Here is a 72,089-nt window from a genome sequence, read left to right as displayed (position 1 = left end):
TGATAGATTATGAAAAATGACTATTTCCTTTCGAATGGGGGACATTTAGATTTGTTTTATTTTGCTATTGACTTCCAAGAGTGCCAAATAATACCTTTCTGTCTCAATGCATACAGTCTTGCAGGAATGCTCATGGTCTGCACAATTTTGTAGTTCCATGAAAGGCACTGGACTCTGAAAACATGAGCTAAATGTTTTTGTTTTCTATGACTTTATAAAATTAATTGAGTGGATCATTCTTGTGGAGCTGTTTCTAAACTAAAAAGATTGAAATTCTTATGATCCATGCTGACTTAGTTTTTGAGACAGGAGATAGCCGTCAAACCAGAAATTTAAAAATTACCCTAATTTTTTTTTGAGCTCAGATAAATCTTGGAGGATGTTCTAACTCTGGTCATATTTCTATTTATGGTGGTAGATAACCATAAGGAATCACAAATAGAATTTTACCATTACTAGAATGATAGAGTTAATGAAGACACTATTTAAAATAAAATTGCCTTGTATCTTACTTGGCTGTCTTGTGGGGTATGGATTTTCAGGTAGGTCCTTCCAAAACTTGAGATGTTTTGTTTTATATAATTTTTTAAATTAAAAGTAACAATTGTTGAAGAACACCCTGTTTTACACTGAAGAGAAAAATGGAAGATATTAAATAGAAGTTTTCTCCACGGGCAAGAAAAGATTGCCTGCAAGCATTGTATGAATCACTGCCTCCACCTAGTGCTGGCTTTTAAGAATTGGGATTTTGGGGGCCTTCCTAATGCTGTAAAGTTCTAATTTATGTTGTGCACGTGTACTGTCATTATAGCTGCGTCTGCTAGTGCCATTACAGTTAAGGGTCTGTCAGCTCTTCATTTATAACACAGAATATTAAGAGGTCTATTGCTTTTACATAAAAGCTCACGCTGTGCCAGAACTCTGCAGTCTAATGGCCTTTGCTCTATGTGAATGTTTATTAACAGTGTAAGTTGAACTTGACCAGCTTATTTTAAAGACACCCTGATGGGCTGAAGTTATATAGGCATTGCAACTAGGAGGATGAATCATTTTCCTTTCTTTAAAAACTTTAAAAGCAAACTAAAAAAGTGACTTTTACATGCCCACATGGATGCTTCTAGAAATTGTAACTGCATTATGTACATAGTTGAGGTTTTATTTTTGAGTCTTTCTACTTGAAGATCAAATCCTGTTCCCAATAACTATCTTGGTCAAGAGATTATTTAGATTTAACTTAAATTCTTTTATGGCAGTATATCCTACCTGATACTAGTTTGGTCCTTTAGAGATTTCAATTGTACTTACCCTGCCTTTGGTGTTTTAATTCTATTTTCCTAGTAACAATAGCTTAGGGAAGAGCTTATATGCTAAAGTTTAATTAGGATGTGGAAAATCTCAGGTCTGCAGAGGTGAAGAAAATGAGGGGGCTGGGAAGGGGGGGAATAAAATGCTAAGTCGTGTGTGGATTTGGTTCCTTCTTTTTCCTCTCAGTTTTCTCCTTCCTTCCTTCCTTCCTTCCTTCCTTCTTTTCTGCCTTCCTTCCTTGTTTCCTTCCTTCCTTCCTTCCTTCCTCTTTGCCTTCCTTCCTGGTTTCCTTCTTTTCTGCCTTCCTTTCTTATTTCCTTCTTTCCTTCCTTTCTTCCTTCCTTCCATTCATTTATTGAGACAAGGTCTGGCCATGTAGCCCAGGCTGTTCTTGAACTCATTATGTAGCTAAAGCTCAAACTCACCATGCTTCTGCCTCCACCTCTGGATTTCTGGGATTACAGGTGTGAACAACCACACCCAACTCCTTCTTGTTTCTGAGTTCTTATTAAAGTTTACTCCAGGAGATACTGACTCCTCCTCACTTTCTGGTTTATATTACAGTTTCTTCCAAGACTTCTTAGCTAGTCATCAAGGAATTCATAGGGCACTCTTTCATCTGAGCCTAGAAGTAGTGGAAAGACCAGTCCACTCTCATAAAATGGGTCACTCTGGCTCCTGATTAAGTTGGTACAAAGAGGCTGTGCCAAGGACTAGTCCTTTCTCTGCAAGCAGATGAGAAAGTTGACACTGATAGAAGATGAGATGATCACACTGGTAACCTAGAATCTCCCTTGAACATATGGAATAGGGAGTCACATAAAGTTAAGTGAATTTGGTTGAGGCAAGAACTGGGCACACTACAATTCACCTTTCTAGTGATATCCAGATCTCATAAGAGAATAAGATGTTCTCAATTCTGCTTAAGGGGAGAGGTGACAGTCCAGTCATATGTTGGATTTTCCTAGAACCACTCAAAAAGGATTAGCAACTCAAACCCTAATCCTTACTGCTAAAGTTAGTCCTAAGACTCATTGATAGACATCAATTCCATCCATTCTAAATTTATTCTTGATTAACACTTTGGCTACTTTCCAAGGGCTTTATCCTTGAGAGGTTTCAGCTCTTAATTTCCTTGTCTTTACCAAACTTTGACTGCTTCAATTGCCCATTCACCTTTTTCACTGGGCATAGAAGCTCTAAGAAATTCCCCAAGGTCCCTTGGGTTTCAGAGCATCACCTCCACTGTGTAAGAGTGAATTTTAGTCCTCGTGGTAATGAAATCAATTCTTCAACACAGAGACTGTCTCCTTTATCAGCCTGCTAATCTGCATGAGGAGCCCAAAGTGGCCAGGCCATACTAAAGCTTCCCTAGCAGAAGTGTTCCCACAGTGAAAATCAGTACTCCAATCTGCCAAGCTTAAGGTTATAGAAACAGGAGCAGAAATTTTGAAGTGGGTTACTGGAAGTTATGGCAAAAATGACCAGTATTCCTACTATTATTGGTTTCTGAACTCACACATTCTAGTTACTAAGGATATTCCACATCTTGCTAGGCTCATCTCATATATTGATCCTTTAGGATTACATCCCAAGCCCACCAGTGTTTCCCCAAGTTGGAGTCTTAGCTTTAGACTTCAAGGTGATTTCTCCATTATGTCAAGGCTGCTACTTCTAGGTGCAAATGGAAGACAAGTGAATTCCCTGTTTCACTGTTGACCCTCCTTCACCTAAAATAAGTTCCTTCTTCTGAGGCAATGTTGTGTGTGTTATCAGGTCAGTGGATGATAATCCTGACAAGGACACGATGGGCATCCTGTTAACTTGGTTGTCGAGAGCCTCTTCTGTGATGGATGTTCTCTGGTGGGCATTAACCTGAGAAATAAAAATCCACATGTTTTGTACCCTCCCACTAAGTCCATCCATACACTTTCCCCAAAAAATTCCAACTGGAAAACAATGTCTTCTAGTTTTGTTTTCTTGAGTCTCTTTAGCAACAGGATAATTACTGCCATGAATGTATTTCCACACCTATTGTTTTCTACAAAGTGGACGACCAAGTTTTCTACTCACAGTTCAGACTATTTGTGACAAATTCTTTTTACCACTGTCCATCAGAGCCACACTAAGTGGGATTATAATGTAACAGTAGTACATTCTGACCCCTTTGCAGGCTAGCCTTTGTAATCCAGGTTTGCATTGTTCTGATTTCAATCAAATGCTAGTAGAAGAACCCTCTTGAGGTCATAGGTATAAGTCAAAAGAGAGGCAATAGAATCATGCCTTCTGGATTTGCTTGAGCCCAGTTGTATCACTTTCATTATACAATGAAGTATTGTGCATCTGTCTTATGCCCTGTAGCATATGACTGTAACCAGATCATGTTTGGTGCTCAGTTTTCAGAGTCACGTCACACTGCATTTTCTAGTTCTCAGAAACAGATTTTCATTATACCTGAAATTGTTTTTCAAAATTAGAGCTGTTTTTGATGCAGATAGTAGGGTCTTGTGGAAAGTCTATACTACACTTCTCTTCCTGAGCTTTCTTGAGATATACACAGCATCCTATCACTGCAGGTACCTTTAGTGCCCCAGGATCTGCCAGTACATAACAACCGGGTGACAGGGAACCTCTCACTACAGCCTGGATCTGCTTCAGATATCTCTCATCCCCTGGAGTTCTGTCGGAATTGGTAGTCTTCTGAATAGGTCAGAACATTATTTTGATGTGTGAAATATGTTGTTCTATTAAACTCAGATGTCATACATTTTCCCTTGTTATGTGAGGTACAAGATGTGATTTGTCCCTTATCATAGAATAATATCCATGCATGCACCAGACCAATCAATATCTGTCTTATCTTCATTGATGTGTGGCGGGACCTGGATTTTCAAAGGATTTATTCTTTACTTCTGCCACACAAGAAGAGACCAATAATTTTGGCTACTAATGTGGGAGAAAATCATGGTAGTCAAATGAAGTCAAGTGAAGAAAGTGTTAAGAATGGCAGACACTGCTGTTCAATTTTGTCCTCAGAGATAACCTTTGGGGTTGCTAATGTTAAAAAAAAATCTGATGAGGTAGTTTCACTGACATTTCAGAGACAAAAATATTTGGAATATACTTGGAATTTGTTTAAGAGAGAAAGAGGACAAAAGAAGAGTAGATGAGCTCTTGTGGAACTTTTTTCACAAAAGGAGACAAATAAGGCAATGAGTAGAAGTAGAGGAGTGTATAGAAAAAGATATTTTTAAAAAGATGTTAGACTATCACATATTATGCAGATGGAATGACTCAGAAGAAAAGGAAAATTAATGTTGCAGAGCAGGAAGAAAGTGCTAGAGGGCAAAGAATAGGGATCAGGGGCCTAAGTAGAAATGTTGGCTTTAAAGGTCAAAGCAAGGCAGCAACAGGGTAGCAGGGGAACAGCAAAGTATAAGGGTACAGAGCAGGGATATGCTGGTGGGAGAATGAGGAAAGCTTTTCTGAGCACGTTTACTCTCTGAGTGACATAAGAAGGTCTCTAGCAGATATCAAGAAATGGGCAATGGAGTGTGAGAGGTTTAATGAGGAGGAAGTGGTAGGCCCCTCCCCCCGGGGGCCTGGTCACTGGCCTTGGAGCAGTGGCATAATCCAGTCCTCAGGGTCCAACTGAGTTTTAAATTAGAAGTTGTAAACATTATCAGATCTGATGTTTGCATTTAAAATAATATTTAGTAATGACATATTAATATTCTAAAATAAAATTCATATTTAAGATAACCTGTTCTACAGTATAGTTTTTAAAGAAATGCCTGTCCAGTAATGATAATGGCAATAAATTAAGAATTGCATTAATTTAAGGTAATATGTATTGCAATACATATTACTCTCAGTTGTCTGAACAAAATTTTTAAATTTGCACATGCTTGCATAGAATGCAATGGGTATATTAAGTATAAATACCAAACCATGCCACTGTGTTTTATTGATAACTCAGGTATCATGAGTGGTAGTGCTGTCCAATAATGTAATTTTTGCAAACAAGTGAGTGACATAAAAAAAACAAACATCTGCCTGAGATATTAGAGGAAGATGAATTCTTAGAAAATTCAGTGTACACTAAAATTGCGCAAAGCACTTTGTGTTTATTTTTGTAAAGCATAATTTGGAATAAATTTTTATCCACATGAATACTCAGTGGGAAATTTGAAAGTCTGTGGGAGTAACTTTCCAGAACTGTAAAGGACATTGGTATTTTTGATCCCCTAACAGTTAAGTGTTAAGTGTCCGCTAATCATTTTAACAACCAAAGAGTTCTCAAATATTTCAAAGCATACTCTATATGCTGTATGTCTCCCATTTCATTGTGCTTTTTGAATAGTGACCCCATTCATGATTGTGTGTTTTTCTTAAACAATTGCTCAAGTATTGAGGTATAGGCTTTGAATAGGTAGAAAATTGGACTTAAGAATGATTGGTTTATTTTTTTTTCCCCAGGGAGTACAAAGAAGGAAAAAAGGGGGCTATAGGTAGAGGGTGAGGGCAAGAGATTTGCTATAATGCTGGCCAATGAATCTTAGCTGATTACAAAGGGAAAAGCTGCCCTGGCAGGGCAGTCCTGGAATATGGAAAGGTGATAGATGCAATGGGTTGTAGCATCTGGTCCAGTTGAGGAATTGGACTTTGAAAGTGGTACAGTTATTTGTAATGACAGCTTGGGGTTACATCTATGGGAAAGGTAGGCTGATATGAAACAGGGTTAAGACAAAGAAAGGCACTGAGAGGCCAGCATGGATTTTCTACTTAGATATTGTGAAAATGTTGAATGATTACAGGAGCTGAGGTGGAGAAAATAAAAGTAAGCCAGTATGGAAGATTCTTTAATAAATGATAAGCAAAGATACAAAAGAACAGGTAAAAACTCAACAAGGAAAGGGTAGTGGGTGTTTAGTTGATTGATACATTTTCTCCAAAACAATTGGAGATTTTTGGGGGTGGATGGAATAACAATAATCTAAAAATGGCTACGAGGAACAAGAACGGGAGCTTTCATACCTCCAGGACCAGAATATCTTGACGTGTGTATGACAAAACTGTTACAAAAGAAGTTTTCAAAAGAAACGTCTTTCTTGGAGATGGCTTGGTATTCAGGAAAAGAAAACAAAATTGATCTCACGTAAATACTGCTGTTCTCATTACTTTCCCCTGCAACAGCAGGAATTTACCACTTCTTAAAGTTGTCCAGTAATATTCAAATAGCTTGAATATGTAGTCTGAATGAATGAGCTTTCTGTTTCTCACTGGACTTCACTTCAGGTTATGGAGTATTGTCCTTCTCCTCGTGAACATTCTAGGAGACATTGTGAGAAAGTCCATGAGACACGTAGAAAGAACTTCTCAGCTACTGCTCACACAGTTTCATGGAGAAAAGAAGCCCTGGCTTCTGACAGCCCTCAACTTTTATTCTTCCTAGTTCCGTGTGGGTAAGGAACAGTTTGTTCTTCTTACCACCACCTCTTGGTGTCGGTGCCCCATGAATTTCCAGTAAACTTCTAGGAAAGCTGGGCCCTTGAACACAGGTAGATTGCCACAGATGGTTTTGATCACAGATCACAGATCACTGTGGTCTTAGAAAATTTTCAGGCTCCAGTGACCATCAACTGTGCTAGACAGTTATGGGTGATATACTAGTCCTGCATTGGCATTCATTACTCAGTGAGATACTGTATTAATAAATGTCCATCATTTTATTTCTAGGACCAGCATTACTACTTAGCTATAGTGGTTATCCTCTTGCCATAACATTTCATTTTATTGGTTAATATTGATTTAGGAGTTTTACATCCTAATTATAAGTAAGATTGCTGTATCTTTTCTTAAATGACTACTGACTGACTTTATTATGAAGCTTATCTCTCTTTCGTGGAGTGAATTGACTAGTTTCCTATATCTTTATGGCTTAGAATATTTTATGTAGCATGAAAATGATCTATTCCATGACCTGTAAAATGTGAGCAAGAACATGTTTTCTATGTCCTGTTTTTCTATTTCAAATCTGATTTTTTCAGAAATTCATTTACTTCATGAGAACTTTTGCATTATTAAAATACGCGTTGCACTACTACATTGCGTACATACAATGCTCTTGCTTTTAATCTTCTCTATGTAAGATATTTAGCTCAGTTTTTCCATTTGGTTTGTGTTATACTTTTATTAATCTAGATTTATTTGAAAGAGATTTGCAATTGTGTTATTTTATTTTAAAACATTCCTGCAAACCTTTCTACTGAAGTTCTATTTTCTAAATTATTTAGTTCTACTTTAATTTTATTTTCCTTCACCTATTTTCCATTGAACAATTTTGTATATTTTTTAAAATAAATTGTTGAGTTGGATGCTTTATTAGTTTATCTTCTCTATTTAGCTCTTGGCAAATATGCAGTTTAAGAGTTTGCCTTGACTATACTTCTAGATGTATCCTGTAAGTTTTCACATTAAGTTACCATGTGGTTGAAATAGTAAGATTTAACTTTCATATATATATATATATATATATATATATATATACATATACATATATACACATATATATATGCGTGTGTGTATGCATCTAAGTTTATTCTATCATTTTCCACTGTATGCTTGAATTTTCACCTTAGAACTGTATTAAAGTATACTTTGTGCATATATGACAAATAATATAAATACTATAGAAATTGTTGAGAAAGACATTCTCTGTTAGCAGGCTACAATGTGTATAAACAAATGGTCATAATTACATTTAATAGCTGTAGTTATCAGGGTTTAATCAATTCATAAATACTCCTGCCTCAGCTTCCTGGGTGCTTGGATAACAGGCGTGTGCCACCTTGCCTAGCTCTTACTGCTTGCTTAAATAATTATAAGCTGTAGTTGTAACTCAGTGGTATAGTGCTTGCCTCTCATGTATGAGGCCCTGGGTTCAATCCCTACTTCAGAGAAAAAACCTAATAGTTTGTAATTTGCTGGTCATATAAAAATGTCTTTCACAATAATTGTGTGTATGCATGTTAGTATCTCTTTCAATGTCTGAGAGTTTTGCTTGATTTTCCTATTTTAGTGTTGTTATACAACTGTAATTTTTCTATTATAACATTGCAAATTTTGCCTTTTGGCATGTTTTCCTGATCTTTAAAATTTATCCTTTTATTTTTAAATTACTTTCATTTGTATCTCTTATAAATAGCAAATAAACAGATAGGAGATTTTAATTCAAACTGTCTTTGCCTAGTACATAGCAAACACTCACTGAAAAATGAATATTTTGAAATGACATTTAACCTTTTTACATTGCCTTTTGTCTTTTGTTTTAGGTAGGCCATAAAACTTGAAGGGATCAGTAAGCCAGGCCAATGGAAACATTCCAGAGTTGAAAATCCTCTGTGGAACCAGCTTACTTACATGTGGCCAGTCCTTCCCAGTGGCCAGCTTAATGAGGTTGTATGGCTTAGTATGCAGTGTTCAACCTATGAAGTGTGGTCAACCTTTCAGAAGTTTCCATGTGTCTTTTGACTTGCAGTGCATAAGATAATACTTAATTCTGTAGTTTCTTACAAACATGTGCTTAAGTCTTTCATCATGGAAGCAAATTTACCTACTTCTTGTAGTTCATCAAATTTTACTTTAAATGTTTTGAAATGTTCTTAGCCACACACGTGTTCAAAATCTACACCTCCCTGGTAAATTCAAGGTTTTATCATTATGTAGAAACTCTCTAGTTCTAATGAAAGTCTCAGTTATCTCAAACCGATAAAAATATCCAACTTTGTTTTGGTTATTATTTGCTTAGCTTATCTTCTTTGCAGTCTTTTTCTTTCTGGCTTTGTAAATTCTGTCTTAGAGGGATTCTGACCCCTTAACATATAGTTGAAATTTAAGAAATTTTTCTGACAAACTCTATCTCTATATTAAAGCATTTAGTCTATTCTATTTATGGTAATTATAGATATGTTTGGATTATTATTTGCTTTATTCATGTGTTTTGCCTTTTCTGTTTCTCCATCCCCCTCCCCATTCTTATGTTCTTTTTGATTGGCTTTTGTTTGTTTTCATTACAGCTTCCCCATTTACTAGTTTGGGAAATATGTCCTCTGTTTACTTTTTTTGTTGTTAATTTCCTAAACATTTTAACCTACATATATGAATAATCACAATGCAAAGTTAAATGTATTTACTCTTAAGTAATCAAGAACATTAGAATAAAATTCAATCCTCTGATTTGTGATGTTATTGCCATATATTTGTTTTATCTTTTAAAATACTTCCACAAGATATTAATGTGTATACAGTTAATATGTACTTACATTTATACCAAAGTTTTCATTTTTTTCATTATACTTCATTCTTACATCTCAGTACTCCATCCAGGGTTACTTTCCTTCAACCTGGATTCACTCTTCTTAATTATTAATAGCAAATGCTTTCAGTTTTTACTTATCTGAAAATGTCTTTATTTTGCCTTCATTCATGTCAGGAATTTTCACTGGCACTGACTTCTGCCACCCCTTGTTGTTATGGACAATTCATTCATAAATCTGAATTCTTTCCTCTGAAGGTCATCTATTCTCCCCTTGGGCTGCTTTAAATCTCTTCTATTTTCTTTGAGATCCTACAGTTTCACCAAAATATACCTGAGAGATTTCTTATTTATCCTGCTTCAGATTCTCAGATTCTTCGGGGTTCTTGAATTTGTGAATTGATACCTTGCATAATTTCTACAAAATTACCACCGATCATCTCTTCAGATATTCTCTCTACTCCATTTTTTTATTGAGCTCTGATTAGGTGCATGCTAGAGCTTCTTGTTTTGACCTCCAGTTCTCTTGACCACTTTTTGTCCCTTTATGATATAGTTTTTGCATCATGTTTTTAGACATTTTTCTTCTACATTATTAATTTCTTCTTTTTGGCACTACTGGAGTTTGAACTCAGGGCTTTGCATTTGTGAGGCTGTACTCCACTACTTGAGCCACAAACCCAGTCCTATTAATTTCTTCTTTATTTTTTTCTAATATATTTTAAACTCTATGACATGGCCATCTTGTGTCATGAGTTCTCAATAAATATTATTTTTTTATTCTACACAGTGAAAATGTTTGAGACAGTCTCTTTTGTGTCCAACTACCCAGAGAAGTATTATTTCTGCTTGCCTTTTCAGTGAAATTTAGTCTATTATGATTCTCATTTTATGAGGGGAGAGTCTATTAGACTTCCTGCCTTGATTGGGTGCTGGGTTTATCCTGACTTCCCATGCAAGATTATAGAAGCAGAAACTCAAGTTCATTGGAGTTTGGAAAATTCTCTCAAGATGAAAGCCAACTTCAGCATTCTGTTTTTCTATCTTGGTCTCTAGTATGTTTTACTGTATTGTTAAGTCAATGATGCATTCTGAAATGTTTAAAAAATCTATTTTTACCTTGTTTTTTTTTTTAGTTGTTTGTAACAGATAGTAAATCAACTTACATACTTTATCATATTTTCTGATCTCAACCAAATTTTTTCTATTCCCCTTAAATCACAATTTTCTGTGCCCCCTTACTGATTAAATTGGTGAGTCTCATCATTTTAGGAGGACACATGGTATCTGAAGTTGGGAAGTACTTGCTTAAAAACCCCAAAGATGGGGTTTAGACTACAGTGAAACAACAGTCTAGAAAACTGAGTTTTGTTGAAAGAAAGAGGAACTCTTCAAAATGGCAGAGGTTATGCATGAATTAATGTGTTTGAGACACCGCATTTGCAGCACCAGTGACAGCAAAGAGTAGAGGGGTGGCATGGAGAGAACAGTGCGACCAGCATGAACCAAGAAGAAAAGATTGACTTGAACTGATCGTAGATGTTTCTCCACAGGGTCAGGAAAGACAGAGGCTAAAACTCAGAGAGGATGCAGGACAACTTGCACTGGGACTGTGGTGAGCAGATGCAAGCATGTTGCGCAATAGCTAAGGAAGACATAGACCATGTCCTTGGAGGCTTCCATAGTCATAGGGCAGCACAAGTGTCTACATACAGACCATGAATCCTTTTACCAATGGTATATGGTTGCTAAACTGTCATCTAAGCTCAGAAACTTATCTTGAGGAAGGAAGTGGGGAGAGGTGTACTTTAAAGGAAACTAAAGTAAACTTTGATTTGATTGACTATGGCAGAACTAAAAATCAAACAAAAGAGCTTGCCATTTTTTTGTTTACAGTGGGAGAAATAGATACTTCTAATTGGAATTATCAAGGCTTCCCACCCACCTAATGAATGGAGGGTAGACAGGGATTCCGCATAGAAAGGTACATCCTTATACAGGGAGAGAGAAAATTATAATTATTACAAATTTCACAAATATTGCATAAATTTTTATGTCAGTGCATAAATTTTTATGTCAGTATATAAATAAAAGTAATTCAATCAATTAAGTGATTTAAATGATGAATGGCAATTATATTAATAAACCTAAATTAACCAGGATCCTTTTAATATTTGTGCTAAAGATAACATTTTTGCTGATGGTCTGAGACTTGAAAACTATTGATTTTATACAGTCTGCTTCAATCTTCTCTATCCACTCAAACAAAACAGTAGCTTTTTATGGTAATGGACAAGGTAATGTACTCCAACAAAACTCTGTCCCTCACATATCAGCTGAAGGGAAAAGACTGAGTTACTAACCTAGCTAAAGTCAGACATACTGACCATGTAGTACAAAATGATTCCGTTTAAGGGTCCTGTTACTTTTGAAATGTTTAAAAGAGGGAAGTCCTTAGCAAATAGGGACCTCAGATATTTCTTGTTCAACTTAAACACAATCTTTTTCACTTCAAGTCTGGACCCATCTTATTTGAAAGACCCATATTTTCTTTCAGTCTCATTTTCACAGAATTGATATTTTTTAGCAAAAGCTTGTTTCATTTCAGTGAATAATTAAATATAGTTAATATTTTTGTTGAAAAGACTTTCCACATTAAATAATAGTGATTAGGAGATATAGTATTTCTATTGTGGGATCTAGAATACTTTGGACACTATAAACATTTGTATTAATTTTATTCCAGATTTAATCTTCCAGTTTTATTATTTATCTAACTATTATTCCTTTTTTTGGGGGGTGGGATTGAGTTGAACTCAGAATTTTGTGTTTGTGAACCATGCACTCTACCACTTCAGCCACACCTCCAACCCTCTAACTATTATTTATTATATACTTAAGCAATGCAGACAGAACAAGGAAGGAAATAGACATGGTCCCTGACTTTATGAAGCTTACAATTTAAGAAATACAGGCTATGAATCAAAAAGGAAGAAAACAGAAAAGGAAGGTGGCAATATTGGTGGACAAAGATTAAAAAGGGAGAAAGAAGACACTCACATAAAGAGTTTGGTGTTCCAGAAATCAAGGCTAACTGTTGAGCCAGTTCACTCAGTCATTACCGTCAGTACAGTCAGTATGAAGAAAGATTAGCCAGGTTCAATGCCAGAATGGGAAAATTAAATGAAAATACTGAATCTAGGAAAAGCATCTAGCAAACATTATCTTCAGTGAGAATCCAGTTCTCTTCTTAATTCCAAGACAAGAACTTACCAAAATACAATGATGACTATAGGGAAAATTTAAGGAAATATGAGCAATATGGATGTAGAATTATTTTTATAGTACCCAAAACTATTTACCTCTTAATGATGACAGCTGATCTGAGAACTGATTTCACTTCTAAATATTTCTCATTCTAAAAGGCAATTGATAATATTTTTATTAGCAAACAGCATTTCATATATCTGAGGATACCAGCATTTAAAAGATATGTTGAAGACTTATGAAAACAAAAGACTGATGATTTTTTTAGGTATTCTATAATGAAGTTCACTGGAATAATTTATAGGAACTTTCAGGGTATTTTCTCACACCATGGAGAAAAAGTTGTGAATTGAGAAATACTTAACATACACTTTAAAGTAAGGAGAAACAAATGTTCACATTCAAGGATGAAATCACTGGAAAAGTGAGTTTGAAGAGGCTTAAGATATTGGAATGTACCATTGGATAGTGATTTTAAAATTTCTATATAGCTATCCTTATCTCAACCAGCAAAACCCCTTGTTCCTTCCTATTATTGCTTATACTCTCTCTACAACAAAATTAGAGATAAGGGCAAAATAGTTTCTGCTGGGTATTGAGGCGGGGGAGAGGGAGGGGGCGGAGTGGGTGGTAAGGGAGGGGGTGGGGGCAGGGGGGAGAAATGAACCAATCCTTGTATGCACATATGAATAATAAAAGAAAAATGAAAAAAAAAATTTCTAAATTTCTAAATTGAAATCCATCTATTTGAATGGGCCCATTATGATCAAAAGAAAGTTAAAAGTACACATGGTATTAACCTGTTAAGAGATGGTATTGATTAGTAGCCAAAGAGGCATGTTCTCAGAGGTCTTTGAGGATCTGGGACAGCAAAGAACTTACATGTGGAACGGAGACCCTTTGACCAATGACATATGGTCTTTTGAAATTTCACGTAAACTCAGAAACTATTTTGAGGAGGGAAATACATCCTTGAAAACAAACAACAGATCTGTGAGGGAGTTGTGGGAAGATGCAAGAGAGAAAAGTATTTGTTAATTAATTTATTAATAGCAAATAGATGAAGTAAGGCCAACACGACTAAGAAACTGAGGCCACTGATTAAGAGCTGACTCCCCAGACAAACACGTGCTGTTCTACTTATGACAGAGAAGTGAGAAAGTAGATTTGTCAATTTAACGGAGCATCGTGGCTCCTCAAATGTCTCCTGACGATGCTGCTGTGTGGTGGAAGAGTGTGAACACCGAGAAACCAGTAAAGAAATGAACTGATAATTAAGAATTCCAGCTGAGAAGAAACAGCAGTTTAATTATCCTTTTTTGGTTGTCCTTCATTATCTCGAAACTGTATTTTTCTCTCTCTGCTTCCATGAAGAACAAAATACAAGTGCCTAAAATGTTAGAATAAGAACTGAAATATCTTAAAGGAAGTATTGACATTGGTAGTGTCTGCATTTGAATAAAGCTAATTTTCTTTTTTTTTTTTTGCACAGGGTTTCTCTGATGTCTCACAGTGGAAAACAAAAACTGGTTTCTCTTGGGCTTCCTTTCTCATGTCTGGAAAGGAAGGAAGCTGATTTATCAGTGCTGAAGAGGGTGTTTTGCAGTGCCTCCCACTGTCAGAAGATGAGTTGGAAATGAGAAGATACAAAGACAGCAAGGAGCTGAGACAGCACATTTCACCTGTGCTCCTCAGAGCTATAGCATGAGTGAGATACTGAAAAACCTCTTAGTTCCATATCCTAATTCTACAAATTATTAAGTTCACAGACCAAACATAAGGGAGAATTTTGTTTTTCTTGTTTATTCCCTTACATGAAAAGAAGATATAGTAGCTATTTTCTACCAAGACTTCAGTGTGAAGAAACCTAAACGAGATTTTTTTCTCCCTATTTCTACCACCTATCCGACCCTTATGTGATCTTTTATGATTAAAAATAAGGTAAAAATTGATTTGTTCTGAAATGCTTAATATCTGCTGCAGAATAGTTACAGACTGATCCCACATTTAACTTTTTGAAGGTTATGTGACTCTACCCTTCCCCTCTATTACCTCTTACACTAAGTAAACCCATCATACAATAGCAGAGTTTCAAATGAAAACATATTATGAGTTTGTTATAACCTTTGTTTTTTTTTATCAATAACCATACTAAGGAAGGCAGACCTATATTGCCCCATTCATAGATAGTGTATTGATTAAGCTTTGACTTAATTTCCATACGGATTACAGGTTCTCAATGAAGGTCAAGAGTAAACTAAAACTTCTTTCATTCAAATGTGCTTATTTAGAAATGCGGTAAGTTAGCCTTATTGTTTGTCACTATAATAACATATTACTGGGCAAAATACTTTATTAAAATGTAAAGGGAAAAGCATTAAAGTGAAAAGCACTCTACTCATCTTTTTTGAACCTTTATTTATACTGCTATTCTAATTCAATGCAATTTAATTTACTTACTCATCTCATAAGTTAGCACATCATAATTAGATGTCATTTCAGAATATTTAATTTTCACAACCTTCAGATTTTGTTTATAATTTACTCAAAACACATGTTTTCAGTATAATTGCAAGATTCTAAAACCTGTTCAGGAAATGTAAGTTAATATAATTGTATTCATGGTATACAGCTTTGAAGAAAATATTCTGCTTATCCACAAAGTAAAGGCCATGTGTTGTTTTCTTTGTCACCTTCATTACACACTCCCAGGACTCTAGGGCCACCTTTATCGTCAACATCTGAGGTTTTTATCTGCCCAACATGACTTCTCTCTTTTTAGGTATGAATATCTATATCCCTGTTAGGAAATTTCCCCTACTTTTAGTTCATGAGGATTATGATGTCTGCCTGGGTTCCTCAGAAATTAGAGTCTGAGGAAAATGATATAGGTGCTACTGTTTTATTAGGGAACAAGAATAAGGGACAATTAGGGAAGGAAAGAGAGCCAATATAAGAATGTGCTACCAAGCTGTCCTCAAGGGGCCACATAAATGGTATTCTTAGCAGAGTCTCTCTTGGAAGAAAAAAGGAAGAACTTAAGCAGCAGGTGCTGTCTCTTTTTGGTTAAAGGTTTGCTCAAGGTTATACACCTGGAGTGGTAGGTCAGAGATTCAAATGCAGGCAGGCTAGCTCCAAAGTACTTAACCTTTTTACAAGATGTTCTTGTGACTGTTAGTCGCTGATAAAACATAAGAGTACAATAGAAGAAAAGATACAGAATAGGAAATTTTGGGGGAAGGCTCTTAGTCTGAGATGGGAAGCTATTAGAGAGTTTGGAAGGGGGAGATGATGAGCTGTGTGGAATGCAAAAGTATTCTTGAAGCAAATTTATACTATTAAATCTTTATTTCAAAAAGGAAAAGAGGCTAAACTTAATTACTTAAGATAAGCATTCAATTTAAAGAGTTAGAAGAAAATAGTGGAATGAACTCTAAGCATTAGAAAGAAAGAATTGTAAATTATAAGGACAAACACTGATAGAATGGACGCTATATATACAGCGCCATCATCAAAGCCAAAAATCTGTTCTTTGAAAATATTAATAGAATGGGTATACCTGACCATGCTTATTAGGACAAAAAGGAGAATGGAAAATAATATTAAGAATAAGAGAGGGCCTGGGATGCTCAGTGTTAGAGCATTTGCCTACCATGTGCAAAGTCCTGAGTTCAAGTCCAGTACCATATAAAAAGAATATTAGAAAGCTATAAGTATGTATGATTAAGAAGCATTAAGGTAAAGAAGATAATAAAAGGATATTATAAATAACTTTATAAATAATTTCTATAAGATATAATAAATATAATATCTTATAGAAACAAAATGATCAAATAATTACACAAAAGTAATGTATCAAAAAAGGAGCCAAGAGGAGACCAAAAACCTGAGTTGTGCACTAACTATAGAAAAAATAGAATCAATAGTGAAAATCTCCCCACAAAGAATACCACAGCATAACAGTTTTACTGACAAATTCTACCAAGCATTACAAGAAACCAAAATTTCATAATATATAAAAAAAGCAATTCAACTCATTTCATGAGGCTAGGATAGCACTGATACCAAACCTTGATGGAGGATAGTGTAAGAAAACTGTGTATTAATCTCATTTGTGAATGTAAAAATCTTAAAGAAAACTTTAGCAAATTGAATTCAGCAATCTATAGAAGCAATAATACATAATGACTAAGTTGTATAGATGCTGGCCAACATTTATTTGGAAATGTAGGCTTAGTTTAAATTTAAAAAATTAATGTAGTTACCACATAGTTGATGCAAGAATAAATAAACATATGAACATATCTTAATAAATATAGGAAAAAGAGTTGTATATGATTCAACAGTCTAAAAAAAAATCTTTCAGTGCTTGAGACTGAACCCAGAGCACCATGAATGCGAGGCAATATTAGCTCTGATTTTTAAACAATTACATAATTAATGTGTATTCTGAATTAGCACTTTTGCTAGAGTTTTGATAATGTATCTTCAAATAACTCATACATTGCTTCTTAAATATAACTTTGTAAACTGGGCATGGGAGCCTATGACTGTAATCCTATCGACTCTGGAGAGGATTTGGGAGGAATGCAGTATGAGACTAGCCCAGGCAAAAAGTTCAAAAAACCCCATCTCACCAATAAAAAAATTTTTTTAAATAATATAAAATAAAAACTTGGTGCAATGGTGGTGTGCACCCATTATTCCAGCTATACAGGAAGCATAAATAGGAGGATCACAGTCCAGGCTGGTCTGGGCATAGAGGCGAGACCCTAATAAAAACATAACTAATGCAAAAAGGGCTGAGGGTGTAGCTCAAGTGCTAGAGCAACTGCCTACTTAGCAGGTGCAAGACCCTGAGTTCAAATCCCAGTACCATATATATATGGTATATAATAACTAATTCCTAATTTAAGTTGTTATACAAAACTATAATTGTGTCTCTGAAATATATAATGAGCAAATATAGCTCTCAGACGTTCTTTCTAGAAAAGCACTGATCTATATTTTAAGCTTACCTTATTATTGGAATGAAATCTTTCCAAACAGCTGATATTTTTCTAACATTGGGGAAAAATTACCTGCTCTATTTTATTACATTTTGTGATAAAAAGAATCATAGATCATTGGAAAGCTTTGATGTAAAGAATGAGTTAAACACATTGTTTCTCCTATAATTACCAGTGAGATTACCTCTTGACCTTTCTTTTGAAATATTTAGGATAGTTGAGGCTGCTGATAATAGTCTAATATTACTTTCTTCACATTGATTAAATATACTTCATACATCGCTGAACAATGGGTAGCATTCAGATTGGCTGTCCACTGAACTGCCTGTAAAGATGATAAAGTAAAAAATTAATCTTCAAAGTAAAGTCAAGCCTGAAATTGAAATCTTTGACGCATACATTTCATAATTAGCTCATTCTGCTAGATGTAGGTGTGAGGATAATGCCCTTAAAGAATTGCGTGACTTTTTTCTGAACACCCAAAGTTAACACATAATTTTTGTCCCTTTCTACATTTTTTCTTATTCTATATCTTTAATTATGGTTCAAAATTATATACAGACAGTATCTTATCACATTGGTGCTTCAAAATGTATAAGTTAGTTGAGGAATCCAGACATATTTTGAAAGACTTGCAAATTTGAAGAACCATTCTAACAGAAAGTACATGAAACTGCCCATTGTTTGTATGCTGTGTTCATGGAACAATGTATCCTGTTTCATCAAATATTCAGATATTAAAGAACCACTTTGTTTGCCACGAGTTAAATATTTCCAAGTAATTAAAAAACACTGGCATATACTTGACACTAAAACTATACTAAATATAGTTTAATCTTTCTTTGATGACTCATAGTATTATGCAGGATCTTCAGTTGCATCCTCAGCTGTATGTAAATATTGTTTAACCAAAGATTTAAATAGAAAGACTTGGCTAACAAGTCCCAGAAGGGACCATTCACCTTGTCATCTGTGAGAATAGCATTCCAGAGATGGGCAAGATAGAAGCCCTGCTATGCTGTTTTTATTAGATCTAAGCTAAATATCTTGCCAAGGAGATAAAGGTTTATCTATCTATCTATCTATCTATCTATCTATCTATCTATCTATCTATCTATCTATCTGTCTATCTATCTATTTACAGATACATAGATTACTTGAACTAACCCAAAGCTTATTTATAAAAAGAAAGAGAGTCAGGCTTGTTTAGTGACTTCACAAACAAAATCATGCTGGAATAATAATATACAAACTCATTTTAGCAAAATTCTATCCTTCAGCTATTTAATAATTCTCTTTAGACAGCTCTGAGCGTTGGTTGTTGTTACGGTTCCTCTGTCTACAAAACTGAGGATGACTGAATTCATTTACTTAGCTGATTATTACTCTCAGTGAAAGACAAGATCTTGTCAATTAAACTTAATAAGAGCTGTCAAGTCCATATGAATTAAGACATAATTTTTTGGTCACAGGCAAATTTCACCTTTCAGAACTATAACTTATATAAGCCTTATCTTTAAAGTAAAACTCATTTTTTATAATTTCAAAATGCATGCAGTAATTATTAGCAAGTTATGGCCCCCGGAGCCACTCAAGGTCCTTAATGTAGATTTTAAGGCCCTTTGTGACCTATTCCTGTATATTTCTCTAGCTGTATTTTTTATCATTATTTATTCTTTCTCATTGTCAATCATCCCTACTTCCTGAACCACCCCCCCATCTCCTTGATAAGAAAAGTCTTTTGAGAATGAGTCTGGACTTCATTTCTGGATGTTACCTTGAACTCCACGAAATTGGGTGTAGCCTCTCTGAACTCCATTGTTCCAGTTGTCCAAGCTTATCCCAGCACAGCACCTACCATTCTGTTTCATGCTATGTACTTATGCCTCCATCCATGAGATGGAGAGCAGGGAGGTTATGCCATCTGTTATGCTGTGGCTAGTGTTTGTTGGTTAATCCAGTATTAGCTGCGTGATAAAAGGCCTACAGTAAACTTCAAATCAGTGCTTACTAAATGAATGAGTGAGTTAATGAATGATGAACTATATTTGATCACTGTTTCTTCATTTCATAACATATAGAGATACTAAAAATGCACAGGATAGTTCTCTACTGTGAAAATCTGAACAAACATATTCTCATTCAGCATCCTTTTTATGATTATCATTAGTTTTCTGTTTAAAATATTTAGTGTAGGAGAGGGAATATGGTAGAAATATTATGTCCACATGTATGTAAATGGAAAAACGAGACCTGCTGAGACTATTCCAGGAATGGAGGGAGGGAGGATAAAGGAGAATGAAGGAGGAGGTGAATTCATTTATGATACATTGTAAGAACTTTTGTAAATGTCATAATATACTCCACTTACAACAATAATAAAAATAAATAAATAAAAATAAATCCTTTTATCTCCAAAAATGTTTAGGTTTGGATTAATAATGGAACTCTTACATGAATAAAACATTCCAGACAAAGTGAATGAGTGAATTCACTCACTCAGAAATGAGTATAATCTCTGATTTGTTTCAAAGTTGGAAAATTTACATCTCAGGGTTCAGTATGATTAAAAAGGGGTTAGAATATTGTAAATATATTTTCTTCTATAAATTACTCAATATAAGCATGTTTATATAACATGTCATATTATTTAATCTATAATATGAAATTTAATATTTGTGTTAGGTTTTGGAATCCTAGTTTTCTAAAGAAAGGCAGATTAGGGCTGAGTGTGGTTCAAGTGGTAAAGCATGTGCTTAGCAAGTGCAAGACATTGAGTTGGAAACCCCAGTACCACCAAAAAAAAAAAAAAAAAAAAAAAGGAAAGGCAGATTACTATTTTAGGGCAAATCATAATAAATTTGGATCTCATAATTTTTTGCATATAGAAACATGTTGAAAGATAATTGGCAATGTATACAAATATGATCAAATCTTGGCTTATTTATTTCAGAAATGTCAACACTGAAAGGAAAGAGAAACACTGGGCTAATAAGTATTCTGAAACAGAAACAAACCAGACTGAATTTCACCGTTTTTTGGAGAGGTAAATATTTAACATCCTAAATATTTCTATTTGGATGCCTGAATGATTACGTATAACAGATAACACCCAATACATTTGTACAGACATAAGAAAAAGTTGGTAATCTAATGATTCTAGAGGTGATAACCTAATAAATTCCTGTCCCCCCAGAATTCAATGTCTGCAAGTTCCGCTAGCTTTCTGAACTATCAACTCTTTAACTATAAATGAATCTCGTTTAAAAATATATTTCACAATTTTGCAGCGACTTTCTTTGGGTTTGCTTGAATGTGGAGACACGGTTCCTTCCCTGTCTGGGTGCCCTTTTCTCTCATGAATGCCCTGGTTGTGTTGAAATAGAGGCCTCTGGGAATCAGGTCCACTAGATACTCCAGTTCTGAGAAACAAATCAGAGGAGATGCCATATTCCTGGACCCTCTATAAACCTAAGCAGTTCACATGGCTCCCCATCCCAACTCCTGGGTGAGAGTCAGATTGGTACCAGAGAGGCGATCTCTGGAAACTCCGGTCAGAAGACTTCCCATGTGGAAAGTGAGGGTAATGCTAAAGTTTATTAAAGGTGAGGGGACGTACTGCAAAAAGTGACGGTGGTCCCTGCAGGTGAGAGAGAAGAGGGCGAAGAAAAAAGAGGGGAGGTCTGTCTCAAGGGGCTGTAAGAATCACAGGGGCATGAAGAGGGAAAAACTCTGGGCGGTCAGTGGAGGATGGGTTAGGCTGATTGACAGGTTTGTTTGACAAGGCTTTGCTTTACTACATGGAGCACTCTGCGCATGCACTTATACTAATTCTCAGATATTTTAATTTCATGTAAGAGGTGTGAGGGCAAAATTTTCCATGGCTTCCTACCTTACAGCTGCAGGGGACTTAAAATTGAAAAGGACTCGTCTGTGATTGCTAAACTTTTATAATTGAAAACAAGTTTACAACTGCAAAGGCGAGAGAGGGTGGGGGGTGGGGGGGGAGAGAGAGAGAGAGAGAGAGAGAGAGAGAGAGAGAATCACCCAAAATGTATTGGGAAAAGTCACGTGGCACCTGAGAGTTCCAATAGCTTCTTTCCCTATTTTCTGGCCTGCCCCAAGAAGACCTTATTTCTAGCGGTTTGGCTCTATATAACAGAGAAATTCTGGACTGCTTGCTCAGCACCTTGAGCTCACTTTCTAGATCTAATGCCTTATCATGCTACAGTGATGCCCCCCAGAAAGCCATATGTTGCAGTGAAAGACCCAGAAAGATTTAGGTTTGAAGTTTGGATCTCCTATTTATTAGTTATGTGACCCCAGGCAAGGAACTTAACCTGTAGGCTCAGTTTCTTCCTCAGTGAAGTGACTGCTTAGAAATGGTGTGAGAATTAAATGAGAGTAGACATGGAATGATTGCAGCGTTTAGTTTATCTAAATAATATATTGCTAACAGGTGTTAATATATTTATCTGTAAATATCTTCCAGGAGATAAGGTACTACTGTATCCATCTAATCATGTAACAAGTCCCATTTTTAAGATAATAGATGTAGAATATTTTTGAAGATATTTCCTACTTCCTATAAACTTGCAGGTGACATGCAGTATTAGAATGACCTATAAATTAGGAGGCAACATAATTGATTTTAACACTACCTTTGTTACTAATTAACTGGAAGTTTTCCACAAAGCCCTGACCTTCATGGGGCAAATGAAGCTCTGAGAAGTGAAGTAATTTCTTCCAAGATTATAAAGCAGAATGTGAGAGGGTTAGAATTTAACCCAATCTGACTCCAGAACCCACATTCCTTATTAGGTGCTTGAAAGGCAATTCTTTTCTTTTCCTCTTCCCATTTATGTTGGCTAGTATATGAACTAGTTAAAAGCATTAAACACAGAGGAAACAGCTTGCCCCACTGAGTCCTCTTCAGCCCATCCATATGGGTCAAATTCTGCATTAAAACTGGGGTTTCAGGAAGAGTAGAAGAAAGATTTACCAAGCACCTATTCCTTCTAGTCTTTTGTTCACTGTCCAAAAACAGGACATTTCTGCAGGCTAAACATTCTACTTAGGAAGGTGGGAATGAGGGCAGAATGATGTTGGCAACTCTTCTTAGACCATATTGTAACTGCTTGGGTTCTCAAAGGTAACAATTTGGCAAAATCAGAAGGAGGTGCATTGAGTCTTTGGGTGTCATGCAAACAGAAGCAGGGAGATCTTGTGACTTGAGCTCAGTTCTGTTAGGGTTCTCTCCTACTCCTACTCCACCAGTTGCTGTGAATGAGGAACATGGTCAGTCCTTACTGGCCCATCAGCCTACAGAGTTGGCGCACAAGCAGTGAAAACTTAGTTCCCAGTGGCTTATTTCCTTTTAAGACCCCCTCAAAGTAAGAGAGGGCTTAATTATATATCTACTTGCTCTATCTCAATGAAGAAAATAAAAGTTAGAAATAGTCTTCATGCATCTGAGTCTTGCTGATGAGCCTAAAAACCTCTAATTCACTTATTATAGCTAGTGCATTCTAATGTCAGATATATGTAGAAAGAATCTTTCACTTTCTTCTTTCATAGGCTACATCATCATAACAGAATTCTTTAGGAAATGCCACAGTGCTCCTCATTGACTCTACCTCTCTTTCTCACCTTCCACCTTTCTTCCTCTGTTCTAGACAGGCTGCATACGGTCCAATCTTTTACCTCCAGTCTGTTTGCTTTCCAACTTTCTAAAAGGCAGATCCCATAACACCACAGGTCCACTCTAATACCTTCACTGGCCTCCTCCTGTTCTTGAGCTACAAGCCAGCTTCATTATTCTGAAGTCCTGAATTCTTTCAAATTGGTCCCTGTCTTCCTTTCCAGCTTTATCTGTCCCTTCCTCCCGTCCCTACTCTCAGCTGTGTCCCAACCCATCTTGATGAACTCCTATTCATTCTTTAAAGCACAATCCAAACATTACTTCCTTAGACAAAGGTCTTTTGAGGAGGAATTTATTGACTTTCCTCTTCCTTCTTACAGTACTGGCCAGGTGCTTACAACAGCACCTCCATTATGCTGCAAGTCAGTGGCTGGTCTGTCTCTACCCTTGGCTAGAAATGTTGCTCTCAGGGAAGAGAGAAACTGTGTCATTCATCTCAGCATCCACAGGGCCTGCCCCATTCTTGATTGACGGAGGAGGGAAAAAAATCAATGTAGAGTTTAACCAGGCAAAAAAAAATTCCCATTTCAAAGGAAGTTAGAGGGCTGTAGGGAATCACTTCTGGTGGAGGGGTCAAAGAACTGCTTAGTGACAGATGAGATTTTGGCTAAGAGCAAAGCTTCAACAGGCAAGGCCAAGAAAGTTGTTTTAGGTAGCAGGAAGAGCATGAACCAGGGACACAGAAGTAGAAGTATGTGGGGCACAGTGAGAAGTGAAAAGTCAGTAACCGTGTCTGCCTGTTTACTGAGCATGTCTGGCACTGTGCTAAGCACTTTTCAAAATCAACCTTCAATCCTCACAACAACCCCGGGAGACAAAGAATTTAGACATAGAGAGGTTAAACAATTTCCTCAAGTGCCACAACTTGGAGACTCAAAAGGTTCTCATGGCTCTAGAGCCCAGCTCCTCACTGACTCCCAGTCCTGTAGAGAGAGCTGTCATTAACAATCCAGACTTTGGTTTCTTTTATTTTCTCTCTCCAGTGCTAGAAGCTTTCTGTACGCAAGGTCAACTTTTCTGTCTCTTACTGCAGGTGCACCGAGACTTTGAATTTACCTTCTGCAGCTTGGAGATTGTTCATTGAAAAGGGGAAAGAAATCTTTGCTCTGAAGGACCTGCAAAGAGATGAACTGGTAACCATGTGGATACGAAACAAAATATTAATACGTGAATACCAACCCAAGGAAAGGAGTTCTTGAATATAAGACTTAGACACTTCCCAATCTTAATTTCCCACAAGAAGATCTTAACTCTGCAACAATCAGAAAGCAATACTGATAACTAGCCCTGTTGAGACCTCCCTATGCACAGGTCTGGTTTTCTGGGCTGTGTATGAGTTAACTCATGTCATGTTCATTATGACCATCTGAGTTGGATGGTTTCATTGTTCCCACTCAATAACTGAAGGAAGAAACTGAAGAAGGCCAAATTATTACCACTTGTGATTTCTGCCTCTGACTCTGATGGAGATGTATTCTTTACTCTTTTTGAGGCCTACAAAACACAGTTTTAAGATTTCTTACTAAAATAATAATGACACTTTTTCAGGAAAAATTTATATCTAGTTTTTCATACACTCTAATTTTTGTTTTGTTTTGTTTTGTTCTTGAGCTACATTGTCTCACTGTGTAGCTCAGGCTGGCCTCAAACTCACAATCCTCCTTCCTTGGCCTTCCAAGTGCTGGGATTATAGATGTGTACCACCACACTGGCTTCGTACACTCTATTTGGTGTCTACCGAACACTGAAAACTGGAAGGACTTTAGCAGCCCAGACTTTTCTCCCATTTATGGAATTTGAGGCATGAGATTGGAAAAAAAAAATCATCTGCTTTGACCAATGCACAAAATTCTTTGAACAGAGAGCAGGCTTGTGTCATATTACCAGAACTCAACTTAGGCTCTAAGTATAATGATCCCTTGAGAGAGTCTTAAACTCATATCCCAGTGCCCAACGTCAGAGGCAGGATGAGTGTGAAGTGGCTATGTTCTTGGAGTCTGGTAGATCTTATTTTGAATTCTAATGCTATCACTTCCACATTGTTCTTAAGGCTTTTGTTTTTATGTGCTGTCATGATTATTCTCTGGGTTTTTTTCAGGCAGAATTTAAGGTAATTTGTATTAAAATATATAAAGTGAAAGATAAATTTAACCTAAAGACAAGTAAAATGAGGCACTAGGACAAGTGGAGTATGGTTATAAGTAGGATAAGATGGAGTCAGTAGTGAGTCCCTATTTGCTAGAAATTAACCTGTCACTTTCTGAGCAGCCAACACAAAGACTGAAACATGAGCACTTGCATGACTTGGTATGTCCATTAAGGAACAAGAAACCTGGTGTTCAAGAGAGGGAAATCTTAAAGTTTTCCCTAATCCTCATACAAAGAAAGTTCTTAATGATGAGTATGGAACGATCAGAAAAGGCAGCACTGGATTTCTCTTTCTTCATCCTGAGTCTTTCTCAATATACCATCATTTGCTCTTACCTTTAAAGAGATATATATTCACTTATGAGCATTTAAGAAACACATATGAGAAAAATAAAGAGGACAAAAGCCTCATCCATAATTTCATTATCCAGAAATGTCCACATTAATATTTTGGTATTTATACTATAAGTGCATTTATAACGGGGTTGTAAACATTTTTCTGAAAACAGCAAGATAGTAAATATCTTAGGCTTTGTGGGCCATATGGTCTCTACTGAAACACCAGTTCCACTACCGGAATACAAAAGCAGCCATAGACAATATGTACATGAATGAGCATGGTGATGTTCCAATAAAACTTTATTTACAAAAACAAGGAAGAGTACAAATTGGGGCTGTAGTCATTATTTGTCAACCCCTGCCTTTCAGTCCTTCCCTTCCTTCTTATCTTCTTTCCCCTCTTTTCATGAAAAATTATTTTTAAAACCTTTTTATTTTTAAATAATGATAGGCCCACAGGAGTTGTAGAGATAATATAAAGTCCTATTTTTACTCACTACAAAATCTTTAAAATCCATCAAAATTGTTGCCTTTGTCACTACTTTGTTCCTTTATAATACTGAATAGCATTCCATGGCACCAGGGTTTGACCACTCACCTATTATAAAGTAGTTTGATTGTTGTGATTGTTTCCAGCTTTGGCTGTTACGAATAACGCTGCTGTGAACAGTTTTATATAGGATCAGAGACTCCTTTTCTTGATAGGTGTATGTTTCATGTGGAGAACTTTGGATGGACCCTGACCTCTCTATTGCTCAGCAAAGGAAGCAAATCTTCCTCAGAAACCTAGCATCTGACATTTCCAAAATTCAGACCTTCTGCAGCACACATAAGGTAGAAGGTAAGCATTGAAATTATTTTACCTTAGTATAGGCAACCAAATTTAAACACTTGGTGATACTGTGTTTCTATTAAAATCAAGTTTGTCTAAACAGATCATGTTTCACCATTGCATCTTGCTATTCAGCTCTTTAGACTAATTTATATATTTAATAGGGTTAATTTGGATTTATAAAAAAACCCTCATCATCTCTTTATTTTGTCTTTGACAGTTATGGCTTCTTTGTGAGCCTCATGCATTTCCATCAAGGAAAAAAAAAAACCAAAACAGTGTCCAGTCAGGTTTACATTTTGTCCCATCCACTAATTTAGTTAGTCTTTTTAGGTTTTTTAGGCATTCAGATTTCTCAGTCTCCAGAGTCTCACTTTAGTTTATCTCTACGATAAAGGAAAAGAATGTAGATCTTGCTTCCTGGACTCTTGCTGGCTGAAGACTATGGCTGGGGTGACTTGTGTTGGTTGTCTTGGCCCAGACAAAGCTTTGGGTGGGCTGTGCTTCCTGTCTGATTCAGCCTCCCTTTGCTCCCTTTGGCTTCCTAAAGCTTGGCAGTGACCCAGTGGTCATCTCTACAGTCTTCTCTCCCTGCTTGGCAGCCCCTTCTGAAAAGGTTTCCAGCCAGCCTTTCAGTGAATCTTGTCCCAGTTGCATCATCACAAAACCAGATCTGGGTTATGTGGTTGTGCCTTAGACTGGAGGGGCAAGGACAGCTTAAGAGGTGACTGTCAGTATTCTCAACAGTGGACAGAGTCCTCAGCATTTCCCTGGCAATTAAAACAGCCTAAGTGAAACCCATAGAGAAAAGCAGGATTCCCTGTGCTAGTCTTCTGACTTTCTCTGTCTTCTACATCAGATCCTGCAGGCCCAAAAATGGTGTTTTTTCTTCAGGTCAACACTGAAGTTAAACCCTTGAATGCTTAATGGGAACAAAAGGACTTTGGAAAAATCATGAATCATGACTAATATCACCCTGTCTACAAGGCTGTTGACTTGTCATATGCTGTGTGAACGTCAAAAACTGCCTTTGGACTTTTGATTTCCTCTTGTTAGCGTCTCTATTTTCCTTGTGCTACTCCTCCTTCTTTACATAGGATAAGGAAAAAAGAAAATAATAGTATTGGAAACATTGCCCCATCACACTCTATAGTTAAGTTTTGCTTGTGTCTTCCAAGGCATTGAGACTTTCACGGATGAGTTTGAATTCCATAAATGATCTCAATACATATGTAAACAATGTAGCCCATTTGAATAGTTAGAATATAGAATTGACTTGCCTTTGGAATGATCTGTTTTTAGTACTTTGAACTAAGAATAGCTTGAGAGGAAAGAACATTACAAGCATTGAATTAAATGAAATCCAACTTCTTAATTTAAAGAGTAACCTATGACTAGACCAAATGACTGCAAATGTTTTACATTTGTGTTTTAGCATGTTTTCAAGTTCTCAGTGTTCTGCGATCATACCTAACATGACCTTGCAATTTGTGCATTTCTGCTCAGCTCTTGTTTTAGAAGTTCAAAGCGACATTGTGTCTGGAGGCAAGCTTGCTGTGCATAAACCTATAGCGATTTTTGGAGAAGAGAGGCAAGTTAAAGAAGCAAAGGGAAAACAAATGCAAAATGATGTTTTAACAACAGAAAATGCTTCCAGTGAAATTCTGTAAGTAATCAGTGTAACCAGAAAAGCTACCAGACTGCTTTTTGAACTCAGCTCATTAGCTTGGTAACAGTATGAAGCCCTTTCAGGGAACTCATGCCAAGTTTGTGAAACTGATAGCAGGTGAAGAGCTAGTATTTAATTAGTTTTCTGACAAACGGTAGACCTACAGCTTCAATGCTCAACCATCACAATGATCTCCTTTCAGTAATATTTTGTAATGTAATTTTACTATTTTTAAAGACTACAATCTTAGCATTGTAGACTTTTATTTGAGGAATTCATCATGAGTTGTTGCCACAAACATTGACTTCAGGATCTAACTTAGGTTCAAGTTAGATGCATGTTAATGGACAGTTGTCATCTGCCTCATTGAAATAGCTTTCTCATTGATCTCTGTCTCTAAAGTCCTCATTCCAAGTGACCTGGAAGTACCATCTGTGGACAGTTTTCTTTCTAGTGCACAATCTTTTTCATACAGTTCATTAAAAAAATTTTTTTCAGTGCTAGTGATTGAACCTAGGGCCCTACACATGTGAGGCAAATGCTGTACCACTGAGCTATGTCCCAGTTCTGCATACAGTTCTTCATGGCTATCTCTTACAGACAGAAAAAAAAAATTAGCTTGGAATTCTAAGCTCTTCTGACGCTCATCCATACCTGTCATTGACCCTCATTTGTAGTCCATGTCCACTGCCCCTTCACACTTTAGTTCCTGCCTCATGGACAAGCTCAGAAATAAGCTGTTGCCTGAATGTGGCATATTCCATTTGTGTTCTGCTGCAGGTCTTTGAGCCACATATTAATTTCTTTCCACCCAAAGTTCCTTTACGTTCCCAATATATGTCTGTAGCACAACCTTTCACCATTGAAATTAATTTCAGCAAAAATTGTATGTAGCAATGTATCTATTAACTAGGCTCTGGGTCACTGTTCCTAACCAACTTGAGAATGCCTGTGGGACAAGAACTGTGTCACATGGGCTCTGGGAAGAGTAGACTAACTGCCTTTAGTTATCATTTACTAAATGAATAAAGGAATTATAAAACCCAAAGTGTCTGGTCAGTTGCCATTGCAATAATTGTGAAAATTAATTTATCAGTTATAAATTTTTAAAAAGGCTTTCTATACTCAATGACAAGAACATTAAGTTTTATTTTAGGGAATACATTTTCTAATTTTGATGAGTGATTTGGTCCTATGTCTTTACACTACCAATGGCTCCTGAAGGCAGTGTTCGGAGAATAAGTTGTCCTCTGTGGCATTTTCCACAACAGTCAGGAAATTGGCCACAAACTTTCTTAACATCCTTCTCATGTTCTTGTATGAAATATATCATCTAGACTCTCAGTTATTAGTCTGCACTTGAAAAAATAATCAGAAAGTAAGAAAAAAAGAAACATTTTTGAGAGCGGAGATTGTCATTGTTTAGAATCAATGATTTTGTCATGTCCTGGAGTCCTTGAGGTGGAAAGCATTGAGTTCTCTTGGAGCACAATGCCTGTCTCTCCTGAACATTGTGGGCAGGCTCTATTGCTCCTGCCTCTTCTTCTTTACTGCCAGTAACCAGAAGATCACTATTCATAAGGCAGCCTGTGCTAGTTTTCAAAATAAGATTTAGACCATCTCCATCCCATGATGCCGTCTGTTTTGCTGTACTAAGCTCAACTTTCTTCTACTTGGCAGTCTTTAAGTCTTTATTTATCAGCACAACAGGTTCTCTCTCTTCCAGGCTAACTTTCACTAGTTCTTTGAACCATGTCAGAGGATATCATCTTACATTGGAAAGCCACTGTGAGATATCCCCCAGGAATTACTTCAATATGCTTGTAAGTTTGGTATGTTTGAGAAGGGATGTTCATAAAGCAAGCGTGAGAATGTAAATCTAAAAGGCAACTTTTTGTTTGCTAGGTTCTATGTAAAGGGTCTGGTAAAAAACCATAGGAAGCACAATGGAAAAGAAACTCGGGGAGCCTTAGCCTTTGCTTTAGTGAAAGAAAAGGCTTTCAGAACATAGAGCTTTGGGGGGATCTTTCTTATTTCCTCACCGAATTATAGGATCAGGTCCCATACACCTCTTGAGCCTGGTGTAGAACTAGCTCACTCCACCCACTGCATACCTGTCTCATCAATGTCTTTCTGTTCCTGAAATGGCCTTCGCTTTTATTCTTTTCTCTGTTTTGGATGCTCTCTCTCTAGGTCCTCAGAGATCTAGCTCCTTCCCATTGTCCATGTCTCAAGTTTAACATTGACTATTACAGGAGCTTCCTCTGATGACTCCATTACTAGAGTAGACCCCATCCCACCCTGGTGAATTTCCTTTATGGTGTTCTGCTTCATTCCATTCATGGCACTTACCTTGTTCATCTGTTCATTTACCTGTCTATTATTGCTCTTCCTCCCACTAGAATGTAAGTTCCATCAACTGTGAGCACTTACCCATTTTGTTCTTCACTATATGACTAACACTTAGAACGCTGTGCCTATCATTTAGTATTTGTTCAATAAAAATTGATTAAAGGAACGGTTAACAAGTAAATGATTAGGTCTAGGAATGAACGAATGAATAAACAAATGAATTAATGAAACAGGATGGATTTTTAAAAAAACACTGTTCTGAAACTAACTTGACTATACTTCATTTGCCAGAAAGTTCAAGAGTTGATGATAAATTCCAAGGAAGAATCTTAAACACCTGAATGTAGGGGAAGAGTATTGTCTAACTTTTTTAAAACTAAGAATGACAGTTTTTCTTTTTTCCTCAAAGAAATGAAATTGGTGGGAAAGCTGTGTTACTCACTTTTAACACAAGATGGCACTCTTGTCTTTCAACTGTTAGGGAGATTTTTGACCTGAAAAGCTGCTCAGGCCGGAGCTCTGGATGAGCCAGTGGTTTACACCTACAGTTTCATACTCACTCGCAACACTGCTGTTACATTTGAAAAGTGTATGGTCAGCTCTGCTAAGACAGGAAATGTCCCTGAAGATTTTGATAATCTAATAGTGTTTGCAGTTACATGAAACTATCACCAGCACCTTGGTGCTCACAGCCCACCCCAGAGAACTTTCTTTACATGTATGCAAATTTACAGTGCTGAAATATGCTGGTGGCTTTGCCTATGCATCTAAACAGTGGCCTATAACTTTATAAATATATATGAATCTGTACACTGGCTACTTACTGCTTCTGTTTATCTTTGTCTTAATAAGAAACCAGAAGGCTGGCTCAATCATTCAAACTGCGACTATTTATTCTAATGTTGTAGTGTATAGATGGCACATATGTGCAGATGCTATTTGAGTCCCTCTAGATTTCTCTATTAAGAGGAAAAGTTAACTTGATTAAGATTCCTTAACATTGTCTATTGAGTGGACTTTGTGGAACTTGGTCATCTAGGCTACACTATTCCAGACAGAATTATGACTCTCTTATGCAGTAGTGAAGAGGTCTTATTCCATATTCATTATAAATTTCTATTGAATACCCTTATAATTTTTTGAAATATAACACATGGCCTCAATTTTCTGAATAAATAGCAAAGATGAATCCTATTTATTGTGTGGTTGAGGTATTTTATTTGTAGCCTTGTATTAAAAGATTTAAATTATGTATTAATAAGATGTGGGTTTCTAATGTTAGGGACCCTTATGGAAATATGATTTATAGATCCATCAGTATCCTACAGGGTCTGATCAGACCATATCCCAGCAAAAATGCTATGAGCACACATAAGAATTCTGGGACTTGTGTTTGCTTCTAAACCTTGATAGAGATTCACATGCAAGAGCATCTCCAAATGGATGCTAGTCGTACAATGCACAAGTATGCCTGGCAGGATGCTTCATGTGACTCCGATGAGAATGACAGACTTCCAAAGACAATGGAAGAAGAGCCCTTTGAAAATATGAAACCATCAAAGAAATACAGGTAAAACATTGCAAAGGATTCCTTCTAGATGGTTCCACCTTGTCTCAGATTCTCTGATTGGGACAAGCAAATTTCTGAATGTTTTCTTTGCTGTTAGCTACTGACTACCAATGTGTACATTTCAGTCTTATGTTTACAATGAAAATATTTGCAAGTATTTATAGGAAGGTTCTTTTCCTGCCAGTTCATTTTGTGCAGGGTAATGTAGTTTCTTGGTCACAGGCATACCTTTTCTGTGAAACAGTAGCTTCACCTAACTTTTCATCTTGAGAATTTAGCACAGAGCCTATATAGTTATTGAATGGATGTATAGGTAAACTTATGAATAAGCCTGTAAGATGTCCTGATGTCTTTAAGAAAATAGTAAAATACAATTTCTTCTTTTTTAATTTTAATTTTTCTTCAAATAATAATGAAATGACAGGAATCTATAGCACTTTGTATTGTTCCATAATAATAAGACATTTGCTTAACATTGTAATGGTTACTGGATGTTGTGAGTTAGACAGTTTGGGCATTTTTTTTTACAGTTAGCATTTGACCATGCATTTAGTAGGGACTTAATAGATTTCTTGAGATAAATTAAATTACCAATGCATTGTGATATTTTAACTTACATAACGTGACTGCTTAATGCTTTAAGATTCTGAAGTAAGAGATTCATTTAAGTTAACATATTAGTGTATCGTTGCTCTTATATTTCATGACTTGTTAGATGAGGCTGGCAAAAAAGTGCGCATTGGTCTCCTACCTGCCAGAGTCGCATAGAAAGTAGATAAAAACAATCATAACCTGAGCAGAGCTCCTTTATTTCTCTGTTTTCACTCTACATGTTGCTTTCTTTCTCATACTTCTTTATGAATTTCATCTTTTTTTCCTTAACTGAATTGGTTCTTCATCCAAACTGCTCTTTTATATGCTGATGAATTATGCAAATGTTCTCTTGATAAACATTTTTTTCTGTTACAATATAAACTCAGAATTCTAGTTTTTGTATCAGCTGTTGTTCTGATGTTGTGTTAACTGCCAGGTTAACTGGAAGCTCTTGCTCACAGAAGAACTAATCACCTCCAGTGCCTCCAGTGCCTGCACCTTTTTTTTTCTGCCTCTAATAGAGTTTTCTTTATCTCAGCCATTCTCCACAGCATAGAAAATTCCAAAGGTATGCCATCAGCAGTTTGAATACAGAGAGGGGCAAATCATAAGCCACGCTGCTCCTAAGCTAGTCTTGGGGGTACAAGGTCCTGACCTCCATTCAGGCATGGGGGTGGTTTGGGTGGAGAAGAAATCTGAAGACAGTCATCAACGCTGGATCCACAAGGATGCCAGCAAGTAAGCCCATTGTATTTGAGGTAAATATATCAGAAAGTGGATAGGACCCTAAGAGGCAAAGCATGGTCCTCAGAGTAATAAGGGGGATAGTTGAGAGCTTTGGATTTTCTATTTTACTTAGCTGATAATTACTTATTGTGATCAAAGAAGGAAAAGAGACAGGAATATAAATGCTAAGTAAGCTACATGTCCTCAGATTCAGAAATGTTCAACCTGATCTACTGGGTATATAGTTTTACCTGGTGATGTGCTTAAGACTAGTGTTACCACTTTGTTTATGATATGAAGCAATAAAATAAAAATTCTAAAAAATCCCCAATTTTTATCTTATTTTAATCATAGTATTGTACTGGGGTACTGGGGTTACATTATGATATTTACAAAAGTTCTTACTCCCAACTGTTAAAAATTTTTGTTACTATTCATAAACTCAATCCCCTGCCTCCCTCTACACATGCCTTCCCTACCTCCTTTGCCTTCATAAAAGATAACTAACTGGTTTTGTCCTTCATTCTTCTGAGCATTGTGAAGAAAATAGGAGGAAGGGAAGGCTAGTTAAGGAAAATCAGAGAAGTTTGCCTAAAACTTTCTGAGCAATTGGACAATGAACAGCTCTGCTTTGAAAAATCTAGCCATAGGTAGCACCAAAGTCTCTTACAATCTCCAGCTACTTTCCAGAACACTACACAGTTTTGTCATCTTGAGGCTTTCCCATGTTAAACCACAGAAGAGAGGAGCACTGGTATAAGATGTTAGAACTGATTGATTCCTCATTGGAAATTTCAGAGTCTAGAGAGAAGAGGTAGAGCAGCAGGGGGTAGGGGATAGGATTTGCTTATGAGCACATGAGGCACCCTCCACAGATTCCAGACACTCTTAGGTTGGGGAGGTTTGGCAGAAGTCTTGATGATGATGTGTGGACATAACTTGGAGCAATGTATGTCTGAAGGTAGAAGTCTGTCTGCACAGTGACAGGAATTCTGAGCTCTTTTCTATGTTTTCCCTTGTCATATTTTATCCTCTTTCATATAATTGGATGTGAAAGTCCATTTTGATAAGCTAGTGAAGCCTGGAGAGTGTTGGGATACACAACAACAGAAACCTGTAGAAAATTTCATTTATGTTAAACACTGACATTTTTTTCCTTTATTGTTGTGCTGGGTGGGGGTACAGGTGGCATTTGCAAAGGTCCTTACATTGTATCAACTACATCATACTTGAATTCACCCCCTCAACTGCTCCCCTTTATCCACCCCACCCCGCCCTGATTCATGGAACAGTTTCAACAAGTATCATTTTTGTGTTTACATACATGTGTACACATTTTTGCACGGTATTCACTCTCCCTCCCTGCGCCCTTTCTCCACCTCCTCTCCCCTCCTACAGGTGCTAGCCCTCCCCCCTGGGCAGGACCTGTTCAGCTTTTATCCTCCATATTTTGCCTACTCAGCATCAAGGAAGGAAACTGCCCACCCAGAATTTGTATAAACAGAGTGTAGAGTAGTTCATTGCTACTCTCTGGAAGGTATCAAGTGATTATCACTAAGAATTTTCTACCATTAGGCTTTCCATTCTGTCCTTCGAGTTTTGAATTACTTCTTTAAATTTTTGCCTCTTATTTAAAATAGAAAATATGTGGGAAGTCCGACATCTTTAGTAATTATCAAGAACACCTCATAAGGGAGATTATAACTGAGAACGAGGCTTCATTGGGATAGCACATGGTCTAAACTGGCCCATGTAACTGGAGCACAGTGGGTGAACATCACTCCCAGCTTGGTTTCCAGTCACGCAGGAGAGTGAACCAGGCTAACTTTGGAGGTGATTTTTAACTGTGGTAAAATCTAGATTAGTCATTTAGGCTCTGAAGGGACCTGTCTGTGCTCATATCATGGGCTAATGAAAGAGGCCTTGGTATTATGTTGAATGTTGCTGGAGTACAGAGTACATTTCCACTTTGGTGTTTGCTTTGTGCAGAAGTGTATAAGCTCAGGTGTCCTGCCGAATGTAAGCACTCCCAGTATTTTTGAGTACTGTTCAAAAAGAAAAAGAAAACCAATGTTATAATGGCAGAATCTGGCTTCAAAGCAAAGGAAATACAATTGCATCTATTCTAGATAGAAAAAGCACAGAGCTAGGGAGGTAGATGGTCTTGACACCTCAGTCGGTTGTTACGGGAAATAAAAAAGCATGTGAATAATAGTATTATTGAGTGCCAATACAGATGCAAGATGTAAACTATGCAACATGCTAAGGCTACAGAGATGAACTCTTGGAGTACACAGTCCTAATAAATGTTAAAAAGGCATCTTGCAAAATTGAATATCCAGTTTGGACTTAAAATGATGCCTCATTGAGAGGTATCAAGAAGAAATACATTGCAAGATTAATACTCTTTCTCTTATAGAAGTATGAGTGATTTTTAAAATTGTGTTATTTTCTATATTTTATAATACTTTATAATGAGAATGTGCTGTTTTATGTTCAGATATTTGAATTCAATATTTGGAATTTTTTAAGTCTTTAAAGGAAAATATATATTACTTTTATACTGAATCCCTTCCCATTTTCTCCCCTTCCCTCTAGTCCCACATCATTAAATCTTATTTTCAGGATGACTTATATTTTCTACAGCGGGAACACCAGTGTTTGCTGCTGTCTAACATAAACACACTGGCAGACATAAAGAACTGACTTTCCTATACAGACTAAAGCCTTGAATGTTTGGCTTAGTTTTGTTTTTAACTGATGCAAGGAAAAGAATTTGAAGATTTTAACTTAGCCATGCTCATTTTGTTTTGTAGTAAATGAGGCTTCATATTAGCTCTAATTAAGATCACTTTAAAAATTCAACATATATCTTGGACATTTAGAGAAAATTCCTTTGGAAAAGTAGAATTTAAGGGAAAACATAAAAATACCACAATCATTAATAATTGTAGCTAATATTAAATGTTAGATGCCTTATAATGTTCTATGCATTTTATATGTATTAATTTATTTAGTTCCCACATTATGCACCATTGTCCCATTTTACGGATGAGGAAACTGAGGCACAGAGTTATTAAACAAAGTCATATTTCTAAGGAGAGGTGGACAGAAGATTCAAACCAAGCAGTGCAGTTCCAGAATCCATTTAATGATTCTCACTGCTCTCAATAATAGCAAAATGGGAAAGAAGGGTTTATCAGTCTGGGAATAATCTGGAAATAGATTGTTCTCTATCTCTTTATTGAGATACAATTCACATGCCATACAAATCACCCATTTCAAGGACACAGTTGAACAGCTTTTGTTATATAGTTGGTCCTCTGTATCCATGGTTTCTTGAATCTGTGGATTCAACTGAGGACCAAATATTTTTGAAAAAAAAATTGAGTCTGTACTAAACATGTACATATTTTTTCTTCTTGTTATTCCCTAAACAATACAGTATAACAACTATTAGACTACAATGTAGCAGTACCATGTTTGCACTGTATGAAGTAGTATATAGAGGCAACACTGTGATTTAGAGAAAGTAGAATATAAAGAAAAATTAAACTGTGATAAAACATGGACTAGTAGATATGTATATATTACATGTAAAATATTAAAATGGATTTTGAACCATATCCATGCCATCACTGGATGTCTTCACTCTCAAGTCTGTTCCCATGAAGCAGCCAGAAGGAACAGGAAGCCCCTCCTTGCCATGTTCTTTTAGCACTCTCTACTGAGCGAGTGTAACCTCCTGCTTACCACAGAGGGGAATAAGATTCACATCCACATCACAGAGCATGCCTGGAGCTGAGAGGGAACACCCTAGTAAGTGGCACAGAAAGAGATTTAATCTGCTCAGGCTACTTTGTAATGCGATTAATCCTATTTTCTCAAGGACCTTTCACCTGCTGAGTAACCCAGACCTTGTCCTGGCAGTATCTATGACCAAGGCTCAAAATGAAGCCTACAGCTATCCTGTTATTGTTCAGGTAAGATATATACAGGCTAGGGAGTAACCATAGCCCTTTAATTGAATTGAAGTAAAGCCCCATGCTTCCTGACATGGAGTCAAAGAATAACTGTCATAGAATGCTATCTTGAATGTCATTGTTAAAATATTTATAATCATGTGCCCAGATTTCAAATTGAGCACATTCGTGTATCTCTCAATTTAGTTTAATCCAACAGATGGTGATTGTAGGCTTGCTGCATGTCAGGCCCTATGCTAGTTACTGAAATCGAATCCAACGGTAAGCAGGAGAAGTTGTCCCAGCAGAAGTCACGGCATTTATGACAGTCAAGTGAATGGTCGTTAGATGCACCTAAATTTGGCCATCGAGATTATAGGCAAGGCCTCCTTTCCTGGAAACTGAAGGGAGACAGCCTGATCAGAAAGGTCATTTTGGAGAAGGGAGCCCACAGTGTTAATTCTACTAAGCAACCATTTGCAGCATGCTTTTAATACAGTTTTGCAAATGCTTATAGCAGCCAAACAATTTGTGGAGCTCCAGAGAAGCCTGGCTTCATTTGGGTTTTGGGCAAAGACCTAGGAGGTTCTTTTTTTTCCTGTTTGTCTTGTTATCCTCCACTTAGAACAAAAACACTCATAAGTGGATATTTTTCCTTTTTGGGACAACAAAGTTAGAAGCGTTCTTGCTTTGCATTTATTTTCGATACCCTAAACAGTATTTTCCATCTTTTTGTTGAACAGAATAATTATTTCCAAATAATATGTGTTTTATTCTGTGTTTTTAATAGCACTGAAGCAACTTGTTTTGCAGGCTTGGAATCCAAAAGTGGGACATGGCAATCTGGACACGTATCAAAGCTTAATTAAATCTTCTGTCCTCATGATAAATAAGGGCGAAAAATTTATTCTAGGAGACACATATACATCTCATTACATTCTTTTCTTTTAGGTACTTCCTTAGTACACATGATGGTGAAATGAAATGCATACAGATGCAAACCTAGCACCTTAATCAGCTTTATAAAATTGCAGATACGGTGTCTTTCCCTGAGGCTCTCTCTATTTTATAAGAAATAAATTTAATCTCAAATTTGAATTGCCTTTCATTTTTTTCTTTGCTAGTGTTTCGTTTTTATTTATTGAAGCAATCAGCTTCTGTGAAAAATATTAAAGTTTGTGTAAAATAATAGAAATGAGGCATGTTAAGTTAATGCTGCTAGACTATTTCTTGAAAACACAGCCTTCTGTTTTCCAGCCCTCTAAAGGAGGCTCTATTGTCTGACCCATTAAATCAGTTCTTAAGACTCCTTTATTTTCTTCTCTGCTACCAATCTCTCACTTGGCAAAGTAAGTGTTTTAAAGTCTCTTGGGGTATATGACATGTTTGGTTGGACCTAATCTGTTTGTTTAAATCCTGTTAAAATGAAAGTACTTCTTTATCTATACTTGAGCCAAGTTTTATAAATAGAGTACATATCCTAGTTCTATTACATAGTTAACTGAATGTTCTTAGAAAAAATTCTTGAATATCAGTAAAAGAGAAATTAAAAATATCAACAAGGTACTTTTTTTTTCATTTAGTAAACTGTTGTTTAGAGAGATTTTGCCCGTTTTTGGCCAGAATATGAAGGAGGAAAATAGGCAATTTCATGTACTAGTGGTGCAAGTGTAAGGTAAGATAATCTTCAGGAAGGATTTTTATGTGACATTTTAAAATGATCATATTTTATTAGCAACTCTACTTCTGGAAAATTTTAAGAAATAACTTACATGTTTAATTATTAGAGACTAGTAAAATAAAATATGCTTAAGATGAATTGATTATATAGTCTTCAAAAATGTTAGAAAAAGAGACATGAAATAGTAAGTGAGAAAATTTACCAGATTACATATTTTGTGATTCTATTTTTGTAAGTCAAAGAATATGTATTCATAAGTATAAAGATTATGTATATAATTGCCAAAATAGCAATAGCATTTATCATTGCACAGTACAATTATGAGTAATCATGTGTACTTTCTGAATTCTGCAATGAAAAAAATCTGACTGCTATAACCATTTCAATAAACTTACCTGTCTATTTGACTCCATATTTTGTCTCTTTTTTTTTCAGAAATATAAGCCCTCCAACAATGGAACTGCCAATCAAAAATGGCATTACAAAAGAAATATGAAAGCCTTTGTGGCCTTTCACAGCACTGCCCTAGATAAGGAGATCACATCAGCAAATTTTGCCGGTGTCTGGACATCATCTGTCATAAAAGAAGAAAACATTGATCAACCAGTAAGCGTCTCCTCATGCAAAGATAAAGGAAAAGTGGAATAATTTAATGAAACAACAAGCTGTTTTTCTCTACAGCAAAGCAAAAGTTGAACATTTTTGCTTGTTTGTGTTTTAAGATGGGATCTCATTATGTAGCACAAGCTGGCCTTGAACTTGCCATCCTCCTGAGGAGCCTCAGCCTCCTGAGTACAGGCGTACACTAGAAAGCCCAACTTGTACACTGACTTTTTCATGAAATCACTCAGACTCTGTGATTCTAGTTAGGAAAGAATGAAGCAAAATTATGAAAAACAAAATAAATAAATTGAATAGTCTACATAAAAGTATATTAAAGTTCTGTTGTGGAAATTTTCATACTTATTCCAATATAGTAGAGGACAATGAATCTTCATTTACTCATCATACAAATTTAACTATTATCAAGGTTTTGTCATATTGCCAGTCCCAGACATGGTGTCATTTTACTTCTACATTAAGCATACACTTCTAAAAACTTTGAAAGGTTTCTGGCATAATCGTCATCCCTTTATCATAACTAACAAAATTAACAATAACTTATTAGCTGTATAATAGGCTGATCTTAATCAAGTTTTCCAGGTTGTCCTAAAAATTCTTGTATGGTTTGTTGGTTTGAGTCAACATTTGAACAAGGAGTTCAGGGGACTTCTGGTTGCATAATCTGAGTCTGTTACTGAGTTGAATGTATTTGGATTTGTTTGTTGGCTTCCTTGTGGCGTTATTTGACTCATTTCTCTTTCCCCATAATTTCTTTTCACCTTTTTCATGCGTTCCATTTTTTAAACTTTGAGATATACTACACAAGATGGGGAATGTAATAAGTAATAATGTGTTGAACATGTCACAATTGTTAAATGAGTGCATTTCAAATGTTCTTAACCACAAGAAATGGAAAGCATTTGAGGTGATAGGTATGTCAGTTGCTTGATTAAATTGCTCTTCATTGTATTCCTGAATCATCACATCACTTTGTACCCATAAGTATATGCAATTGTAACTTAGCAATTTACAATTTAAAAAATAAAAATTAAAGCAAATAATTGCTAATTCTCCTCATCATTGGCCAATTACTTAGTTTTTACATACAATTGCTATTTTTTTCCCCAAGAAGCCAATTTGGCAAACACTCAATAGTAATTTTCCCTCAGATTCTCCAACATATTAAATAATTGTTATGTTCTATTTTTAAATGTTTTTAGTAGTATATTGTAGTTATACATGGAATTTCACTGTGACATTTCCTATATACAAATGTGCCCAGGTTTGGTTTATCCCCTCCATCATTCTCCACTCCCTTTCTTAAATGACTTCAACAGGTTTCAATGCTCCATATGCCTAGAAAGTACCTCAACCATATTTACCCTTTTTATTGCCCTTATTTACCCTCCTCCTCCTGCTACTACCCTCCCTTAACATGACTTATTTTACATTCCTGACCTTCATTGTGTCTGTTCATTATTCAGTAGGGTTTTGCCTTGGTATTTTACCTGTAAAATATTGTACTTTAATGAGTTCAACCCCCTCTATTACTCTTCCTTTTCCCCATATTGTGTATTGTTCAACAGTTTGCAGTGTTTTTTGTTTCTATACTGATGTGATGTATTTCATTACTATTCACCATCTATCATACTTTTCTTCTTTCCTCCTCCCAAACATACATATGTATATGTACATCATATATATGTACACACACATATGTATCATATGTATATATGATTTGGATCTATCTTCCACTATGAGAGAAAACATGCAACCTTTGTCTTTCTGAACCTGGCTTGCTTCACTTAAGGTGATGTTCTCCAGGTTCATCCATTTACCTGCAAATGACAAAATTTCTTTCTTCTTTATGGCTGACTAATAGTCTGTTTGTGTATATATACTACATTTTCTAAATCCATTCATCAGTTGTAGGGCATCTGGGCTATTTCCATAGCATGGCTATCATAAATAATGCTGCAGTAAACATGGGTGTGCAGGTGTCTTTATTGTAACCTGACTTACATTCCTTTGAGTATATCCCTAGTGTATTGTCAGATCATATGGCAGTTCTATTTTTGAGGTGCTCCATACTGTTTTCCATAGTGGTTGTACTAATTTACATTCCCACCAGCATTGTATGAGGGTTCCTTTTTCCCCACATCCTCATCAACATTTGTTATTATTTGTGTTCTTGATGGTAGCCATTCTAAAGGGGTGCGATGGAATCTTAAACTGGTTTTGATTTGCATTTCCTTTATGGCCAGGGGTATTGAGCATTTCTTTGTGTGTTTGACCATTTGCACTTCTTCCTTTGAAAAGTTTCTGTTCAGTTTATTTGCCTATTTCTTCATTGGATCATTGATTTTTTTGAGTTTAGTTTTTTGAGCAACCTATAAACTCTGGTTATTAATCCCTGTCAGATGTATAGCTCACAAAGATTTTTCTCTCATTCTGTGGGCTGTCTCTTCAGTCTGGTGATGATTTCCTTTGCTGTGCAGAAGCCTTTTAGTTTCGTGTAGTCCCATTTTTCAAGTCTCTGAAATTATTGAGCCACTGGAGTTATATGTGGAAGTCACTGCCTGTGCCTATTTGTTTCAATGAATTTCCTACTCTTTCCTTCAGCAGTTTCAGTCTCAGACCTTATATTGAGGTTTTTGAGCCACTTTGAATTGGTATTTGTACAGAGCAAAAGACATGGATCTAGTTTCAGTTTTCTGCAGGCAGATATCCAGTTTTCCCAGCAGCATTTGTCAAACAGGCTGTCTTTTCTCCATTGTGTGTTTTGGGTGCCTTTGTCAAAAATCAGGTGGCTGTGGCTGCATGTACTTATTTCTGGATCCCCTATTCTGTTCCATTGGACTTCATATCTGTTTAGTGCCAGTACTATGCTGTTTTTATTGCTATGGCTGTGAAGTACACTGTGATGTCAGGTATTGTGTTACCTCCAGCATTGCTATTTTTGCTCAGTATTGCCTTGTCTATTTGTGGTGTTTTGTGAACTTTAGGGTTGTGTTTTCAATCTCTGTGAGGACTGGCACTGGAATTTTGGTGGGAACTACATTGAGCATGTAGAATGCTTTTGGTGGTATAGCCATTCTCACAATATTAACTCTGCTGAACCATGAGCATGGGAGATCTTTTCATCTTCTGGTGCCCTCTTCAATTTCTTTCTTCAATGGTCTATAGTTTTCATTGTAGAGGTCTTTCACTTCCTTTGTTAACTATTTAACAAAGGTTTTGCTTTTGAGGTTATTGTAAATTGAATTGTTTTCCTATATTCTTTCTCAGTCTGTTTATATTGGTATATAGAAAAACTACTGATTTTTGTATAATGATTTTGTATTCCTGTTACTTTGCTGAAGGTATTAATGATGTCTGAGAGTTTTTTGGTGAAGTTTTTCATGTCATTTAGGCATAAGATCATATCATCTGCACATAGGGATAATTTGACTTTTTCCTTTCCCATATGAATTTTTTTTATTTCTTCTGCCTGTCTCATTGCTCTGGCTAGGAATTCCAAAACTATGTTGAATAAGAGTAGAGAGAGTAGCACCCTTGTCTCATTCCTGACTTTAGAGGAAATGTTCAGTTTTTCCCGGTTCAGTATGATGCTGGCTATAAGCTTGTCATATATAGCCTTATTACGTGGAGGGACATTCTTTCTACTGCTAGCTTCAAGAAAGGATATTGAATTTTGTCAAAGGCTTTTTTCTGCATCTTTGAGATGATCATGTCATTTTTGTCCTCACTTTTTTGTCTTGCTTTATTGCATTTATTGATTTGCTTATGTTGAAAGATCCCTGTACCTCTGCAGTGAAACAGACTTGATCATGGTGTATAATCTTTTTGATTTGTTGTTGAATTCAGTTTGCTAGTATTTTATGGAGACTTTTTGCATATACGCTCATTACTGAGAGATATAATTCTCATTTTTTTGTTTTGTCCTTTTCTGGTTTTGCGATGAATGTAATACTGATGTCAGCAAATGAGTATGGCAGTGTTCTTTCTCTTTCTATTTCATGGAATAGTTTGAGGAGTGTTGGTGGTGTTAGTTCTTTAAAGGTCTGATAGAATTCAGCAGTAAATCTATCAGGTTCTGGGCTTTTCTTTTTTGGGAGACTTACTGTCACTTCAATTTCATTGTTTTCTATAGATCTATTTAGGTAGGTTATATCTTCTTGGCTCAATTTTGGTTGGTCATATGCATTTAGAAATTTATCAATTTCTTTTATGTTTTCCAATTTATTATAGTATAGGTTTTCAAAGTATTCCCAAAGATCCTCTGGATTCCATATTTTCTCCCATAATTTCTGTAAATGAAATTCAGCACTAGAGTTATAATTAGATTTTTGCTTAACATTTTTTAGCCAGAGCCTTCATAAGTTTTCCTGTGTGTTTCATATTTATCACTCTAGACAGGTTTTCCACTTTTAGTGTTAATAGTTATTAGTTGGTTCAGGTGAACCAACTAGACAGGTTTTCTACTTTTAGTGATAATAGTTATTAGTTGGTTCAGGTGATTTCAACCTGATCCCAGAGTAAAGAATTTTCTTATGCCTTTTTATTCAATGTCACCATTTTGATTAAAAAGAGTGAATTTTTTCTAATTATATGGTTTTTCCCTATACTTACTAGCTGAACATGTAAAATTAGGAAGAACATTATCTTGCCAACTAGATATTTGAGTTCCCCAGAATATGGTTTAAATATGGCTTATAAGGAAAGGTAGAATAAGTGCTCAGTTCTTTTTATCTGTCTTATCTTTTGCAATATAGCATACCAACTGAAAGCTTAGTGACTTGTACCAATTTTTTTTTCTTTTTTTCTTTATGGGCAAGCAATTTGGACTGAGAATAGCTAGGCAATTCTGCTGGCCTTGACAAGGGTCACTAATGTGGCTATAGTTTTCTGGTGGTTCTTTAATAATTTATGGCTCTATGATGATTGGATGGTCAAAGATGGCCTCTCTCACATGTATTCTGGGGGCATTGGTTCTCCAACTTCTTGGCTTCTCAAGAAAGCTAGCTCAAGTTTGTTCACGTTATGGTCTCAGGGTTCCAGCTGGAGCCAAAAGAGAACAAGTCACAATGTGAAAGCTTTTCATATGCATCTGCTTGCCTTGCATTTGCCTGTGCTACATTGGGCCAACTCAAGTCATGTGAAAGGCAATAAGGAGAAAGAAACTTTGCCTCTTGGTTGGAGGAACAGCAAAGTCATACTTCAAAAGGGCATGCAAGCAAGGTTGGAATGGTTTTACTGTGTCCATCTTTGGAAATATTCTGCCACACTTTCTAATGATCATAATGGCCAGTTTTCTTTCAGACTTATAAATTGGTACCAGTTTACTCCCAATGGTGTCCAATGAGTTGTGCTTTTTTTTTCTATTTGTTTGAGTCTTTTCATTTGTTTTTTTACTTATGTTGATTGCCTCATGGAATTTTAAATATTCAAAGAATCAAAATGTTTCAGTTATCGTTCTTCTTGCTACTCTCACATTGTCTCTTTTTGAGCCAGTAGAAGCTCCTGTATGTTGGCTCCTATGTCTTCTGACACGATTTGTTTACTCTAGGACACAAGAAGATGTCTCTTGCTTATATTGTGTATTTTCTGTCCTTTATTTGGGACTCGCCATTCCTCCAAGAAATACTGATGGCTATAGTCCCTGGTGTTGATTTACCATTGCAGAGTTTAGAAATACCATATTAAAAATACAATTAGTAGGGAGCAAAATAATGCATTTATGCTGTGATTTCAAATTTACCTTTTGATGATGATAAAAGTGATTTATTTATATTATAAAGTGTTCTGCAGAAATGCTATCATAATTCAGACACACCTATATAAAAGTGTGCTTTTGCTCATTTTAGGGATACTATTATCTCTCACCTGGTGGAAAGTAAAAAAATGCTCTGCCTGGCTTGTGGACTATCCATGAGAGCAAAGAAAGGACTGAAATAGTTGGTTCCAGGGATTCCATTCTTCTGTGCTTCAGTCTCCAACACCCAGAAGCCCTTATCACAAGGGCCTTTCAAGGTCATCAGTGTGGCCAAGGTAAGTAATGATCTGAGCTTTGCTAATGCATGATTGGCAACAGTTTGGAAACTTTGATGAATTCATTATCTATTCCAAATTCAAGTTCATCTCCTCTCATCCAATTCATCTTCCTCAGATCCACCTTTACCATCCTGCCTGCATTGATTTCCTTTACCCCAATGCAATTTAAAATACATTGTCTATTAATACTTCGATCTACCCTTTGAAGCTAATTGGACACTTCTGCAGCTTTAATCTGCTGGTGCCTTTCACTTTGCTCCAAGTGGCTTTTAGGTGAAGAAGTAGCTGCAAATCTTTACTCAGTGCAGGAACTTTTCTGCCTCTATCCATAGAGTAAACTCCTTTTCATGAGTTTGGAGCTTTTCAGGGGGAATTTGACAGGTTGTTGTTAGTAACTGTTCAGGTTAGGTGTCTGAATTTATGAATTCATGTCTAATACTATTTGGAGCTCCTGGAATTAGAGGAAAAAATAAATAACCAAAAACCTCTGCCACTTTCTTATAACCTTAATTTAAAATGCACCATTTACAAAAATCTGTCCTTCAAGCTTAGAAGTGTAAAGAACTGAGGGAACTTATATACCTGAGTAAAAAGGAGGCTGGAGGTATGGCTCAAGTGGTAGAGTGCCTGCCTAGTAAGCACACAGCCCTGAGTTCAAACCCCAGTTCTGCCAAAAAAAAAAAAAAAATCTCTGAGTAAAAAGGAGTGATTCCTAAAAGGTGGGCATACTGCAGCCTGGTGTGCTCCTCAGAGCTTGTCACCCCTTCCCAAATCACCCTTTTCTCTCTCCTAATCCTGATCCACATAGGGAAAGGAGCAGTAATAGACAGGTTGCAGTCACCATCAACTGAAACAGAAACTCTGAAGACAGCATCAGTTCTCTGGGAAGCCTGAGGGCAAGAGCTGATTGGAGAGGACCCCAGTGTTATAGCATCTCAGACAGCGCTTCTCCCTCAGGGTAGGAACCTAAGTAAGGACCAAGGGGAAGGCTGGAGTGGTGTCCAACACTCTCCTTCCCCACCTTCCTCATCAACACCCACCATAGGATGGCATTCTCCTAAAGTTAAAAATTAAGAGAATATCTGTAGTATTAGTGTCCCCTTATTTCAACCCCAGGTTCTCTCTGACCCTGATATCTTCTTCCCCATCTCCTGTCATAGAGGAAATAAAAAAGAAACAAATAAAAACTCCTTCAATCCCACCCTCCAACAAACAAACAAACAAACACCTGTCCCATTGCCAAAACAAACAAACAAAACCAGAGAGGGCCAGAAACACAAACTAGATACCCAAAGGTCACTTAGTAGCTCAATGACAGGGCTGGAAAGAAAACAGGAATTCTGACCCAAAGTACTTATGACTATAGCATCCAATGTCTACAGTATGTGAAGTGAGCATTGCAAAATTTAGATCCTACCTACACATACACACAGTCCTTAAGTGAAGAGATTGAAGTATGCCAAAATAACAAAACTAAAAGAAAAGTTTGTGTAACCGTATAATTTTTTAAACAAATCAGGCTGATTTATCATCTTCTGAGGCTGAAAAAACTCTAAGTTATTATAAAGAATGTCTATTGTCTTTACGGATGAAGACCTGCAGCTCTGCACCAGAACGCAGTGAAAATAATTGCATACAAAAATGGGGATGGATATCGTAATGGGAAATTAGTTGTGGCTGGAACATTCCCCATGGTAAGTGGCTATCACTTAAATGCTGCTTGCATCCTCAGAAGTAATGATAATGATGATTCTCCTGGTATCAAAATGCAGTAGGATTAAGTGATAAATGTCTCGGGTCAGATTCACCAATTTAAGCTGATGAGATCAAGATCTCTGTTTTCTTCGAGGTATTCTTTTCTATTTTATTTCTTTGGATACAGACTTAGGAAAAAAAAAGAGAGAGAGAGAGAAACCAGAATGTTGTTTTTAGATTGGCTCTGGAGCAAAGATCTAAAATAAGAGGGAAAACAGTGCTATCAGGTTTTCTTCGTTCTTGTAGTAGAGTCTTTTTTCTTCTTTGCTGCCCATGCCAGCTTCAAGTTGTATATCACCTGAGTGGTCATTTGTCGTCTGGTGTAATCTGGTGGATCTGAACACTTATTTGTTGATAGGGCATTTCATTTCACTTTTAAATTGGAGAATCAGGGATTATGTTAGGAGGGCCTATGTGTCTGTTTTGGGGATCATGTTATGAGGGACTATGTGTCTGTTTTGGGGATCATGTTATGTGTCTGTTTTGGGGATCATGTTAGGAGGGCCTATGTGTCTGTTTTGGGGATTATGTTATGAGGGACTATGTGTCTGTTTTGGAGGCTGCACCATCATAGGAAGGGAGGAAAGCTCAGAAGGCCCAAACACAGCTTTGTCCTTCCATTGCTTGTGGTTAGCCTGTCTAGACATTTTACCTTTAATAACATATTTTACAAGTGACATAAAACATGATGTATGATGTGGAATTACATGGCAGACTGTGCAAACACACACATACACACACACACACATACACCTGTTCACTCACCTCTTTGGTTAAATATGGATTGTTATTAAAATATTGTTGTTCATTGAGCTAAGCAAAATACAGACATTAGTAATTCCAAGACCAACCCATGGTCTTGAGCAAAAATATTAAACTTTCAGCCTATTTTTTCCATCTGCAAAATGAAGGCAATAGTACATGCCAGTTATTGTTTATAAAGTTAGATATTCACTTTTTTCAAGATGTTTATCAATCTGAAATACTCCAACAATTTTATGCCTTATAAAGCACCAAAAATTGAAAATAGACTTCTAGGCTAAACATTTTTATAAAATGCTGAAATGTATTAACGTACATCAGCTGCTGGGCTAATTTTTAGAGCTAAGAATGTTCACAGCTACACTGCACTGATGTGAGATTAGATAGGGCAATCCAATATCAAAAACTATCTTTAATCAAAATTCAATATCAGTAGTTATTCCAATTTCTATTTTATCAAATTAAAGGATTTTCTCTGATCTCTAAAGTGGCAAACTCTTCACTATTAATCCGGTTCAGTCATTATTTCATGCCAGTCCCTTACAGTTTGTGTTATGTAGCTTCTTACAGAATGCATGAAACAACTTGGACTTGCCCGAGCCCCCACAGTATATACTAGAGATGGAACCACAGTCTTCACCCTGCGTGAATTGGTTTTATGGGCTCTAGATGAATCCTGTATCCAGAGAGAATCTGAGGAACAAAAGAAAGACATAAATCCTGTTGCAACAGAAGAGATAGCCACAGAAAGTATGGAAGGTTGGCTTTAGCTACTGGCATTAGCTGGTTCTATTTATATTCAACCATGAAAAAGTTAAATGTGATTCTTTTATTTAGTTGCCACTGCTAGAAAATTTTAATCTTAGCCAGCTACTTTTGTAAGGAATTCCATGAGTATCAATGAGATTCTCATCCTGATTTTACTTTGCAGAAAAATAAAACAAAATATTATGTAAAATTTGGTTTTAACACTCAAGCAAAAATAAATTGCATAAAATTAATAATATGTTTGACTGTTTAGCTGCTTTATGAAACACGAGCATCTTCTGTTTAAATTCAGAACCAAAAACCAACTGGAGACGACTTAAGAGATTGTCACTATATCAATGTAAATCTCTTTCTACTACTAGAAAAGATGGTATCTTATTCTCCAAGTCTGCTTCTCTGCCCCTGCTGGTCTCCACTGCTTCTGTAAACTACTAGAAGCTCCAGTCAATGCCCTTTACTGTGGCTTTTAGTTCATTACATTATGATTATCTGTCTACATCTTTGTGTATCTTGTTAGATTATGTACAGCTTGAAGAAAGGGACCATGTCCAGAACAAGAATTTGTGAAATGAAAGGAAATCTTGCTAGTAGTGATTCAGTAGAGTTTTCTTAGTGTGAGATTTTCTACTTTTGTTGTATTGAGAAGCTAACCAAATTTATGTATTGGTCTCTAATTTTGGTATTGATTTTATAAATAAGGTCATTAATGAAGAATGAAATATTTTTCATGAACAAATGAATCCAGAAAGCATATTTATTCATTATCCATTGAAAATAACAAATGTCATTTGTTTTCCAGAAAACCCAAGGATGAAAGTGAGAAATAAATTATTTTCAGGGTCTGTGAAATCCGATAGTTTGGATAGTATAGATAAGTCTTTGCTCACCCTCATTCTTAGAAATCCTATTGCCATCTGGGTTGCTTTTGAAGCATTTCTACCTCCAAATGGTAATTTTCTTGTTTTTGCTTTCTTTCAAGCAAGTCTTTAAAGGGAGACAGAGATAAATCTTCTGTCATCATATGAAAATGGATTAAACCTGTAGAATGTCAACATAATAACATTACATTTATGAAAAGAACAGGAGGTCCATCAATTAGTATGGGCACAAGGATAGTTATACTCTAGTATTTGCACAATTGACTGTTATTTTCTTACTGGAATGGAGTATTCTGCATGGAGAAATGTCTAATTTAGTTGATAAAGAGATCCTTGGTCTATAAGACTGAGAATAATGGTATACATTAGAAAATAACAAATGAGTTTAATTCACACTGAGGACGACCTGTCTGCACATTTTCATTTTTAAGAATTGCACCCTTTAGGCAGTAGGTGGATGTTTAAAAAATGAATGGTTCCAAGCCAGGCTTTCATCACCTCCAAATAGTTTGTGGAAGTAGAAAATGAAATATGGCTATTGCATATGGTAAATCTATATAATAAAACAGCACTGTTCTTTTTTTTCTCTCTCCATTCCATAAAGAAATGCCTTAAGCCCTGTCATCTTTCAAATGAGGTTTCTTTTAATGACCCTTACCTCTTAATTACTTGATTCTAATTGAATCTATTTCTTGAAGCAGAAAGTTCTATATAAAGTATTGGTGTTCATGATGAATTACTGTTGGTAAAAGAATGCAAGATAAAATGTGTTTTTATTATGTTAGCTTTACAGAAAGCAGAAAAATTAGTGAAACAGAAATGGCTGAAAAAGGACAAAATTTTGGCTGATTTAGATACCATGAAACACAAAATGAGAAAGTTAAAAGGTCAGTATTAACTAAACCAGGCATCACCATGTTTAATTCTAAATGTAATCTCAATTTCGGATAGTTATTTTTTACCATTAGATACAGGTGTTTAACCAATAAATAGTAAATAAATATTGTGCTACACAAGTCATTTAAGCAAAGTCCAAAATCTAATACCATGGTCTTTTATTACTGGTTTTATATTTGTAAATTTTATGAAGGAATATCAAATAACTTATATAAACATTAAAGAATTAAGACAATGTCTCCTATTACTTGTGAAATAATCCCTGAATTAATATTTTATGGGCTTTGGAATTAATCTTTAAGCAAAAGTTTGCTATTATTCCTTGGTTTTTGCTGAGGAAGAAGTTTTGTTCAGGAGGCTTATTTTTGAAATAAGGGAGTACTGAAATCTTCAAAGGTCACGTCAATGTCTCAGGGACTCCTCCTTTCTATGCAGCATGAGATATGCTATTCATAGCCAAAGTAATCAATTGGCATTATTTGTCCTCTTGTTCCATTCTCTTTGTCACAGAATCTTAGGATCTTGACTTTATACTACTGAAGTCCAAGTGATTCTTTGGAGTTCTCTCTCTGGAGAGAAACAATGTTCTATGGACTAAAGGAGGGAATACATCACAATCTTTGTAATTGGCATAACAGAATTTCAACTTCTGAGTATTTGCACTGTCGTGTATCAAAAGAATGTAAATCTGGCTTCAATAAACAACACAAACAGTTCTAAATGCAGAAGACAACTCTGGTTTGAAATGATCGTCCATTTCTCAACAAAGGAATGAGGGTAGAGTATAAGTGAAAAGCATATATTACTCCTCCAAATGTCTACTACTCATACTACTCGACATTTTCGCTTGAGTGTTTCATAGACATATCCAAAACTGCACCTGTCATATCGCCTGCACCAATGCTTCTTTGTTTCCTCTAGCGGTGGATTGTATCACCATCTATCCAGGTGTTTTCTCACAGAAACCCGAGAGTCATTCTTGCTATCTTCCTCTTTCTCACCTTCTTCAAATATTTAGTCTTGTTACTTTGAATTCATAAAGTTGATCTAAAATGAGTTGCAATGCTTACATCAAGCTTACATCATCCACACACACACACCCAACTGTCTTTTTTTACTTGCTTCCAGTCAGTCTCAACAGTAGTTTGTATTACATAAATAATGGCGATATTCTGGAGTTGAAGTGATCACGCAGAAATGCAAAGGTAGTATGACAATCCAGGCATCAACTCTTTCAAGGCTCCCTAGCATCTTTGGGACAAAGTTGAAACCTCCATTATGGCCCTTCATGGTCTCATTTTCTGTAAATTCCTCTCTCATCTTGTTCACAGCACTTCATCTATCTGAATTTTCTTTTAGAACCCCAGACCTATCATGTATGTGCTTTTTAAACTCTGAACTTTGGGCACAAAGTTTTTCCTCTTCTGTCCTCTTGGCTTATTCCTACTCATTCTATATTTTTGAGTTTACTTGTTACTTCTTCACAGAAGCCTTCTCCAACATTTCAAGCCTGGGGTAATCCCTCTCTGAATGTCCCCTCTGATCGTCCTCATCACATTATTTTAATTACCTGCTCATGTGACTCATATTAGATTATAAATTCTATTCCCTTCTAATTTGTTCTCTTGAGTATTTGTAGAGTGATCGAATGGATGAAAGAATGAACGGAATTTCAAGCATTCACTTAGGGAATATCCTAGGCTTTATTCCTGTATTGAGTTAAATCAGGAGAAAGCAACATATTGAAAATAGCACCTGGGAAAGCTGCCATTACTGAATTTTGATTTATTCATCAAGTAAAAAGACATATAAAGTTAGTTTGGCAGGGACTACAGTATCGCCACTGGAAAGTCTACATTTGGTCAGCTGATGTCCATTATGAAGTTATCTGCAGATGTAGTTTCTTTCCGAATGTAATGCTGAGATAAATCTGGTCTCTACTTACAAACTGGTATGTTTTCTGCTATTAAACGTAAATTCAATACATGCTTATAAAATACTTACTCTGAGAAAGGCCCTTTTCTAGCTGTTTGGATTATGAGAATAAATAAAAAAACAAGTCTTAGTTCAGGTAACTACAGTCCCTCTTAGATTGTGCAGGGTTGTTAATTTTTCATTTGTTTTTTTTTTATTCCTGTAGCCCAGGCTGGCCTCAAACTTACTATCAATTTTCTTGTCTCAGCCTCCTAAGGGTTGGGATTATAGGTATGCATCACTATACCTGGCTTGATTGTGCACTTCTTGAGGGTTGCATGGAAGAGCAGTTGTGGGAGGTGTGAGTAGTTGCTGAATTGACTATTCCCACTGGTAAATGTAACAAATACTATGTACAAAATACTGCACTAAGCTGACTTTTCCTTTCATTTGTAAGTATGTTAATTACTGTTATTAATAGTAATAATATTAGCAAATACTTTATAAGGATTTTGTGATTAAGTAGCAAATGTTAAATATTCACTTTGTTTAGCATATAATCAAATATTTAATAAATATTGGTACCAGGTATCCTAAGAAGGCAGTCCTTTTTTCCACTTTGTTTATTAATAAGTAAAACACAGGAAGGAAATAAAACTCAGGAATGCAATTCAGGTCAAAGTGTCACCTTTGTTGCATATAAAAACGATGTTGCAACATTTCTTTTAGTGTAAAAACTAAATGCACCTGCTAGCTGGAACCCTGAATTGGGTGAATTTGCCCTTTTAGCACAGAAGATGCTGAACAAGGATGGGACTCCTAACAGAGGAGGGGGATGGGGAGAACTGTCCAGGTGAGACTTACAATATGAAAGAACAGCAAAGCATTCATACTCTCTAGTTTCTAAGAGAAAAAAGTGTAAAAATTGGTCTAGACTCCTCGCTCTTTCCAATCAGTGGGTCTCCATGTACTTGAAAGGGCAGCTCAGGAGAAGGGAAGATGCATGCCCCATTAACAGTTATGTATATCATTATATCCCATGATCTCATGTGAAATAAAATATGGAAGAACATAATAAGAAGACAAAAAATAAAAAATAGTAAAAATAATTTATACATCACATTTTTGCTTGGCTTCAATTTATGTTATTCTTATCTACATAAATAATAGTTTATTGTGAAACCCTTTCCCCAAACTAAAACCTTTTGTGATGACATGATGTATCTTCCTGAAAATTATAGTGCAAATACATTCATCTGCTTAAAGCCATTAGAAGCAAGATGACAAAAAATAAATAATGCATAATATTTTTCCTGGCTCCTATATTCAATCTCTGCCTCTCAACAGTGTAAATGATAAGCTTTTGTTAAACTCTCTTCAGTTGAAAATTTTAATGCTCAAGATGCATTATAAGTAAAATATTCATTAGAATATTATCCATAAAGATTTATGTGTCTTATCTACCCTATAAGTAAAGTTAGGTAAAAACTATATTTAGTATAAATTTGTGTTAAGGAACCACTGTGTTCTTTTCCAAAGCACATCACCTGGTGGCTTGTGGCTGTAACTCATTGGCTGATTGATTTAATTATATTTTTCCACATTCATAAATTGCATATGAATGCTTATAAAGTGTATACAGTTCTAATTTCCCTAAAAAGTCATTGCTGCCATTTATCTTTATTGCCAGATCTATTTTCATAAACTTGAGATGTGAGACACAAATTCTTTATCCTCTGAAAATGATGAATTATTTTCAAAGAGTTTCATTTTGTAGCCATAGTCAGAAGATCTTCACTTTAAGAGTACCTTGGTAACAAAATTGAGACTCACCTTCATTTTAATAGTTCTAGTATTTTTCAACCCAAGAGTTACTTTCTCAAAGAAGCCTTCTCAGATGCCTCAGGCCAGGTCAGCAGCTCCATCACATGCTTTTCTACACCTGGTACCACAATTACAATCTGTTGGTTTAATCGTTTCCTTGACATCTGCCTTCCCTACCAAACTTGTGGCTCAAACATCCAGCACAATGTCTGACTCACAACTGGTGTCAGTACAGGCTTCTGGAGGGAATACACAAACAAAGCATTATATTTACTTAAGAGATTTAGATATCAGTAGGAACTTCAGTGATGTATATTTCCAACACAGAAAAAGAAAACTATTTCATAAGCATGGTTTTTAAAATATTTTTTATAAGGACTGTAAGTGGTCTAGTTGAAAGAATGCATAAATTTGAATCACCATGCTTATTAAATTAATGCCGGTGACTCTTCGGAACACAGTATTCCAATAAATATTTTCTCTTGCCACAACTTCTTAACAGCATAAAGGGCACAGTAGAGGTGTCAGAAACTAATCATGCTCATGGGTATTATTAGATAGGAAAAAAAGAGCTCTTGTCTCTTGGGTTAATATTGTTTTAGAAATACTTAATCTCCAGGCTGCTAAGCTAATTGTGGGGGAAAGACTTATTATTAGTGAAGAGAACAAAACATATGTTTCAAGACTGGAAGAGATGATGGGGACTAAATAAGATCATGAATTCTATTTGACTAAATCACTGCTGAGCTATATCATCGATGCGAGTCTGGGGCCAGGGTGGAAGTCAGCATGTTATCCTTCTTTTCCATCTGTGGAGTGAGTGTGCATATCCCGGCCATTTAAAGCCTCAAGCTCCCATACGAAGAGGTATTGTTAAATATTATTACCTTAGGCATCTTTGCTTTTATGATATTTTTAGTATTTTAGCCTATGCTCCTGAGTGGAATAATTTATACATAGAAAGCCAAACCAATTTATTTGAAATTTGAAAGCCTATCATCAGAAATAACATTTCCAGAGACTTCTTTCCCCAGGGCAGCGAGTAACACCATGTCAGCCAGCCACCACGGTTCCCACCAAAAGCCCTGCACAGCCGGTAGTGGTTGAAGGAGGCTGGATGGAACAGACTCAGGAGGAAATTAAACTTATGGAACTTATAAGACATATAGAGGTATGTTCTTTAGGATTCCTGACATTAAAGACTCTGCCTCTTTTATAAGAATTTAAAAGTACAATGTTGAATTTTTAAATTATGCTATTAATATATTCCCAGCATCTGGTCAGTTATGACCATCTAAACATATGCCAAGCATTGAATTGGCATTTGGAGAGTAGCTATGAAAGAGACAGCCAGCTCATATGAAAGTCTGTTTTGTTTGAATGAAGACCAGAAATTATGACCTTAGCAAAGACGAGAAAAAGACCCGGTGGATATGTACAAAGGTAATTATAGTAAGTGTAGTCAAGTTGAGCCTTATGGCTTCATTGCTCATCACTCCTGAGGGGATGGCTCAATATGGAAAAAGAGCAAGGAGCAAAATACTAACCGCAGTGGAGACATTCAGAAGTGAGCAATTGAAAAAGTGGTTTCAGTCCAATTAGTTAATCAGTCAGGATTGACAGACATTTAAAAGTTGAAAAGAGAAAGGTCAGCTGTTCAGAGAGGACTGGGGATAGAGACCTGGGAAAACCTTTTTACTTTGTGAAGTTTTTCATCAAATGCGGTCTTCCTATTTAATAGGATTTCTCAAACTTGTGAAATGTTTTCAACCCAAACATTAGACGTATGCCTAAATTGAAGTTACCAGCAGAAATAAATTGACATCGCTAGAAAGAGGACTTCTTGCCAAGCTAAGGATAGCAAGTAAGAACTTAAAACAATGCTCCTGTACGGTCCCTTAAGCGTTTTTTTAGTTAAAGGAAATGATATTGTAATTCTAAATCAAAAACTCATTTCTGAGATGCAGAGAAAATTCTTAGTAGGAGAAACACCATGCAGAAGTCTAGAAACACATCCCTCTTCATTTTTCCAAATTATAAATGAAAGTTAAGTGCTTTGCCAAAATGGCTGCCTCATTATTATTTTATTACTCCAATGAATGCCTTTAATGTTTCATTGAAGCAAAGGGAATTGGCCAAAGAGTCTATGGCAGGAGAAGTTAACGCACTTAGTAGTCACTTCCTGAAATCTTTCAATATTTAACAATTACAAGATATTTCTGGCTTCCATCACATTCCTTGTACACATCAAATAGTTCTCTAAATGTGGCATTCTCTGGGCTTTTCTTGACAGGCACATCTTTCTGAAGCCCAAGAACTGAAATCCAAATGAAATTCTCCAGCTGAGACTAAGCACAAAACAGTCCACAGAGCAGCCTGTACAAGCAACCCGACACAAAACGAGTGTGGGCTTATCTAAATGGAGGCAGACCTCAAGAAGGCACTTATGCCTGGGGCAAGAGCATTTCAGAGGTATGTCTAGTGTGCGAGAGTGTTCATTAGCTCTGGGTTCTAATCCCAGCCCTGGCATTTCTATATGCCAGGCAAGTGACTTTGCTTCTCTGAACCTCATTTTCTGCTGTGTGAAATGGGTACAATAATTTCCTGGTTGGGTTGGTCTGATTATTAAGTGAGCTTATATGTGGGAAAATATGAAGTCCAATGCTATCTGCCATATGTGTGAATCTGAATATGAGCCTTGGCTAGCAGAAAATAAAATAATGCCAGTTAAGTCCATTTTACCCAAAAGTATAATCTGTATTTTAAAATAATTTAAAATGGTTTTCCTCATCTATTTGAAATCAAGTTCACAAAAGAGTGATTTTCCTCCCCCATCATAAATTATGTGTTAGGTATGTTCCATGTAGAGAAAGCCTAGCATATTCTTTTTATTAGCATACAATAATTGTATGGGAAGAGACATTGTGATATTTACATATGTGTTTACAATGTATCTTAATTATAGTCACTCCTCCATTGTTCTCCCTCCTCTCCCCTCTTCCCTTAGAACAATTTCAACAGGTTTCATTCTTCTATTTTCATATATGCATACAAAATTCATCTACTATATTCAAACTCATTCATATTTTCTTTGTGCCACACACCTGGAAAAGACCTATTTTACCCTCATCGCCTTCATTTTTTAAAAAGTGTATATTAATAGTTCAAGGTGGTTTCGCCTTGGCATTTCAGACATGTATATAGCATGCTTTAATCAGATTAACCTCCCAATTACTTATTCTTTTTCTACCACCACGCTCCCCTATTTATTATTCAACAGGTTACTGTTCATTACATTATATTCATATATAGATGGGATGTTTCAATATTTCTCACTCTCTAACATTTTCTTTCCTTCTCCCATCTCCCATAGTCCCCTCAGACAGAACCACTAATATGTTCTCTCTCACGATACATATACATATATATGTATACATATAAATACAATACAGACAAATGTACATATAATTACATATATGATCATATAAATATATCAAATATGTAATTATGTGTACATTTAAGTTATAGGTCTGCCTTCCACATATGAGGGAAAACATGCAACCTTTGACTTTTTGTGCCTGACTTACTTCTCTTAATATGATGTTCTCCAGTTTTATCTATTTATGTGCAAAAAACATAATTTCCATCTTCTTTATGGCTGAATAAAATTCCATTGTGTATATATAACCACATTTTCTTAATCCATTCATCACTTGTGGAGCATCTGGGCTGTTTCCGATGCTTGGCTATTATAAATAGTGCTGCAATAAACAGAAGGCCTGTCATATTCTTACCGTCCAGTATTCTAGGCTGGCAGAATTTCCACTTTCCAAAGTTAAAACAACTTAGGAAAATATGAGTAGCAATTCATTTATTCTTTGCAATTTCAGGTATAAAATTCTAAAATTTGGCATTGTCTTAATGCTTAAATGAAAAGTTGAGGCACGTAACAAATGGATTTTGGTGGTCTTTTTTAAAAGCCTTAAATGTTGCAGTGATATTTCAAATAATAGTTGGTGTTTTTTATTTTCTAAAGTGTTTTAAAATTTTTTTTCTGGGATGAGAGAAAGGCATATAAAGATGGAATGATGGGGAGTGGGGTGGAGAGGCAAGATGGTGCAGTAAAATGGCCTAGAGAGGTTCATAGGGCACTAAGAGCAGCTCAGGTGAGCTCTGCCTCTGAAGACTGGTCCAGTTTCAAAGCATAAGGGAGACCAGTCATATCTCAGTTGATGATCAACTTGCTACACTTGAGAAATGAGGTAACAGCAAATGCACTTAGCCCTTACAATTAAAAGTGAGACAATATGCAATGATTAATAAATAGGTAAAGAATGGAGCAGGGGTGATAGGTGAAAATAGCCTATTAAACTCAGGATAGCAAAACTTTGCAAAGCTTTTGCAAGGATTACGTGTGTCTACCTACATCCAGCCAGAGGATGACTTTTTGATTCATATGGCTCTCACTGTAGTATATAAAAGGCACTCCATAACTATTACTCCTTGACAATATAATTTTATGAATTTTATATAAGAAGGGCACTGTGCTAGATGCTGCAAAGTATTATTCTAATTTATGTCTGTGAAAAGGCTTTTTATAAACTTGGTAGTACTGTATAATTGGCAGGCTAACATCAATGGTAGTAGTAGCAGTAGAAGGAATAAACACATGGTGTATGCTCTCATTAAATTGTTTCAAGATGGCAAAGCTTTTGGAAACATATCCAGGGTTTATTTGGGTATGTAGAGAAATGGGCACTCTCATGTTGATGGAAGTAGAATTTTTTTGGAGGACATTTGGTTATACATCTCATAAGAAAATGTACTTCACTTTTGGAATTTCATCCCAAGGACATTTTCAGGAACTTAAAAGTTTAATCATTTGTTAGGAATAGTTTTCAAAGAACTTCTTATAATAGAGATAGAGTAGAAATAATTTTTCCATTAATTTTGTATTAGGATATATTAGTTGTACAGGGAGGGGAATCATTGCAACAATTCCAAATAGGCTTATATTGTACATTGATTAGATGATCCCCACCGTCTCCCCACCCACACACTTAAATCTATTTTAAGAGGTTTTTTTGTTTTATTTTGTATATGAACTCTGTCAACCATATTCCCTCACATTAATCTCCTTTGTTCACCCCCTTCCAACAAGTACCCCCTACTGTACCTATTTACAGTCCTATCTTTCATTATTAATATCTATGTCGATGTTCAAAGGGGTTTCTCAATGTATCCCTGCTGTGAGTATACTTTACTTTGGTCCATTCAATCCCCTCCATTACTCTCCCTTACCCCTTTACCTTCCACCCTCCATTTTTCAACAGCTTTCATTATGTATCCTTATATCCTCTATTTTTACAGGTGTTATGTTTTATAATATTATTGATGCTGTATCACTCTCTTTTCCATTCCCTCCTTCCCCAATTTCCATAGAGTAGTTCCACTATTACAAACATGTTCTATGAATGAGTTTGTATATGATCATGTTTGTTTTGGGAAATACGTTTATCTTTTGGGTCTTTTTTCCACATATGAGAGAAAACATGTAGCCTTGTCTTTCTGAGCCTGTCTTACTTCATTTAACATAATAATTTTAAAAACTCATCCGTAGAGAAATGATTAAATGAATTATACCACACAGAATGGAATCTTATAATTCAATTAAAACCAGCTTTTAGAACTGAGTACTGGTGGCTCATGCCTGAATCCTAGCAACTTGGGAGGCAGAGATTGGGTGGATCATGGTTCAAGGCCAGCCCAGGCAAAAAGTTCTCAAGGTCCCATCTCAACCAATAACTGGTGGTGTGTACCTGCCATTCAACTACAGAGGGAAGTATAAATAATAACATCATGGTCTAGGCTGGGCTGGGCAAAAAGTGAGATCTACCTCAAAAAATAACAAAAGGGCATAATGAAGAATAATGACAGTAAAGATGATCAAAAGTAAGTGAAAGACTTGTAGAGTCAGATTCTATGCACATATATGCAAACAAATTGAAAAAAATGCCTGGAATAATTTCATTGTTGTAAGAATTTATTTTTGGGTGCTCATATTATGGGTGACCTTTGTTTTATTTCCTGTATGTTTTTCAATGTGCTTCATGTATTTTTAATGATGAATGAAGATTGTCTTCATAAACAAAGCTTATATGATGAAGAAGCCCATATTCCCTTTTGAGTAATGCAATACATTCCAGCAAAATGCAGTGAAGGTCAAATTAGTAGTGCAGGCAGGAAGACCTGAAGATGCTCAGAGGAGGGGGTGTCTAGCCCACCTGGGGTAAGGGACAAGGCTGTACAAAGGAATCCATCCTGACCTCTGTTAAAACTTGAGAAACAAGTAAAATTCAACATCTTATGCAGAAAAAGCATTAGCAAGAATGAGAGGCACCACACACAAAGGCATGGGTGTTAACAAGAGTTTATGAAGCATATTAAATAGATGCTTCTTGAACTAAGAAACAGGGAGAGATATGTATGAATGGTGAGATCATTTAAAGTATATGGTGGACCTGTATATTATATATTTATTATGCCAAGTTCTGAAGGCTGGATATCCAAGGTCTCTTCCTCTTCTGATAAGGAAACCACTTCTACTAGATTAGAGCCCCTCCATTATGACTCTATTTAAATTGAATTATCTCCCTACAGACTCTATCTTTAAATAAGGTTACAGTGGAAGCTAGGGCTTCAACATGAATTTTGAGGGAACAGAATTCAATCCACAACACTATCCCAGGCTAAGGTGCTAGAACACTTCTCGTTTCTGAATAAAGAAATGACATGGGGGAAAAGCAATCTTTGAGGGAGATTAAAGTGGCCTTGGTATGGAAAAGATACTTAGATATTTTTTTCTTTATTAAAAACTAGTTCTTTCCAGTCTCTTCCTTTTCCATGATATATATATGTATACATATATTTATACATATATACATATTTATGCAATTATGTATATATATACATACATATTTATACAAATATGTATAAATATGTATGTATATATACATATTATACAAATATGTACATATATATATATATTTGTTTTAGGGCCTGCAGTAGCTTCTTGTGGTCACTTAGAAATGCATCCTTTTAGGCTATCTGGTTATGAAGAATATTGGAGAATGAACTGTGTGTGGAACAAGTAGGCAGCAGGCAGGGTAGAGGACAGGCTTCCCTTGGGGAATCTGGCTAAAGATTTCAAAGATGCTGAGATTTCGGTGGTTGGTACTTTTAATGGAAGAATGAGAAACAGGTGCATTTCAAAGTGCTTTGCCCTACCTTCTGTAATAAAACCCCCAGGTGGTATTCGAAGCTCATCCAATGCAGACTTTCTCTCAACTGCTCTCACTAGTGTGGCTATTCTGGATGATTTAGCCACATTCTTTCCGCATATCCTTTGAACATTGCTAGAGCAACTCTCCTCTCCAACTGGGGTTAGCTCATCCGTCATGCCAGCACCGAGGCCTCCCTCTCTCCAGGGTTAGTGACTCTCTCTTCAGGGCCAACATCTCTTTCTGATTTATGCTTGCCCAGGCTCTGCTTCTCCAGTCTGAAGCATTCGTCTTCTTCCATCCCTGTGACATCTCTTTGATTCTACAGAATCTTAGAATCACTATGGTCTTTCTCAGCGGAGGAACAGTTCTGAATGTATGAGTAGAAGATAAAAGAATGAGAAAAGAAAAAGGTTCTTCTGATTTGGGTTAGCAAGTACCTCATGCCCACAGGTAACAGGCAGTGGTCCTACCATGCCCTGTGCCCTGCCCTGAGGAAACCTGGTCTATGAAAACTAAGCTTGCAAAAGAGATTGTGAGGAAAAATAATTCATGAACATTGTTCCTTTCCTATGAACTTTTGTTATTGTTAAAACAGCAAATACTAATTTGTGCTACTTACTTTAAAAACAAAAAAGCACTTGAATAAACTTAGACTTAAAAAAACTAAGCACTAAGAATGTCTTTAGAGGCCAAAAGCTGACTAGGTATTTTAGAACCTAATTGTACTGAAAATGCCATATTTTCAAATTTATCTTTAGGAGATTTTTGCAAAGTCACTGGCTTTGTCTCAAATAAATAGGTATTAGTGAAAGCCAAAAGAAATAAGCCTAGATTTAACTCATATTTTGCCTTTATTAGGTTAGATTCATTTTTCTAATTACAAATGGAAAGCATGATCTCTGTAGAATAATGACATTCAAGTGGTAAAGTAATTCTTATATTCTCTTTTTCTGTTGGATCATTTCAAAGTACACAAGTTTCTCTAGGATACATATTTATACATACTTCTCAAACAGCCCAGATAAAAAATTTGACTATCTTATGCTTGGTTGCCTTGAAGAAGAAAGAAAAAAAAAAAAAAGGAATGACTGTTAAGAACTGAGTTGTGTTCTATCCTGTCCTAGTTCATATGTTGTAACTCTAAACCCTAAACCCCAATGTGACTGTATTTGCAGACAGGGCCATGGGGCGGAGGGGAGAGAATCATTCTCTGAAATGCAAGGTCACAGAACCCGGAACCAAGATGTCCATCTGCAAACCAGGGAGAAAGCCCTCACCAGGAGCTGGTTCAGCAGCACATGATTGGGAATGACCAACCTCCAGAACAGTGGAACTTTCTGTTATTTCCACCACTCAATCTGTGGCATTTGTTTTGACAGCCTGAGCAGACTATGTGCTAGGTATTACTATGGGGAATTTAGTAAAATCACAGAAGAAAACTGTATTAAAAATAAACACTACAGATTTTTTTTTTTTGGTACTGGAGCTTGAACTCAGGGCCTTCACCTTGAGCCACTCCACTAGCCCTTTTTGTGATTGGTTTTTTCAAGATAGAATCTTGTGAACTATTTGCACAGGCTGATTTTGAACTGGGATCCTCCCGATCTCTGCTTCCTGGGTAGCTAGGATTACAGGTGTGAGACACTGGTGCCCAGCAATTTCTTGATTGTTTAAATAACATTTATTCCATTTTCTAAGGATAAAACAACATATAGCCATTGTCTTAAAATCAGGAGAAAAACACCAACAAGGAGATGAAACTCTATTGTGCACAAATAACTAGTTATTATAATTTTAGGATATATGTATTTCAATGGTTTCTATGCAGCTATATATTTTCTTTGCTATTGTGATCATAGTAAATCACATGGTTTTGAGAGTTTTGAGAGTTGCTGTAGTCTTCCAATAAACTATTGTGACTTCTCCTCATATAAGTTAACATTCTTAAAATAACCACTATTATTATTATTTTTGGTAGTGGTGGTGGTGATACTGGAGTTTAAACTCAAGGACTTGCACTGCTAGGCAAGTGCTTCACTACTCAAGCCATTAAATAAACATTATTTTCAGTGGCATCATAATATCTTATCCAATGGATGTGTTTATCTATCTAGTTTTCTTTTGTTTGCTACATAGGTTGTTTTTCAGTTTAACTATTATAAAAAATAGTGCAATACATAGTAGTGATTTGTAAACTATTACCCTCAAATAAACTCCTAGACAGACTGCTAAATCAAATTACATAAGCATGAGCACTTTGCTACCTATTGCCAGAGTATCTTCTCGGGATATTTTGGAGTTTGCGTTCCCACAGGTAGCAAGTGAATAAGTGTCTCCATCTACCTGGTGTATACAGAAGGTACCAACAATGATAAGAGCAGTGATTCAGAGACATGCATTTGCAGGATTGAGAAGAAAAGACTGTCAAACTCATGTTTTGCCTTGTATGTGTTTGATTACTTCCAAGTTGATTTTGATTTGTTTTGTGTTATCATTTATAACATATTATTATGGTGAACAGTATAACATCTGTGAGTTGTCTGCATTTGCTGTTAAATTCTTTGCTATTGGATGCATTTTTCATATTGATAAGTCACCATCCTTTTTTAAGTAATAAGACTATTACATATTACATGTAATTTTATTAGATTTAATGTAACAAGTTTCCAATTTTCCATTGTGTCTGTGAGATTTTTTTGATGCACAAAAAGTAATAAATTTTAAAAGCTTTTCATTGCTTTTGAAGTTCAAATAGCCCTTTGCCATTGTGAAGGCATATAAAGGCAAGCTTATTTTTCTTCTAATTTTTTTATAATTGTGTTTTTTTTTTTTACTTTAAAAACTATGTGAAATTATTTTCTGGTGCAAAATTTAAGTGAAACTGTTTTCTTTTCTTTGTTGGATTATAATTATTATCTCAACCTTATTTACTGAATAATCTTTTTTGTTCTCCCCACTGAGTTGAAATTCCAACTTTACAATGTATTAAAATCTTATATATACTAGCTTCTGCTTTTAAGCCATCTACTGGATACAGTATCTCATACCTCTTAAATTATTGTAGCTTTATAACACAACTGTAGCTGTGTTAGACTATTAATTAACTTTACAAGAATCGACAACTTTTACAATATTCATTCTTTGCAGCCAGGCTTCTGGCATTCTTTTATATACATAGTCATTTTTTTTTTGGTTCAGTAAAACTTTATAGGTTTCATAAAAGAATCTCACATTTTAAAATAATTGCTTTTCCTGGTTGGTTTTATTATTGGGATGAATTTTCTCCCACGGTATTTTCTAAATGCCCTTTTTGGGTGAACAAAAAACAAAACTATTAATGCTTTAAAATTTATTTTGCATTTGGCCACTTTAAGTACTTTTAGTTTTGTTACTGATTACTCATTTGATTTGCCTGAGTTTTCTAAGAATAGAATCATTAAATGGTTCACATGGTAATGATTTTTGTCTACTCCTTTAGGAGAACTATTTTTCTTCTTTTGGTTTTACACTTTATTATATTAGTTATAATAAAAAACAAGACTTACTTTAAAATTTTTATTCACTCATTTTCAGATAATTTTGTAGCAGTTGTTTCAAGTTCCAGTAGTCATAATGATTAATATTAATCATTTTGTATTATGACTTTCCAATAGTTAAGCAACTTGATTAATTTCTTAATAATCTGAAATATATGTAGATGATATGTTTTCTGAGCTTTTGTATTCAGAAGCTTTTTACTGAAAATAATAATGTGGCTGGATATATAATTCTTGTAATAATACTTTTTCTCTGAACAGCTTCATAGATTTTTCTGTAGTTTCTTTGGTATTCAGTGTGGCAGAAAACAAGTCTTAACTGGAAGAAAATTTTTCCCCATTCTTAAAATCCATACTTTTCACTCTCTTTAAATGTTAGTCATGTTTTTCATTAACTATGCCTTCACCTAGGTTGGCCTATTTGATCTGAAGAAATGGGTCTTTATTTTGGACAGAAAAGTGTTCTCTTATTTTAAAAATAATTGCTTAAGTTTAATTTATTCTAGCTTCTCCAGTGATCAGCATAGTGTATAGGTTTAATATCTGAGGTTTTGACATTCCAGAGGCTTCACTCTCAAAGTTTTATCTCTTGTCCTTTATCAGTATTGTGTGTGAGTTCTTCTACCTAGCCTTCCCCAATACTGATCTGATATTGGGCAATATTGATCTTTTACTTTCTCTGCTTCTCTCCTCTCCATATTCAGTTGTCTTTTTTCCAACTTAAGTCTATTTCTTCTCTTATTAACGGTGTGGCCTTGGTTATGATATTTAACCTCTCTGTTCTCCATTTTTCTCACCAATGAAAAGAGGATAATAATTATTTCTATACAATAAAATTAGATTGTCCTTGGGAACTTCTAAGAAAGTACCCACTCTATAGAAGTATGTCAGTACATTTTAGCTACTATCATTATCATCATCTTCACAATCATCTCTGTCTACCTTTCAGCAGCATTCTTTTCCTTTAAACTGTTACTTCCTTTTTCAATGTGTGTGTTTATGGAAGTCATATTTTACTGCATTTGGGGGGAACACAACTAAAATGTATTACTGCTGTAAATTCTTTTCACAGTCTCCATCTTAAATACAATGTACCTTGTTAGGTTGTAGAATATCTTCATAGGTCTCACATTGTTGCTATTGTTAATTTTTCTACTTATACCTTGTTGTACAAAAAGAGATCTTTTGGTATTGGATAGGAGAGATTAGTTCTTTTTGGTCATTCTAAATGTCTCCTCAGGAGCTGTTAGAATCCTCTCCTACTGAATGACTGTTGTTTAGCAGGAGGCCTAGAGCTGCGTTTAAAACCACACTCCCCCTACTGTTTCCTGGCTATCCCATTCTACAGAGGGACATGTATTCTCAAATAGTTTCAACTATTCTTCAATTCATCTCATTTATTCCTTGCTCAGAATAATGGGTGAAAACAACACTCTTTGGCTGCATTGCCCCATTTTCCTTCCTATCTTGCTTCATGTTATGGATTCAGATGCAAGGTGTCATCATCACACACCCAGTCTGTTCTTGTCATGCTGCATTGTTGTGAGTTGGGTTCCCAAACAGATTCTTAAACGGTAGTATTGTTGGTGGTTGTGGAACTGAATGGACCTGGTTTCTGCATTTTGGGGAAACAGGCTTGGGTCTCTAAAAAGTAAAGGTCATATACTGTTTAGAAACTGTTCATTTCTTCCTGCTTGCATTTATTACACTGTCCCTAAGCTTTAGTCACATTTTAACGGGATTGCTCTCAGGGTCAGGCATCCTCTTTCTATTGCTGTTGACACTTCTGCATCTGTTCATGTGTTTTCATGAGCATTGCAAAGAAAACAGAAAAGTTGAAATAAGTGCTTGTAGATAGTTTTAAATTTTATCAGTTAAAAGACTTTCTAATCATTGAAGTACAGAGCCAGAGATGTCTTAGATCAAAATTTTAATTTTGTAGTTGATAAATTTTTCATAGTAGTTACCAGACTTGTCTGAGGGTCACCCAGAGGCCCTTTTGGGTCCCCTCACCTTTTGTCATTCTTGTTACTTGGTCATTAAAAAATTTTTAAGCTATTTTGTGATGCCTAGATTCTCAATTCTGTATTTATTATATTTAGAATTGTTTAAAACAGTAATGTAACTTCTCCCATGGAAAAATGCAGACCTACAGGGAAATCTTCACTGACCATCTCTGTTGTTTAAGCACTGTAGGGGATGCTGTAGTGTCTTCTTCCCATCTCTTCTATACCTATTTCTAACAATTATAAGTGAGTGAATATTCAAATTGGGATAATAGTTCTTTTAAAAGAGTTGATTCTTTAATACTTTGTGTTTCAGCTGCAGGATGATTGCTCCTCTCGGCTCAAAATGTCCCACCCAGCCAGAATCCTGTACACCCAAAGTGGGGAGCTGATTACATCGTGGGATGACATAGAGAGAGACATGGTCACTTTTGTGTCTATAGGACATGGCTTTATAACCCAAAAAGGTATGGGTGACAGTTTTCCATCAAGTTTTTCAAGAATTAAAGCATCCAATTTTTTATTCAAAGGCCTTACTTATGGAATCTTATATCCTGTCATGATGAGTTTTAATAATTACGCTCCCTATGCTGTTCTACTCCATGTTATCAAAGTTAAATTTGTATGAGTATGTGCCAAAATATCATTGTTTTCCCTAAAGGACTCAAATTCCCATTAGTCTTGAGTTTTACCCTGGTAAAACTCATCCCTTAGTATTTTACCCCTTAGTATTTTAAAAATACTATACTAGTATTTTAGAAATTTTAGTATTTTACCCCTTAGTATTTTAGAAATACTAAAGGGGTCACATTTGAAGCTATTCCCTTAGTTATGAATCAATCCCGAGGAAAGTGAGATTCCATTGACTTCCTCCTTTTAAAATTATTTAAAACAATGTTTCATTAATAGTTGTATACAGCCTTCAGATTTCCTAAAGTAATATGTGAACTATGCGTGCTTCATTATCGTGTTTCCTTCATCATTTTCTTTGACAAACGACAGAAATGGAATGAACTTATTCTTGTTATGGAATGATCTTTTATCCTATTTTTCTCAAATAATTTAAAACCCCTTTCTATAGGTAGGTAGACATTAACAAAGACATAATTTTCAGGAAATTCTAATTGGACATTATTTTTACTTTGAAGGAAATTAAAAGATTAGAAAGTAAGTTACCTGGTATTCCTATAATAAAAATACTAATTTTTTTGTTTTAAAAAGTCACCATAGTGTCATTAGTATATTTTAGGTAAGAGGAGGGGGTAAACTAAAAACTTTTAAAAAGCAGTCATTGTCATATCTTTACATTTAGCCTGGAAGATAGGAATGAAGATCAACGAGTGGGGAGAACAGTATTTACTGGGATGCCTAGCTTTCTCTGAAGGGTGCCACAATATACCTTCAGCACTCTCCTGCATCACAGAAGAGGATGCAGGCTTTGTGTTCTTTGAGTTCTGCTGTTCCTACCATCCCAGCTCTTGGTGACTTGCACTATGGGGTTATTTAGAAAAACGCACCAATGGTGGGGTTCTTACCATTAGTAAGTATTAGTTGACAGCTTTCTGTGTTCCCAAAGTGCATAGTCTATAACAGAAATATAAGCCAGACTTCCTTTCCTGAAAGGGTTTTCTATCTAACTGAGAATATGAATGCACTTGAAATTATAGTCAATTGAAAAGTTAGCAAATGAGCGCTTCAGTAAGAAGCACTTTCCAAGTCCCTCCATTATTTATACTTAGTCTTTCATAGTCTCAGGATGAGCTTCTGTTTCTCATACCCTGCTCCCCTCCTTGCCACACTGTGTTCTGTTCCTTGGGCTTGTCTGATAAATATGTTTCAGGAACGCTAGCTAAAAGTGTATCCAAGCCACAGAGATCTAAGAGATCTAAGCTGCTTTTCCAGAAACAAGCACTGTCACTAATAAAAATTGTGAAGGGAAGTGAGATAATTGGGAATGAAAATATTACTCTCCCTGCCATATTCCTCCAGGTTAATTCTGGACCTTTGCCAAGTCTATGTAGACAGACATTCACCTTTGCATCTTCAATTTTGTAAACACGCACACCTACTATGCTAAGCTGATTTCTCTGAAAGTAGGTCCCTCATATTATCATCACAAAGGAAGGATTAGTGGCTTTCCTATTTGTCTAAATTCTTTCCAGTGAGTCATGTTTGTTCTAAGAAATATGATTGATTACAGAGAGTTTAATTTAGTTGTTCTTTAGAAACTTATTACTTTTTTCTGAAATAAAGTTAGAAGTAATCATTTAGTATAAAGCTAAACATTCAAAATGCTTAAAAAAAGGAAAAAAGAGAAATGTTATTACATATATATATATATACTTATTAATAAAACTTAGCTGATCAGTCATTCCACACATGAGTTTTCTCTGACCTATTGGCTAAACTATATAGTAAGAAAATAAGGCAGGGCTGGAGGTGTGGCTCAAGCTGCAGAGTGCCTGCCTTGCAAGCACGAAGCCCTGAGTTCAAATTCTGGTATTGCCAAAAAAAGCAAAGACTGGGAGTTTCAAGACTAAATATGCCATAGTAACTTATTTTATGTACTATAATGTCAAAAGCATTTAGCAGGTTAAAGTCAGCAAAATAACCACAAAGGTTTTTGAAAAATGAATTTGATTTGGCAAAACAAACCAAATGCTATTAGAATGATTTTTTTTCACACAAACCATTGACAAAATTGAGAATGTTTTATGCCGTCTACATAGAACCTGAATGTTTTTCTCACTATTTGGTTTTCATCTTTTAGTGGGTTCGATTTTTAGAGCACTCCTAGGTTAGTGTCCAGTTCAGATTTTATAAGAAGATTGTCAGGAAGCCCTCTCTAGCAACTTCCATTCTATTGAAATCCAAAGAAGGTTAACATATATCTGATGTGATGAGCAAGTCAAGTGTGTACTGAGAGTGAGTCTAGGCTGAGTGCTAAGGATTTTGGAGGAATCTTCATGGTTTTCCTCATCCTGGACTTTTAATTGTTTTCTATAAATACATTGACTTTTCTCTCAAAATGCTTTTTTATTTTCTTTTTAACAGAGTTAAAGCAACTGATGGAGGTCAAAGCAAATTATGTCAGAACCTGAAGGCAGCAGGGACCTCAAGCCACAGACATTGTGGTGTCAGCATCCATGAAGCTCCTATCTCTAGTACATGTACACAATTAATTCCTGTTGGACCATCACATTTGCGCTGCATTTTGCTGGTATAATTATATACATATAGACACACACGAGTATTACATGCTCATCTGCTTGTTATCACATGATGATTATTTATCCTTTTAATTTCATTCTCTCTCTCTCTCTCTCTCTCTCAGCAGTGCTGGGGACTGAACCCAGGGCTTCCAGGGCTTCTCACAAGCTAGGCAAGTGTTCTGCCACTGAGCCCCATCCCTAGTCCCCTCATAGAATCTCTTTTAAAGAGCATTACCTTCCACATTTTACATAAAATGGCATTTGATGCCTTAAATCTATTCCTGGAAAGGCAACCAAACCACAAAAAATAATGCAAATAAACTAACTGTCTTAGGTGTACTTTCTTTCAGGAGAAAAACGTGGAAATACTAGTTTTTATTGAAGTATAATTTAACAGGGTTAAGTAGTTTATATATATCATACATATACATTTATATATATTTGTATGTGCATGTACATATAATATTTGATAATAAAGTAGACTCTTTGGTCACCTAGCCCTAGATTTTGGCACAGCTACCCTATTTTCCAAACCTCCATGCTAAAATCCTACATCTGCCAAATAAAAGGGAGATCATCATGTTAGGAAAAATAAGCTAGACTCATAAAGACAGTATTGCATGTTTTCTCTCATCTGCAGATGCTTGACCTAAAAAAACAAAGCAAAAATAAGGACATGGATGGAAAGGGGAGCTATTTGGAGGAGGCAGTAGAGATGGGAGGGCAAAAGGGCTGGATAATGGGGGTGAATATGATCAAAGGACATTAAAATCATGTTTGAAAATAGAATAAACAAGTTAAAGTTGTTAAAAGGGGTGAGTAGGAAAGAGTAATCAAGGGGCGATCAAAATGCATAATATACATGTGTGGAAATGTTGCAATAAACCCTGCTGTATGGTGTTAGAATAATAAAATAGTGATGATAATAATAATAACAAAAGCCTGAAAGGGCTGGTGCCTACTGAGTGCAGCACGGGTCCATCTTTCCTCCTCCAGTTTCTCTTCACTTTGGCCTGGAGTGATAGTGCAGGCTCCTTTATGGGGCACAGTTAGATGTCATTCATGAGAATGAAAGTAGATAATTTCTTTCTTCTGTTTTTGGTGGTATTGGGGTTTGAATTCAGG

General features: G+C 35.9%; 1 protein-coding gene across 1 annotated transcript; it reads left to right on the top strand.

Moving 5' to 3' along the window:
• Positions 1-20,748: 20,748 nt before the first annotated feature.
• Positions 20,749-71,024, top strand: LOC109676734 (doublecortin domain-containing protein 1). The gene is given in 21 exon segments (XM_074043387.1): positions 20,749-20,944; positions 24,633-24,732; positions 26,792-26,927; positions 28,425-28,588; positions 32,355-32,509; positions 33,642-33,655; positions 33,658-33,841; positions 37,719-37,812; positions 39,908-40,078; positions 45,943-45,971; positions 45,973-46,126; positions 47,649-47,728; positions 47,730-47,823; positions 49,207-49,396; positions 50,214-50,363; positions 51,078-51,179; positions 55,962-56,098; positions 57,221-57,290; positions 57,293-57,399; positions 68,069-68,219; positions 70,807-71,024. Coding segments are annotated over 21 exon segments (2,544 nt in total). The 5' UTR covers positions 20,749-20,810; the 3' UTR covers positions 70,935-71,024.
• Positions 71,025-72,089: the final 1,065 nt, after the last annotated feature.

The sequence above is a fragment of the Castor canadensis genome, chromosome 1 (assembly GCF_047511655.1).
Source record: "Castor canadensis chromosome 1, mCasCan1.hap1v2, whole genome shotgun sequence".
Classification (NCBI taxonomy): domain Eukaryota; kingdom Metazoa; phylum Chordata; class Mammalia; order Rodentia; family Castoridae; genus Castor; species Castor canadensis.
Note: the sequence above shows the minus strand (reverse complement) of the source record. Positions and strands in the feature narration are given on the sequence as shown.